A 55,983-nucleotide genomic window follows, 5' to 3' on the forward strand; every position below is an offset into this window, starting at 1 on the left:
TTCACAGATGAACTTTGTTATTGCTCACTCACTATCAAGACATTGTAATAATTCTCCTTTATTCAAGCGACGACTTTCCTTTATTGTAATGGTTTGACCTACAGTTCGTATTCAGTCTGACACTATTTTAACTTCTTTCATAATCGTTTCCTTACAAGCAATATCTAAATTTACAGATGCGCCATTTAACTGTTTGTGACTATTGCGACGTTGCCAAATTTCGCTAAAGTCGCTTTTTTCTCAAAACATAAAGAGCTTGAACTCTAACCACGAATTCAATGAACAGTGTCAGGATGCCAGTAAAGGACTGGTGATAGTCATGAAGAATGTTCTTACTAGGGTCCGAGTTTTTTAGTTATTGACTGATTTCTGTAACATCGTCGTTTAACGTTGTTTTCATGCTGCTGGTGTATTTAAACACCTTTTCTACAAGGTCCAAAAGTTTGTTAATTACAATTGGATCGCAGCTTTAGCATGAAGTGAGGTCGGTAGTAACAGAGCGACATTATCGAGAAAGCAAATCTTAAAAAAATTACCATTTTTTGTTGTTGATGTACTTACTAACGGGTGAAAAGTTCATAAACGTTATGTGAACAATTGAAATTGCAGGCTGGGCTTGGGATTAATGATTTCGAACAGCAAGGTGTCACAAAGTACACATGACACAAAAGTTAAATCATTTACAAGTGCTGAAACAAAACAATCCCAGTCAGTGAGAAGATGCCCAGTGTTTGCGTAGTGACAGTCATAGTAGAGCGATCGCTTTTTCAAAGAAAAGAGCGCCAACGGGCCGTAGAAAACAAGTTGCTTATATGGGAAAGGCAGTTTTGGACTAAATCTAAAGCCAAAGAACCATAAAAAATAAAACAATATAGAAGAAAACATGAGGATAATAGAAATATATATGTTGGTTTCTTTATAACTTATACAAGTATTCATCAAACGTTGGAAGGAATAAAAACATAACACATTAATTTTCATAACAATTTACTGATAAATATCAAGATCAACTCAATGCTTACACAGTATTTGAATAATAAAACTGTGCAGAGAATCGTTCATGAACATCTCGCTGAGAAAACGAAGCTGACAATATTCTTTTGGTTAACGACATAAACACTCACGTAGATGCAAGAATGTGATATATACAAAAAATTCACAACGGTCATTATTTACAAAATAGAACAAAAATAAAATCCCTAGCGACACTTAATTTTAATCTCTTCGCTGATTAAGACATGCTCGTCGGAACGCCCTTCCAGTACTGAAATCTAAAGAAGATATAAATAAGAAAGAGAAAGGATATTAAAAACAGATTATAAATGAATAACCTAAAAATACACTTTTGATCTCAATTCCTCTCATCTAGTTTCAAGATTCTACTAACCAATGAAATGTGTTCTAATTCAGCATCTGTGGCAATGCGACTCACAGACGTATTCGCGTCTATTTAACAATTAAAACGCTAGTAGATTTATACTAATATAATTTAGATAAAATTTGCCCTAATTCCTCAGATAGGAAAAGATCAAAGGCTAATTTTGCTGAGTCTAGTTTCTGCTAGTCATCACATGTTACTCTTCAATATTCTGTCAGGCCGTCTTAACAGACCACCAGTAACCATTTTCACTCCTAGAAAGAGAGAGGCATCGCGAGAGTGCATGACAGCTCGCTCGGATTGCAATGCACCAACCATTAGGACCCAACCCTCCCATTCCCATGAACATTACAAGAATTTCCAAACACAAGCCCCTCGACAATAAAACAAGCTCAGTACTGGCAATAGACGAGCCAGCCAAACAAGGCCTTAAATAACACAATTAGTTCCTGTATATAGGACTGCTTCAGTGAGAAAGTAAACCAATGTGCTCTGAGGAAGGGTCAAAGTTTGAAATTTTCCTATTTGACACGGTTGATAAACAAAGTAATGAACGCGAGGGCAACTAATAACTCGATCTCCCCTGCTACTGAATGATGGAATTTAGTCAGTGACCATGTAAGAAATATGAGTACTGATTATAAAACAAGTGATTAATAAGTAAATTCTCTTACTTGTCAAACACCGCTCGGTATCTCTTGACAAACAATCGCCTCAGGCTCCCGCTTGGTTCCATCAGACGTTCTCCGATTTTCCACCGACTGGTGGAGAGTTTACTGAGATCGAACCGTGGAAAATATCTACACAACAAAACAAGTAAGATCAGTCGAGAGTTCTAGTTTATTTAAATAAACGAATTGCTGAATTGAGTCTGTTTAATGACGATGAATTCACTGACCCTTGAGATTCTCGATTCAAGTCTGTCACTCTAAGATTCCGCATCAATCCCGAATTTGGAAGTCTAATTAAACCGGAGAGCCAGCAACAACAGACTCAACGGCTCACAACTCCGTTTCCGTGCCAGAATGGAAACCTGGTCAATGTAGTGATCGTATGTCACTTCTGCTCTTCCACGAGTCTCAAACAACAGCTCGTTCATACCCATTCGCATAAGTTACACTTAATGTTACTTGGGAGAATGTGTATTGGTGGCGACTGAGACTCCGTCACAAATTGGTCTTTCTTTTTGACAACGGAAATAATTTTCTGTATGCTCTTCTCTCCGTAAAGATATGAAGCAGACCCGATCGTTTTGTGAAAAAAAAGCAGATTTAATTAGAGTGAATGAATGAATTCCATTTAAGTGTCTGAGTATTTAGCTTAGATAACCATGTGGACACTCATTATGGTACTTGGTACTTGTTCTGTATTGAAGTGTGCATTAGATGGGAAAAAAAGGAGAACTGATTCCCGACAGACAAAGAAAATGCCTTTAGTGCAAGAATGGCTTACTTTTCATCCACGCTGCTGTTACTTATTGCCAATGGGTTCTCATCAGAAACAACTTCATCTAGGGAGATACCATCAAGAGGGTCATCTGTAGGACCCATGCCAAACATGATAGTGTTACAAAGTCTAATCAAAATAAACACAGAAACAAGCTCGATAAGAGTGAGTATACAGAAGACAAAGAAGTTGACATTATTTTTCTGTTGAAGGCGGGCGGCATTTCATTGGGAAACTCAGAAAACCGCGAACACTTGACTCTGACAGGTCAATAGTGTATTGACCAATCACATTAAAGTTCAGGACATGCGAGCAAAGCTCAAAACCAGAGACTTATTACCATTGCTGTTTGTGGTTTAGTTTTTGCACGCCTAAATGGCTTTTCCCTCGCTACACAATCACATTCCATAATCATTTCAGGTGTTCACGGTTTTCTGAGTTTCACAATAATTTAGGACCACATAAAAACCAAGAACATCCAAGTTGAGCGAGTGCTTGGAGATTGGTGCTTTAGGATGTCACTTAGAGCAGAACAAATGAAAAAAAGCGTTCACTTTCAAACAGAAATACGAAAACTTAACCGTCGTAGTCCACTTTCCCCAAAATTCTTAGAAAATGGAAACTTTACATTGTTATCAGTTTGCAGAAGGCCGTTAAAAATGCATAAACATGCATAATTTACGCGCAGAATCCTTGATTTCCTCGCCGTTCTTGTTGCCATTGCCGTCATGATTTGCATAAGGTTTCAACTGCTTCAAGGGTACGACTTTCATACGAAAAGAGAATTTTTCAGCGGCAAGATTTGCGATTCCTGAAGTGACGCGATGATCACATTAGAAACTGGGCTCTTTTCTGCTGACGCACTCGCTGAACTGGGATTTAGAGTGGAAACTTTAAAATCTCAGTTTTAGGGTAATATAGCGTCAGATCAAAAAAGAAAGAAAAAAAGGTCTCGAACGAATATCTCAGTTGCTGCAAGCCCTGTAGGCGATATTGACACTTAAAAGCAGGACTTGAGATAGGAGCCAACAGTAAGGGCGAGTTCGTGGCATGATATTGCTGCTACTTCTGGGCTGTTTGCGTGGCCTCGCAACATTTCTCAAACTACCAATGCTGAGCTCCATGCATGCAAACTGTAGCCGATGCTTCAGTACACAATTTTATACTCAGGCTCCTTTACTGATGTAATAGTAATTCCTTCTCAGAATTGTTTCTGAGAAATGTCATTCCAACTGTCGATAACGAAGCAGATAAAGCGCGGCAAGTCTCCAACTCTACATACATGACGTCATAACTGTATGTTCTCTCGGCTACTAAGAATCGAGACAGTGAAAACAATTAACAATAATCTAGTTTACATGAAGTACCGTATAGTTTCCTCTTTGTCCAACTCCTTATCTGTACACATGTTAAAAAAAGCAAGAACAGCCAACTCGGCCCATTCTTCAGCCGTCTGTACAATGGCAGCTGTCAATCAAGAAGCAACTAAGTCACGCTAGGCAGATGATTATGTTACATACAAACCAGTCATACAGGCTGGTTGATTCTGTTTATTTGAAAGCGCTTTTCCCGGGTGACTTTTCATTTGCGTTACAATATAATCCAGCATGTGTGTGAGGCAATTTCGGTCTTAATTGTGGTTTTAGACCGAAATTGCCTCGCATACACGTTGGAAAATGAGAAAAAGTAACCTGTGAAGAGGGCTACTCCTGCTAAAACAGCACACTTACTATCTTTGTTCAGATTAAGAGGACATGTGACGTCACAACTGCTAGGATCTTCGCGAAGGATCTCGTTAATCTAAGACAAAGAAAGACAACACGCGTTTGTAAAAGACTGCGTTTACTCTTCAAAGAATGAAAATCAACAAGGAGTAGATACCGGAGACGAGCAAACGGAAATGAGTGAAGAGATGTTTTTGACCCCTGAATCGAATAATAACTAAATGATATACCGTAAAGGAAGAGGATTGTACTAAGGCGGTTTAACACGGCATTCACACTTGGTTTAACCAGGTTACGACAGATTTTCATTTCTTTGATTGACCACACAAGCGTGAACATGTATATAATAATAAAAAATAACTTAAGAAAATTTTCTCATTTCTCAAATTGCTTGATGAAACCAAGTGCTGAAAGAGACAAAAAAGTCTCAGTTTTGGACTCGAGTGATTTATCCTCAACTTACTGTTTAATGAACATAAATATTCTTGGTTTCCACTCACGTGATCAACAGCCGTGTTTTCTCACCGAAACAAAGAAAAGATTTACATAAAAATAGAGTTCAATTCCCGGAGGTTAAATTTTGGGCTCCAACATGGCCGTCGTTTCTTTGTATAGGGGCTCCAACATGGCCGCCGTGACGTCAGGTGAAAACCAAGAATAGTTTTTTTTTTTTTTTCCTTTCACTGAGGCACTGCAGCTGCTTTGAAGCGGCGTTTAGTTCACAACCAGCTTGAGAAATTTGTTCAATCGCTGTAAATCTGCGGCAAGCTCTTTCGACCAGGACGCAGCATTACCGCTTCGCTATGCACCGATAGTCTCCGGTGAAAATAGAAGTTCATATCCTTCTAAGTTGAATACCTCTCTTAGATAAACAGTTCCCAAAAGTTTGAAGAGTAAACATATATGCCTAAAGAGATGACTGCATACTATAACAAACAAACAAACAAACAAACAACAAATAAGCTTCCTTACTTCTTTACCGATATTCCAGTTGTTACAAGACTCGTCATCTGGGTCTGGTTTTTTCCAGGACTTCAAAGTAGTTAAAGAAAGATAACATTGCAACTGATAAATACAAGGCAATTTGACCTAAGGCTTGTATCCAGCAAGTAGGTATCTATTATAGAACTGGAATAAAAAACAAATCACTTGATATCTAAAATATTACGAGCATGCTCGAGACTTTTATAGATCTACTTTCACCCTGGACGCTTTAAAAACATTGGGTTTTGTTTTTAATTTGTCTTGAAAATAACAACGACAAAAAAAAAAAAAAAACTCTACGATTTTCGCGTACATTATTGACCGCTCCGACCAACAGAGCTGTCTTGACTCAAATATAAGATTACCTGCAGCAAACACAAGCTCGTATCTTTAAGTCAACAATTAGGTCTTGAGCTCGAAATTTCTTTGGCATGATAGCTAATGAGCGCCTAGCCCTTAAAGGAGAAGGTCACTCCAAAAAAGCTTAGATTTTTGTCTTCGCCTATAGCAAGTAAACATTCAGCTTTTTCACCCACCGAAGTTTCAGCCGCTATAGTGCCTGCTATACTGAAGAAATTCTTCTCGAAAGAAGCGATTCGGAGGCCGCCGTTTTGAATTGTATTTGGCAGCCAGGCCGTGTTTATGTGACGAAATTCCGAAGGTCAGTAAAATGTTTTTTTTTTTTTTCCAAGCGATTATCCACTTCCCTATCTTCACTGCTTTCATTTTCGGAGTTTGGAGCACGTTTGGCCCAAAATAATACGGCTTCAAAGCAGCCATAGCCCAGAGTGGTAGATAAAAGGCTTGTCGGAAGCCATTTGGACAAAATGTCTTGGACGGAATGACGTCACGAAAACGCGGCCTGGCTGCTGAGTACAGTTCAAAATGGCGGCAATGATGTCAAATTTTGGTCTTCTTTGGAGACGAATTTCATAAGGAAAAACCTGCACTTAAGAGGCTTAAACTTCGGCGAGTGACTAAAGTTAGTGCGAGGTTTTTAATCAGCGTTAACAAAAAAAATACGTTTTCCGGAGTGACCTTCTCCTTTAACAAAAAAACTCTACTGAACATGAATAATCTACATCAGCGCACAATTCAGTATGGAGTATGGGTCTTAATTGAAAAAGCCACCCTTGTTAAATAGTTCACTTTTGTAATGCGCGGGTGATCATATATTCATGCAACCTGAGCAATATAAATGTAAATTATTATTATTATTATTATTATTATTATTATTATTATTATTATTATTATTATTATTATTATTATTATTATTATTATTAATTCAATTTCATATAATTCACTCTGAAAGAGATATTTTCAGTAAACGATTTTCCTCTATGAGTTTTTCCCTTGGTACCTCAAGAGCTCTTTTCTACCCTTACGCGCTGACATCACTTAATTCACTTCTTTCCAAACATGTAAACTAGTATCAGTTCGGTAAAACTAATCTGCCTGATCACGACTTTACATTTTGATGCTTGAATCAGGGTAGATGGTGATCACATAGGCGCTGGTTTTGACTGAATGCTGTGGATTGTTTTTACAGCCTGCACAGAATTAGTACGAAACGCTCAAAGGATACAAACTCCGGCTTGATGATCTGATCATACCCCAGCAGCTGACAAATCCTCAAGAGTGGTGTCCCTGTGTGAGAACGTTGCCAACTTGTGATGTAAATTTGCCTTTTTACCTTGGTTTGTTTGTTTTGTTTTTTCCATTTCAGACCATGTGATATTCTCTAGAGTATTATTCTCTCATCCATCTAAAAATAGTTCATTTATACACACTCGGCTATTTGAAAATTTGAACGCAAGAATTATCAAGAGTATCATCGGCACATGGTCTGAAATGGAGCAACAAAATGACCAAGCTCAAAACGTCTATTGCGTTGGATTAAGGAAGATAGCAAACTGAAATTGCGAACCTAACAGAAATTGCGAACCTAACACGTCGACAGAATTACAAAAAAGTCTGTCGGACTTTAAAATCCAAACCTTCTGCACACAACTGCAGATTATCCATCACAACACCCATCTTTAACAGTGCACTTGTAGATAGTATTTCTTACCAAAATTAGACTATCGTCATAGGTTTACATCAATGGAAATATGTGTTTTGGGTTCTCACTTTCAAGAGTCATGATCTTAGCGCGCCTTTAAGCCAATGAAGTTCCGAGAACGTTAAATAAAAAAAAATGGTTGATGGGCTGTTTTTATAAATAACGAAAAGAAAGAAAACGACAGGAAGCGTGGGAAGAGAAGCAGCACAATGTACTCAGTCGGTATACTATACACTTGCTACAAAACACGTCGGCATATTCCCTCTGAAAAGTGATGATTCGAGGAAAATGCATGCTGGCATAATTCATTTAATTAAAAGTCTTAGATTGAATTTGTTACCTACCTCCAACTAAAACGTAAACAGGGCATTTCAAGTGTCCTTTGATTTCCTGTTAGAGAGTGAGCGAAAAGTGATGTACTCAAACTGGAATGCGAGAAAACCGATCGTGTTCAACTAGTTCACGATCCTTATTCTGACTCAGTGCTCTTCTTAAACTTGGAAGGGGGGGGGGGGGGGGTGCAGTTTTTTTTAATTTCAAGATTCACAAATGACAAAGCGCGCTTAACCGTGGGAGACCACTTACACTGATGGATGAATTACGGTATGACAGTTTCAAGAATCTTTAATCTGGTCACGTCTCTCGTCTTATTCCTTGCAATCAAAATGACCAGTCTGTCCACTCATCTAGAAATGTACATGTACGGCATCTTTTTAGGGGAGGAGTCTGTTTTGCAGTGTGAGCAAAACCAAGCATGATCATGCCTTGTCTTACGTTTTTTTCAGCATTTTTTTCCCGCGCTAGGAGGAGGTAACATGTACAGTTACGCACATTTTTCGTCTGTCGCTATTGTCGAACTTGACATATACAGTGTACGTATTTACCTTAACTTTGGTTTACCACGCCTAGGGCCATGTTTGATAAATGAGGTATAATAACTTTACCTTAGCCACTGTTTGCAGCTGTGATGGTAGACAGCAAATGAACAGTAAATGAACCGAGGAACACACCTGAGAGATAAAACATAGCGCACAAAACAGGGTTCCACGAGACATTCGATAGAATAACATTGTTGAGTTGTAGTGTATATTGTACATCTCAGGAAGACCACACACAAACATTTAACACAGGCACACCAATTCAGTGCACAGTGGTTTATAGCTTGAAACGTGGAAAGTCAAAAGTCAGTTCTGACTTGCATTTCTTTACTAGTGCTCTTGGCAGGGCTCCAAGCTAACTCTTTAACACACTTGCAAAGTTTGGTAGTGAGATTTTTTCCACTAGCAAGTTGGAGAGACCACTACATGTAGCAAATTCTTTCCAAATGTTTGGGAGACATGGATGATTCTAACTCGCGGTGGATATTTTTCTCACTCACAAATTATCAAAATCACTCGCATTTTCCGAGTTTGGGAGCGTTAATTTCGAACCCTGCATGGTTGGCTTTTCTTGGGTTCAAGCTAGATCAAACAAGACCAGCCAACAGTCATGGGACTCCCTTGAACTTTACTGTGCAAAAACTTCACATTTAAAACAAACAAACAACAAAACTTTGCAGTTGCATTTGAACCTTTTGTTCTTCTACATTCCAGTACTTGGTACCTCAGACAAAAGCAGTGGAACCTGTGAGATACGAAGGGGAGGGGGGGTAGGGGGTGACGAATGTGCGTTTTATGCACGAATCGTTGTTATAAATGATAGCAGAGATTACATGAATTATGCTTTCCCTGGGACCTAATGCAATTTCCACGATATACATGTAGACGCATCCATATGGGGGCAGACAGTAAGAAAGAGGTTAGACTTTACTCTATGAAGCATTAAGTTTGTGTCCTTAGTAATAAGGTCTTTGCAGAAGTCAAATGAAAAATCCTTTATTCACACAAACCTTTGCATTGTCAAATCCACAATGAACTCCTTTTATTTGCAAGGCAGACAATGTTTCTGGCCTCCTTGTTGAGAGAAATAACTCTTCAGGGTGAACATCAGCTGATAGAAAAGGAGATTGAACAGGAGTTATATTTAAATGTACTTGCACAGTTATGTCATACTGTTACAGCATTGCCCAGAAATCAATTGTTTTAGAGTCTTGACAGGCACTGGCAGACAACTGAACACTATCCAGTGGATAGTGTGGTTTGTTTTGCCAAAACTTATCTACTGGATAGAAATGTATCTGATGGACAGCATCATCAGTTTGAAAAACCGGACCATAATGATGTAGATTTATAATTTTTAGTGTACATGTAACTCTGGAACACATTTACATGTACCAACAAACAGAATCAGACACATTTAAAATCAAAATTTGCTGTCATGAAAATCCTTGCAGATAACAGCCATGCCCTTGGTATGAGCAGCAGTCAAAACTGAATTCTCCTACCAAAACGACATGGCTGAATTGTCTTTTACTTTGCAACTTCAAAAAATAAAGATAACGCTTTTAAGTTGTTTTGGTCTCGTTAAATACAAATTCAGGGTATAATAATTCATTTGAAATAAAATACTTGGTAGCCAGGCTGTGTTTATGTGACATCATTCCGTCCAACTCGAAATTGGTGGGAAAGAAAAAAAAAACCTGCAACTAACTTTGCATCCTTCACAAGGTCAGCATAATGTATTTTTCCAATGGATTATCCACTTCACTATCTTCACTGCTATCATTTTCAAAGTTTGGAGCACGTTTGGGTTGAAATAATACAGCTCAAGAGCAGCCATAACCTAGAGTGGAAGTTAAAAGGTTTCTTGGAAGCCATCAGACAAAATCCCTTGGACGGAATGAGCTCACAAAAACGTGGCCTGGCTGCTTAGTACTGTTCAAAGTGGCAGCAACAGCAACAATTTTGGGCTTCTTTGGAGTCAAATTTCATAAAGAAAACCTGCACTTTAGAGACCGAAAGTTCAGTCAGTGGCTAAACGTAGCACAAGATTTCTATTAGTGTTTGTAAAGTAATCTTTCAGTCTAGTATGACTTCCTTTTATCTATTCTGTAGCAGGACTCTAAAACTACAACATTCAAACTGGTGGTCCCATAAAACACACACCAAAACAAGGCACACATTATTATTGAAGGTGGGAACCAAAACACATACATTACAGTGTTGACAAAAAAAAAGTATGCTTCCTGGAGTGACCTTCTCATAAGATAGATTGAAAACACCACTTTCAGAGCATAATTAATAATTGATAATATTAACTAAATAAAATTAATAAATTGATTATTAATAGCAAACTAGTCATTAGAAATACATTAATTATTAATACTGAACTAATTACATGTAAATTAATTAATAATCAATAACTCATTAGACTTTTGTCTCAGTCATATATTTACAAAATAATGTAACTCACAGAATTTTAGTAGAGTGCTTGCAAGCTGCTTTCCCAGACGGCCACAACCTATGATTCCCACCAACAATGGATCTCTCTTGGGGGCCTCTTGTAAAAGTTTAGACGACTGAAAGAAAATGTTTAACTTATATAATAATTTAATTGATGTAGTAAAAGAACTATCTTACAGAGCGACTTAAGGTACACTCAGAGCTAGTTACAAAGTTTTTTTGCATTAGTCTACTACAAATGTTTGAAAATAACTCTCTAGGAACCGCAACATAAATGAGCAATTTTTTGATCAACAATCAAATACTTCTCAGTTTTCTCTGCTTGGAAATAAGAGTAATGAAATGAAAGCAATGCATCAAAAGTATCATTTTAAGGCCTTCAACGAGTTTAATCTCTACTATCTTGGATTCAAAAACTTACCATATGGATTGTGGGCCCATGTTATTTGTTTTGCTTTGTTTTCAAAACTTCAACACAATCAAAGATCGTGATTAACTTTGACCCCCTTAGAGTTCCTGCAGAGGCCCAAATTATCATGCAGGAGGGCTTTCTGAACCCTCAACAAAAAATTCTGGTAAGAACACTGCTACATAGCTTTGCATTTCAAAAGTAAATATTACAGCACATCGCAATTACCCTTTTCTTCACTGGAAACTTTATCTCCACAATTTTTTGTCTAGCATCATTTAGTACAGCCACCAGAAAAGCCCTGCAATGAACAAGTTAAAAAGAATATCATGATTTTAACAGACCTTTAATTTTTAGAAGACCCTCCCAAAACCCACCATCACCACCACCTCCCCTTAAAATATCATCATCATTATTATTATTATTATTATAAAAATTATTGTTATTATTATTATATTAATATTTAACAAATAAAGAAGCCTAAGCCGTGTATTACACTGTGATAAAACACGAAGGGTATTTGAAAACACAAGGGAAATGTAGAAAACACAAGCCGCAGGTGAGTGTTTTCTACATTTCTTGAGAGTTCTCAAATGTCCAGAGTGTTTTATCACAGTGTAATACACGGCTTAGGCTTAGTCATTTGCGTTATGATATAGAGGTGATGTGGCGAAAAACAATAAAACACACTTTTTCTATGTTTTATACTCTGATAAAACATGGGTTTTTGACCAATCAGAGTGCATGCAGAGTCCTATCTATATTATAATAATATATAAGATTATTTGATCATATAAAATCAATCCATCTATTCATCTGTCATTCTGTCTGTCCAGATGTCAAGTTTTAGACATCTGGACAGACAGACCGACAGGTGGATGGATTGATTGATTGAACGATTGAGTTTATATGACTAAAGAATCTAGCCAAGTTTATGCTATGTTGGTTTCACACTAACATGACATTCACATTCAATGCCTGCAAATGACAAATTTGTCTTCTTTAATTTACAGTTAGTAGATTTGAAGTTTTGGCAGGCAATTACTCAGCCTGTTCAGACAAACTATTAAACTGGTATATCACTGAGGGCCTCCCAGAGGTTTGGGGGGAGAAGGGACCATGATCATTTATTTCAAGGCAACAAGGGATATTTTTTGGGATTAATTTGAGGGAACAAGGAATGTACCTCTGCTATTAAAGGGGGCTTTGACAGAAAATGTAGGGAGCAATGGAATTTATTGTTAGGGAACAAGGGAGAAAAGAGAAATTTTTAAGAGATCAAGGACACATGCCTAACCTCCCCTGCCCCCTTCTCTCTTCTTCCTCCCTCCACAGCATATCTTCAGTCTATTAACTTGACAACCAACTGACCTACAATCATGGACAAAAGTCTTGAGACAAATTTGCGCTTTTGGCGCTTTTGCACACACGCCAGGCGCGAATACAACTTCACCTTTGCGACATAATCGCTCCCTACTCTCGTTAAAATTATTCGTTATCCAAAGTTCCGCATTAACAGTAACATGGTACGTGTGAAAAGACTTTCCCGAAATATGGTTGAGGTTCCTTAAAATTTACGAAAATTTACTTACGCTTGTGCACAAGCGGAGACCGTCAGAGCATGACTTCTTCCGCGTAAATACAGCATTTGTCTGCGATAAAACAGCCAAGAAAATTCAAACAAGGTCTCTACGAAATCATTTAGTGATAAAATGGACAAAAGTATACTTTTCCTCGCGAGTTAAGGCCGCTTCAAATTGCAGCGACAGAAGGTTCGCAGTCACATCCTCCACAGCCGCCATGTTTGTTTACTAGCAACACCGCTGTCAATCATACAATTACGAGCCCAGAGTTCGCCTTGAAAGCGGTCAAACGAAAAAGTTCATGGGCGCGTACGGCCAGTCCCCGGTTATCAAGACAACTTTGAAACTTCACAGAAAGAGTGGTGGTAAACGCTTTTCCGTGCCGATAAACTAAAGTGGATGAAAATTATTAAAAATTTTAAGTGTATGCGGTGTCCCAAGATTAGGGACTTTAAGCAAATCGTTACGGCTGGCGCTGATACGGCTGCCGGAAGTAAATTTTCCCCAGAATGAGACCCTGCGCGTGTACGTCGGTTGCATCCAGCCGTAGCGTGAAATCAGACTACGTGAGTCAGGATCTTTTGCCGTAGTGGCTACTACGTCGGGTTTATTTCGCTTCTCTGGCCCTTTTCAAAGGACATATCGGCATTTTAAGAATTCCATTGCATACTATATCCTTTAAAGTCAATTTAAGTCAAAGATTGTGTCATGGTTGCCTCTCACACGCTTGTAAATCCGTATCCCGAATTTACGATAAGTTGTGGCAAAGGTGTTGCAATGGCGAAGTGAGTCAAATGAAATATTCGTGTTGAACACGAGGTTGTTTTTTCTTCGGTTAAGTTTGCTTTTAGGGTTTAGTCAAGACGTTTTGTATCCGGATAACTATACGATGCTATTTTGCTTCTTTGAGCATTGATATTTGTGTTCTTCACTCGATATTCTTTGCGATATTTGTCTCTGAAATTATATATTTCATCCATCAAGTTGTTATGGTACAAAGTGTATGGCATTCGCTTTCGCTCAGAGATAATCTGCAGGTTCCTCCTAGGAAGGCGAATAACGGCCGTCGCCCTTTGAGCGAAGCCATTTGCCTGTAAGAAACTAAATAAAAGATATTTTAAACTCCTTAGCCGATGTTTGTTTCATCTTTGCATTTCGCTTTGCTGGCTAAACTTAAAATTTGGCAAACCACCAAGACGTACTCTCCCCAGACCTTTTCAGTCACCGCAGCCGTAGTAGCACCAGCCGTAGTGATTTGCTTAAACTCAGTACTTGTCTTTTTCTTACCTTTCGGATTGAGACGTTTATAAGTAGCAATTTTGTCGAGAATTAGCTAGAACCAGTAGAACTGATCGAGGAGTTTTCAGGCTATGATCGCGGAACAGCAGAGCTAGAGCTCTGGGCTCGAGATTGCAAACCAACCGTAACTATAAACCGATGAGGTCGGGAGGTGTTAGGGGATGAGAGGTAATCACAAGGGCTGTCAAGGTGTTGGAATGGCGAAGTGAGTCAAGTGAAAGTGACTTCTTGGATCATCTCATGGTCCTCCACAATGTCAATAGTAAACTGTAGCTTTTTGAAGCTTACACTGTGATTCCAGCCAGGTGTGCCAAACACTGATACATGATCACGAAAACGTATAACATATGTAAGGCCATGCCATTAAATAGGTTAATAAAAAGCAGATAAAAAATGAATAGTATTGGAAAATATACTTAGTTTGAGTTAGTTACACATGAGATAAGTAAACTTTGAAATTTGTATAAGCTGGCTTATTTAAGCGGACCTTTTCCGGCAGTGGGGAGGAGGGGTTCTCCGACCCCCCCCCCCCTCCCCCCCTCCCGTCCCGAACCACTCCAGCCTACGGACTGCGAATGCACACAGTTCTGATAGTATTAACTGAGGAAAAATATGTTTTAGTCATATTAAATCCAAGTCGAGGTCTCAGTGGACCCCAGGGTTTGGATAGCCGGCTGCGACCGTGCTGATACATCTTTCTTGAGTTTTTGAGATCAGCTTATTTTAACTTAATACATATATACCGCCTTACCCAAGGTTCAAAAAACTCGGTGGGGAATAATTGCAGAAATATAAAGGTCACCTAACTTCGGCTCTTAAAAGCAGTCTTGGTGATACTAACAGTCCCGATTTTCCGCTCTGAAAAAGCCTTCCCAATGATTGCCAACTTAGTGCGCCGAACGTGTGAATAACGTTATAAATTACTTGCTAGGTGGCAACAATATAAATGGTCTAAAACCTTCTCAAAAGATGTGTCTTGCAAAACCATATATTTTTTTGAAATCAATCTAGTAGATATCTCTGGAGCTTCTATGTAAAATTCAACGTTCTGCAAGTGATTCGGCCATCCAGCTTTGTTGTTTCAGCAGTGCAGGGATTCAAGTTAGAGAGGCTGTTGTCAGAATTTTGAGAGGATTTTAAGCCTCCGTGTCTGTTGTCAAGCAAAGCTGAAGCACAATTCTCTTTATAGAATTAGAAATATTATTCTGGCGGATATTATTCTGACGAAAACAGATGATACGCTCGCCGACGACTCCAAATAATGGGCATAACGTTTTATAGAGGCCAGAACTTAATGTTTATAGTTGATGGTGTAGGTGTGACTGAAAAGCTACTGTTAAATCTAAGAAGCAAAATGTATAGAAACTGTAGCTTGTCGCGTCGGTGTGACTCCAAATTTAATCTGAATAAGGGAAAAAGATTGGAAGACAGAAAAAGCTAGCACGCTGTGAGGCTAAATACCATACCCAAGGGCATGTTATCATAACAACACATATTTTTGTCACGGTAACTGCGCAGAGAGGCGATAACTACGCCTTTTGTTAAACAAATCAAAAGCAAAGTTGAGTGACAAACACAGATCACGACCACCAAGCAGGCTTAAAATATAGGTCAGCTGCAGCATATATTAGGCTTGTACTGGACTGTGCTCGCGCCCGCTGTTTGAAAAGAACGTGCGAACGATTGTGGCCACAGACTGGTAACCGAAGAGCGCTCGCCTGTTTACTGAAGCCAAAACAAAACGGAAAAGGTGACTTAATTTGCATTCTCGACCTTGGGTATAGAGCAATTCATAAACAACGCTTCAGCTATTCCGAATCAGTTTTTCCGGAAACCTTTGCGAGAAGAGTTGTATTAAATACGGGTAAAGTGTCTGATATTCAGATTTTTTACAAGCTCTCTTCGTCGAACTGTTCATGGAAGTCGCCTTCTACAACTACACAGCAATACACGTGTAACAATGGCATCAAATGCTATCGAAACATTTGAAGTTAAACTTGACGAGACGAATCGCGTATTTTTTCCTGGTGACACTGTAAGTGGGCGAGTAAATTTGAAACTTAACGACGATTTAAAGATCAAGGAAATGCGACTCGAATGTCTCGGTGAAGCGTACGTGAATTGGCCAGAATACTCAGGCAGCTACACTCGATACCATTACAACAAAGAGCGATATTTCAGCACTATGGCTGTCATTTTTGGCGAAGGTAAGTCACTTAAATTAGTCTGCAGTATATGCTGTCTACAAACATTGCGGCAGATGTTTTATTAGCTGCTTTGAAACTTTTATTTTCTGCCAAAGAATTTATTATCATCCAGTAATCTGGTGCAATAGTAATTTGAACGGTTTTCAATGTTATGCAAATTTATAATGTTATATAGCACGAGAATTCGAAAAGCGAAAATGCAAAAGCAGGTAGTGATCTGTGGGATGCAATTATGATTCTGTTTTTTGGGGGGTTTTTTTACGTTAACAGCATTAATATTTTATAACTACAGAAGTTGACTAACTCCTAACTCTGATTATATTGAGTTTAATTTTCAGTGGAATTTTAATCATCATCGAGCCCCAAAATAGGGCTTTAAATATTTCGCCGATATTATACATTTATATTCAGTCAAATAAATCTAAGGAATCTTCAAAGAAGCAAAATTTTTGCCATATGCATATTTTACGTTACCACCCATTATCAGCTATTCGAGGTAAAATGTCTGCAATTCGACGGTGGTAGTCGTTTGTGGAAACCTAGAAATCCGTTTTAAGCGACCGTGCGAGGCTTCTGTTTGATCTGTCAGGCAAACTGTACTGAAATAGTCATTTTCTCTAATTAAAATGTTAATGATATTAGTTGTAAACAGTAGTGAGTTTCGATTTGTGGAATTTAAAATTAAATATCGTGGAGGATCCGATCCTTCCATGTACCGTGCTCGTCGTAAACGGCCTTTACTTTAAGGTGGTGTCGTACGAGCGGATTTGTGACGCGGATTTTCAATCCATGTTGTAAGAGATATCCTTAAACACAACTTTGTTGCCGAAACGGTAGGCAAAAATTTGCATCACGACACCAATGTTTTTTTGTAAGTTCGCGCAATAATGTGGCAGGTTTTTGAATCGCTTTAAAAAAACCTGCAACATGTTACCGCAACGGGATGTTGCGTTAAATGTCGCGCTGTGCGCCATTTGACACGATATCGATTTTTAACGCAACATTGTTGCATTAAAAATCGGCGTTCAAAATCGGCTCGTGTAATACCACCTTGAATTAAAAGAAAAAGCGTGGTATCTATCTATAATGTTTACATGGCGAAAATAAACTGAAGTCTGGTCGTATGGTTGACAGATAGTGTTGTTCACAGTAAGTATTAATTGTTGACATTGTTTTGACCACGGGATTGATCTCTCGTTTATTGTATATAGTCGACAACAGTTTGCGCGTGGCATGCGTCATGTTAGACCAGTTGAATTTTACCACTATCCCTTGGAAACTCTTCAATTCTCTGAAGCTTTCTTTCATTTTGGAGGAAATCTACACGTATTTATCTAGTTTTGCCATCGACTTAGTCGACGTAAAGTGCATGAAATATTCATAGCCTAATTCAATATTTCATCTTAGTGCTGGCGATCATTCAAGCACATTCGCCACATGTGTGGGTATATTCATGTGATCTGATCTGACTTCTGTGTTTTCTGGAAGATTTGCAGTTGATATGGGGAACATACTAATCCTTAGCTTATTTCACTCACAAGCTTATTTGCAGTTTCCAGAGGTCAAAACTGAAGGGTTTACAAACGTGATTATGTAAATTTAGGCGATGTATTTATTCCATATTGATTTTAAATTTGACAGACTCAAGTGGCTATTTAAATTCCTGTATCAAGTATATTCAACTATGTCTCATATTCAAGTCGTTTCAGTTGGACAGGGTGTGTTCTTCGAGCGCAAACCTCATCGCAGAAAGGCTGCTAGTGAACAGCTCTTAATACCAACAGCTGTATCTCAGTATGATGCAATGTACGGCGGCCTTCCTTGCATAAGTCAGATTACTGAAACAAAGAAAACATGTTTTATGTCTTTAACCCCACCGGCCGGCTATAAGCTCTTATCAATTTTATGAGTCCATATCGAGTGGTATGTTTTTGGTTGGTTATCATAATCAAAAAACGGCAGTCAGTTCTGGTACGTCAGAAGAGCAACAACTGTCTCTAAAGATTTCTTAGCACTTGATAACCTATCTTATCGCTTGTACTTGCGAGTGGAATTTGAACTCGAACCGGCCACGCACAATTACTCGCTAAGTTTTAGTCAGACACTGAATAACATCGGTGGCATTTAAGAACATTCGCCACCAAATCTTCTCACGTTCGCATTTTTTAAAACTTTTGCTGTATTTAGATAACGATCAACTCATGTCAGATTAAAAGCTAATATTGGTATATCATAAATGCCCAGCCATTGATAAACTAATAATGGTAATCTGAATATAATATGGTATTATAGGTTATCATAGCAACAGTATAACCGGTTAAAACACCTTAATTTTAACTTTAAGTGCGTGTGACTTTTAAAACGGGCTTAGTGACCCCCATTTTTTTGTTATAGAATTGTTTTAAGCATGATATGATGCAACTTTTTGCAAAGTTTAAACAAGAAAAATCTTCCAAGGGGTCTCAGAGCCACCTTTAATTTTCGAACATTCACCTATGTCGATACCAGTATTTTAGTGGTACATTTATCCGTCAAAGTAAGCTGTGTGCTGGAAACTGTTGCCAGTCTCCTTAAGAGAGTAAACAGCAGGCGAAGTAGACACAACCGGCAACAAGCCCTTCAGATATGTTTTCGTTGTCGAGTTATCGCGCGCGCTCATAATTGCATGGCGTGGCCTGACATTGGCTGCGAACCTCCTTAAAAAATACTTCCTTGCACTATTTCAACTTCTACAAATTTACTACAAAATTTCGTGGACGGCTTTCTTGGGTAAAAGTACGTGTATTGCAAAGCTACCATCATCTTGGGTGTGACAAACACAGCCGAACGGAAAGATCAAACAAATCTAATAGGCTTTTCCGGTTATACTTAACTGTTGTTTTGTGGCATCGGAATATTCTCTGATTAGGAAGTGGAATTTAAAAGCATCTTTTTTGCTGTTATTTTAAACTCTGCAGACACTACTGCATGATGTAAAGCGCACTTGATCATTTTATAGAAAGCTGCGCTATATCAACCTTTAAAATTATTAATAATATTATTACTAAATTAAAAAAGAAAATATTAACTTTATTTAAGTGTCAAACGTATGTACTGAGGTATTCCACTTTCTATTGTTCACCAGGAAAAGAAAAGAAAAATGGCATGAACTCGGTTGCTTGGATCTCTGAAGGAAGTTATCGTTTCTCATTCAAGTTCATCATACCCGACAAATATCTTCCCACTTCCTTTGAAGGTCGCCATGGTAACATTCGATACTGGGCTCGCGCTGTGATTGAAAGAAGACTGGGTAAGAGTGACATAAAGACTAAGCCAGCGCAGTTTCTGATTGGTGATTACGTGGCACTGGAGGACTTTGATCATGTTTCGGTAAGTAAAATATGTTCTCTGTTGTATTATTGAAATAGTTCCTAGTTCTTCGTCAATTATATGTCTTGGCTTGCATCATTGTAACTAGGCAACACACGCTTTATTACCCAAATAGCAAAATTCTTGGTTACAAAAAAAGATAATTAAAACAGAAAATTAGGTAAAGTCACCCAGAATAACTTAAAAGCTAATCGAGCTGAGTGAAATTATATAGTATTTATATAAAGAAGTTGGTTGGCAGTAAAGTTTAAAGGGGAGAGCATTAAGGATACAAAATAAGGGGAAAAAACAATAAATAAGTAGGCGAAATAAATCAGTAAATCACTAAACACCTAGGAATAAAGTGATTTAGTAATAAGTCACTAGTAAGTACCAGATGAAAACTCATGAATATAGCTTTTCAGAGACTTGCACCTGTTGCTTTTGCCTAGAAACGACATCACACTAAAATCACCAGTCGCATGCGGGTAGTATTAAGGAAAATAACCGAAAATCACCAATAACATCGAAACTTTTAGCGAGAACTACGAAGGAGAGTCATTTTGAAAGTGAATGCGCACGTGGCAATTCGTGAGATAACCTTCCTTCAGCTTCAAGGCGACAAGTCCCTAAATAATTCACTCTAAATGCCCCAGCTGACATTTCGCAACTTAGTGGTTTCAATTGATTTTAAAAGTCGCAACATTTTTTGGAAAGTTGTCTGTTCCCACGTAACAGATTACCTCATTTTTTTTTTTTTTTTTTTTTTTTTTTTTTTTTGGCCTACCCTCTCATTGACTATACAGTAGCTCTCGACCAATGGGAGCGGGAGAACACTCTCATTCATTGTCAAAATTGGAATAAATCATGCAAAATAATGTAACAGACTCGGCATGAAAGAATATAACGCGCCCGAGATCTCTGTCAAAAAGTAACCAGCAGCTTTTGCTGTAAATAAGACCTGAAAATTCTCTAGGCTCCCATGAGATTAGAACCAAGGACCCTTTCAACGCCAGCCGAGGGCCCTTGTTCTACCTCTAAAATACTAGTAAATGTGTGATTTATCTCATCATCTTGGCTTTACCTTAGGACGTTGTAATTGAAGAAGACTCGCACACAACAGGATGGCCATGCTTTAGATCCGGGACTTTGGCACTTAGGGCTGAGCTCGACCGAGGTGGCTTCCAACAAGGCGATGACATTAATTTGTCTGTATTGGTTACAAACGAGACATCACGTGATGTAGCATATACTGAAGTGTCTCTTGTTCAGCGAACTCTGTTTGTTGGTATTGAAGGTAAAACTGACTGCTCTTTAAATAACATAATTTCAGTTTAAAAATGCGATAACCCGACTAAATGAGCAGCAGACCTGTAGGTTTAAAAAAATTGGACGACTTATCCCTAGCATACATGTAGTAGTCTACTTTGTGCAAAATCCGTGAAAGAAATAAAGAACATGAAAAGGTTGGCTATCGGGAAATCCAGTCACTCCCTAACTCGATCGGTGGCACTGATGTTTAAAACTGTAAGTATATGGTTCGGGTTTGCGCTCAGTTCACCAGTGTTCACCCACTCATCCTTTTTTCCAGCTAGTCCAAAATAACAAGAAATAACAATAAAGTACTGGAAGCTATTCCGCATTCTTTAACCAGGACAGCAACAACCCCGCAACCTCTTTTCTGAAAGTGAAACTAAATGTTACATGTTATTGTTAAGTACTATTGATTTTAAAATCCCTCTCATTTCTCATTTCTTGTTAGGTGGCAAGACCTTCAGTGACCAGACGATATGTTATGTTAGAAAAGAAGGCGTTCCAAGCGGATGGGAGCAAGAATTTCCCAAAATATCACTGGCTATTCCGCCCAAAACCTTCCCTACTCTTATTTCTTGCAAGTGTATAGCGGTTCTTTATTTCATTCTGGTAAGTAAACCATCTTTAAAATATTGAAGTTGGAAAAAGAATTCGGATTTGGAATACAGATTCCAAAATGTCAAGAAGGGTTATATATCATGTTCATTAGGGTCTCGAGGGGGCTAAAATACTGATCAGGACCTGAATTCCTATTCTCGCCATCTCGCCGAGTTGTAGTTAACACTCTGCTACTTCAAGCTCAGACCTTGCTGTCTGAAGAAGATGACAGAGCAAAGAAAATTTAGCATGCTAAGCAAGCTTTGAAAGCCAGCAATAGGTCATATTCGTATTCTCGGTATTGGACTAGAACTAGCTTGCAAAGGAGGCTAATGCGGGGGAATACCGTTAAGATTAAATTTCGATAAACATTTCAAAATAAAAATGAGCGATAGAAATTTTACACAACGTTTCGATGTCGTCATGACATCATTATCAAGGCTTTCAGAGTACTTGAGGTTCGTAAACATCAGCTTCAGGCGATCACATTTAGTCACGAAAGACTCCCATGTGGATGACAGGTGAAAAGCACGGTTTAACATGGTTTTAATGAGCGATTTCTTGTACCTTTTGTCCACATGGCTTTGGTGATGAAGTAGTAGACCGGTATTTGTTGGCTTCCGGTAAACACTGGTTTCCAGTTTGTGACCTTTCTTAAGTATTTCCATACCAATAAATGGTAGCTTGTTGTCAGAAGCACGTCATCCACGTGGGAGTCCTTCGTGACTGAATGTGATCGCCTGAAGCTGATGTTTTATACGAACCTCAAGTACCCTGAAAGCCTAATTAACTCCATCATTTCTCACTTTGTCACTTCAATGATGACCAAAGATCCTCTCGTGCCACCTCAACTACCCGTCAACGAAGATACTGTTCACCGAGTGGTATTGCCATTTAAAGATCAAACGTCGGCCGATGCAGTGAAAAAACAACTATCTGACCTGAGCAAGAAAATCGATCACATTCTTCAACCAGTATATATTCAAGAGTCGCAAAATCTGTGAAGATCTCAAGATGCGTGAACCAAAACCATCTCTAATTAATCAACAATGCGTAGTGTACAATTACCAATGTGATCTGTGCGATGCAGAGTATTTCGGGTATACCAGCCGGCATTTGCACCAACGTATTGATGAGCACAGGTTCTCCGCAATCGGAAAGCATTTAAAGAACGATCACAGCCTTTATAACATCGACGACCTTGCCAATAATTTTTCCATCCTAAAGAAATGCAACGGAAAACTGGATTGTTTGATTTACGAAATGCTGTTTATTAGAAAGAAGAAACCTAGCCTGAACACGTAATCGGATTCCATTCACGCGAAACTATTTATTTAAACAAATATGTTAATGAACAATCACACCTGCCACCGCATATATAACACTGTTGAACCGTTATTTTCTTGTCACTTGATAATGATGTCATGACGACATCGAAACGTTGTGTAAAATATCTATCGCTCATTTTTATTTTGAAATGAATACCGCTAAAAAGAGAAAAATGTCATTTGCATTTGAAAAGATTCCCTGCATTAGCCTCAGTTGCAAGCTGGTTCCAGTCCAATACCGGGAATACGAATATGGTCTATTATCCCGAATAGATGCTAACAACACCGAACACTAGACCTTGTACGAGAGATTCCGAAGAATCTCTTAACGAGAAGAGAATGTATGCTTCAGTGCCATACATCAAGGGCACTTCGGAACGCCTATAAAAATATTCTTTGTATCACACGAGTTTAGACTTGTCCACAAGTTTCTCAAAGGCGTGGAACAGTCCATCACATCCATTGAGAACAATTTGGCGAAATTTATCGTTTATTGTAAACAAGACTTAAGGGGACATCATTCGAGGGATTTGTCAGCCATTCTTGAACATTGCCAGCTCACGGGACGTTTAGTGGATGCCAACAAAGCAAAAGTTCTTTCCACAGAAAGGCGAGAGAGCAACACGTTCAAACGTCGCGTAAGGGAGGCGACTGAGATCTAGTTACGAAAGCCTTCTTAATTGAATAGAGATAATGCCTTCGAATTAGTTAACACCTATGACACTATCTAAGCCCTCGAAACCCCAGTGAACATGACATAAACCTTCTATCAAAACCATTCACATTTTCATTGTGGCTAATGAAGTTTGGTCCAAGAGAACGATATATTCTAGCAGGACCAATCTTAAGAGGTTTTTAATGCGGACAATAGCAACTGGCTAAAATTTCAACATTTAGAATGATGAATTGTGGGAATGGGGAATGTCATGATGAATTAATGGACTGGGCCTGCGTCAAGGATGAAGTAAACACTATCAGTAGATGAATGAGGTTGCTTTCAATAGTCCGTTATATAGCTTACTCGTTTAGTTGACTGTAACTTCAATCTCGTCATTTCATTCTCAGGTCAGAGCAAAGCTGAAAGGAAAGTTCACAAAGGACGGTTACCTTGAAATTCCAGTTGTCATTGCTTGCTCCGCTGACGAATCAGAAGTTCCCGCTCAGAAAGAAGCACAAGTTAAGCCTGCGTCCCGGCGTCCAAAACGGAGAAAAGGGACATTTTTCTGCGTCACAGGAAAGACCTCCTTAATGGGGGACCTTAATGATTTAAACTTACAATTTTGGGATCAAAACGAAGGAGATAATTTTATTGTCAACCCCATGTCCCGACGTGTTAAGAACCTCGAAGGTAATTTTACAGATATTCTTAATCAGTATGATTTGACGAATTCTTATCGCGAAATTGCAACTAGAAAAGAATCTGATACAACGCATTTTTTAAATAATGGTGGATTTAAGCTCATAAGTATAGTCTGACTGGACGACAAAATAATAATCGATTTTAATGTGGGACATCAATCAGATTTCAAAATTATTGCACTAGAGTTTCATCGACCGAACTTTGTACTACACATGAAATTGGAAGTCGAAGACGAAAGACTTTGACAAATAGTTTTCCGTCCTTTAAGGCTGGTTCTCATTAGCGCATTTAAGCATAAGCATAAGCATAAGCCGACATAGACAGTTCCAGTAATTTGTTGATAATTAGCGCCTTTTTGGGGGGAAAATTCGTTGCAAAAGGTGCCGCGTCTGTGTATGTCGGTGTATGCTTATGCGCTAGTGAATACCACCAGCCTTAAGAAGTGCCACACTGAGTTCGATTGTTTAGAACCTGAAATGTTACTAATAGATCAAGTTCGATATATCAATATTCTAAATAACATGGTTCCGAGACTTTCGTGACAAAATTGTAAACTTTTTAAGTTTCGTTTGTCTCTCAATTCCCAAAAGAGATTTGAATACAAAGAAAATAACACCAAATATAGACGTTGTCCTGAAAGCCTTGGAGCCATGTTAAAATATTGATATATCGATCGTAACCTATTAGAGACTTGTCACCATCTCTCAATGTCCAACCAGACTCAATCAGAGCAAAACCTATTTACGTGTCATTGCGTGTTAAATAATTACTTAATATGTTTATCTTTTTCTGACAGTTTATTTTTTATCTTTTTGAACTTGAAATTGGTGTGATGACGACTCTGAAACGTCGTTAGTTTTATCATAAATTGTCACTTGCTTGTGCATTACAAAACCTTTGCTTATAAAGCAAAGATATCTCAAATAAGTGTTATAAGCTCTGCTTATAGGTTTAATAGAAATAATCCAAATTTTCAAGAATTCCGCAATGATTTGTCATTTCGTTAATGGCAAGTTAAAAATAGTTACTTGAAGTCTAGTATCTAGATTATTCATTTATACTGTACGTACATGTTTACTTAAGCTTGCCTTATATAATAGCTACACGTGAAAATAATCACCCTAGGTTAACTATATCACAAAGACTACGAGGAAACAAGCAGACTTTATTAAGCTCAGATGCTACCTCATCTCTCCCAACACCCAAGTCAGCAGCGTAATAGCTGTTGAAAACTCTACACAAAGAAAAAAAAATCAAGATAAAAATTCAAATGCAACGTACCTTCTGGGGCTGTTGTCGCTGATCCACACACCCGAGTATAAATACAACGTCGAGGACAACGTGGAATTGAAAAAAAATAATTGAATTTAATTATATTACGGTGCTCGCACATTTGCTTGTTTTGCTGTCGAATTTCTAAAATGAGCCCAATTTAGTTGATAGACATATTTTTACCCAACATGGAGGATATGTGAACCATATCGTTATTTAAGTATAGGTTTATAGTAATAATTAACAATCAGTCGCCTCAGGCTAATTGTACATTGACGAATATTTACTGAGACGTAGATTCAAATAAATGAAAATTTCATTCAGCAACTGTATGGTACGTTTACTTCCTTTAGCGAAATGTCATATTTACAACATAGTGCGGCGAATATAGTGTCTCGCAATCCATCAAATATTTTCGATCGCACGCGATATGTCTAAATGCGTCATGTGACTGAACATGCTCCAGCTTAAACTGGGGAATATCCGAGTGATACTACCCAATTATATTGTTTATATAAGCCGAGTTTTCGACCAATCGGAATGTCCAATTCATGACCAGTCAAGCACTAAGCAAGTAAATAGTTCTGGTCCCTGGGAAATCCCCCATACTTCTTACCTGTTATAAATACAGATTACTTTCAAACGATATGAATAACTTAAGATTAAAAGTCATCGTTTTAATACAAGAGTGGTAAAAGTAAGTGATCTTGACAAATTTATGAAAATAGAGAACAGAGATCACTGCTTGGAATATATCTTTTTTTTTTCTACCGAAAATTAGATTTCTGTTTTGCCAAGATCACAACAAGGGAAAGAAAACAAAACGGTGATAAGCGTATATTCCTTGCAGAAATTTCGATGTTCTCAGTTAATCTCTCTACGTCTCCCCTCGAGTAGGTTTTTTTACAATAACTGTCTAATTTCTTGCGCGCTGATTGGCTCATTTTTATCATCAATAGTACGCTGGACAAGACTGTTCTGGATCGACGCTTTACAACAAAAAATTAAAACGAACAACGTGACACAAATAATTTTGTGATTGTCTTAAACTTTACTAAATTTCACACATGGAAACTTAATTTTATATGGATCACGCAAGAAAGGCTTGCGTTACACCTTGTCTAAATTTGGTAACTGAGTCACAAAAGTATGCAAAATCACGCAATTTCTGAGAAAAAAGAGCCACATTTGGAGTGTTGTTTTGAGAAGAAACTCTTTCCGTGCTGGCGTTTTTTTTTTTTTGTCAAGATTTTGACAAGAAAGTATGAGAAAGACTTACAACCTATTTGGCCACTTAAATATGATACTGTCTTCAGAAACTTGAAGCTGTTGTTGCCACTAGATCGGTCGTCCAACTGCTTTAAAGATGGCTGCCTTTAGCTCGAGCTTCGTAGAGGCCACAGTTGCACAAAACACTGCTGTGTTAAAGCGTTGTCGGTCAAGAACCTCAGACACGGCTATTTGTGCTTTTAGGAAAGTTTCCGGACCTCTTTCTAGGCTCATCCACCAAAAGCTTGCCATTTTCTGGCAGTTTGATGCATAAAAGCATGAAATGTTTGTTTGGTTTGCCTTCTGGCCCTCCAGTGGTAGCACTACAACATGAATCTTTGATTCTCTAAACCGCTGATGTATAACAGGATTATAACTACTATTTAGATGGATTATCTCTCCTCCATCATACCCTGTCCTCGCCGAATTCATGAAAAAAATCCACTAACACGTAACGATGTTCTTCGCACAACAACACTGGTCTAATTACCCTACGATGTCGAGGTAAACTATGAATTTTTCTCAGAAACCGCACAATTTTCCGTACTTTTGTGATTCAGTCCGCAAATTTAGATACACCGTAACGCAAGTCTTCCTTGCGTGATCTATGTGAAAGTAAGTTTCCATGTGTGGAATTTAATAAGGTTTAAGACAATCAAAAATTATTTGCATCACTTTGCTTGTTTTAATTTTTTGTGGTAAAACGTTGATCCAGAACAGTTTTGTCTAGCGTACTATAAGGATACAGGCGGATAAAATTTTGATATATGCCCGATTTCAAGTACAACTTTCAGCTGTCAAACTGTCAACTTTTTAACCAATGAGATTTTATGAGCTTCGGCTTGTGGTTCCACAGCCACTTTGACAATTTATGTCGCAATTTATCATCAATAAGAGGACAGACGCATAAAAAACAGACTTCAATTTGTTAAATTTCAACTATATTTTACCTGCCGTTTAGTTTTATAAAGAGTGGTTCTTATTTCTTGGCGACTCTGCAATAGGTGCTGTGCGCTTGCCAATTTCGCCAATTTCGTGTCCAGAGCCCATTCGTTTTTCTGTCGGCGGAGATTGGCCAATTTAAAAACCAGAAGCAGAAAATCTCGGTTCTGGTTTGCGTGCATACATCTGAATTCAATAATTGTATCTGAACATGCATAGAGAGGTCAACCGCTGCTTCTAATGGTGGCTGAGTTGTTGACTCAGCTCTCCTTCTCCTACTCAAATTCAACCGAAGGATCCGATTCTTGTCGCTGACCAAAAGGACCGTGGCCTCTAGAAAAGAAATCGATGTTATTCCGCCATTGCATTAAAACAGTTTAGTTTGATTCCACGTCAGGGGCCTGTTTCTCGAAGGTCCCGAAAAGTTTTCGCACCCAGGAAAGCCATAGCAAAATCTCAAAGCTTATGATTACAGAGCTGTTTCATTCACGTAATTTTAATATGACGTTTCAGGCGTATACACTTCTCCGTTTTTAGATACAGATGAACTAAAAATGGCTTAACGGCCCCGAAAAGTTTCCGGGGCTTTCTAGAAACAGGCTCCAGGACTGAGAAAGAATCTGTGGTTTTCAAAGATTGCCACACATTTCTACAGCCTCTGTGGCGATCGTCCCGTTGTGGTATCATAAACAGATCCCTTACATCACGCGGTATAATAGATATCTCAATTCAGAAATAAACAAAATTCAACAGCATTATTATCCAAAATATTATTTAAAAACGCTTTCTATCAAATGAATTTGATGTTTTCGCCAAAATGTCAAAGCAACGCCCATCACTGTTAAATTTTTTGAAAAAAAAGTCATGCCATCGCAGGAGAAATAATTTCTCTAGCTTTATAAAACAGCTTTTCGAAATTCAAAATTAGAATTGAGAACAACGGTACTTTTCTAGCTCAGTTTTTTGGTTAATTATGGCCGGAAAGTATCTCTTTCACTGGGTCAATGGATGCAGTTTTTGGGTTGACATGCAAAACTATTGAGCTTTAAAACTGTTTTAACACAAAAGCTGTTTTGGAAAACCGAATAACTACAAAACTTTAAGTTCTCATAGTCACTCAAGGAGGTGTTGAAAGTAGCAAAACGTTTTACAAGATTTGCTCACAGCTGTCTAGTATGTTAACTGGATTGCTATGCAAATATGGCAAATCAATTATGAAACCACCTGGTTATACTTCCTAAATGGAGCGTTTTAAATTAAGAAATAGTCAAATCATAAATCCTAATTATATGCTACGCCAGCGAATCATACTTGTGATCATATAAGCTTAATATTTGATGCAAATCTTTACTTTTTTTCATGGAGATTTGACTGAAACCGCCACAAAGAAGGAGAGCGAGCTGACTAAAACTGGCTAGGTAAGAGTCGTACATTTTTTTGATATTTAATTGTTAACAGCAAAGAGGGAAAAATGAGAACTGTGATTATTTTAAAAAGAATTCCATTCAAATATTTTTCATACATGTAGCTGAGGAAAGAAAAAAAGAATCACACTAACCAACAGTGCTACCTCTGTATGCGCAGGAAAATTAAAATGACTGTAATCATCATTATCCTTTACCGTATTTTGTGGCAGCTTTAAGATAGTTGTCAGTGTGTAGCCTGAAACTGTTATCGGAGATTCAAAGGTATATACAGTCTGGTCTACGTGACACTGTGTGGTCCAAAGATGTCGCAAATGCTCACAGAAACCGCTTCGGGTATGGCTCTTCTTCAACGCTAAATCTCTGCAAAGACATTCGCATCGTTATCTAAATAGAGAGAAAAAGTGTTATGCACGGAACATTATATAAATCTCGCAAGCAAAAGAAGTCTGAATGGCATTTGTCAGTTTGCTAAATAATTTGGCTTTTTATATGTTAATGATATTGCTTTTTAAGGCCTATTTATAAGCATAAATGTAAACATTGTTGACGCTGACAATCATTCGCCCATTTTCTAAATTTGTTTATGTCCTGATCGCAGCTGAAGGCAAAGCTAATTGGCATTTTGCTGAAAATGATATATTTGAAAATTAATTTTAACTTTTAAACATATCGCCAGAATTCAGCCAGCAAAGGTTTAATAACAAGTTAAGCACCGTCGTTTAAAAGGTTGGAAACTTTAACCTAGCAGCCGGAGGCTAAATTATACGTTTGATACGTCTAAGGTCCGTAGGTTTATGGTCTCGGCCACCGGTGACAACCCCCGAGGCAACTTTATTTGAGAAGAAGCAAACTTTATATGAAAAAAAGGTGTCTCTGTCGGCCGAATCAAAGTAGAACCCGGGTGTGATTATTTAACGCTCTTTCAGCTATTCAAATGCGTAGTTATCTCACTGTATTTGTGTTTCCTTGATGTATTCGTTCCCTGTAAATTAAATCCCTGTTTTAAAACCTAAAATCTAAGCCTTACGCAACATTCAGCACGCCATGAGTTGCCTCAGCCCTGAGACACAACTTGAATAAATTCACCTTTGTGTGTGTGTGTGTGTGTGTGTGCGCGCGCGTTTTAAAGTCGACGGGTCTGGCATACGGCCGGTGCGCCTGAAATATAAATTGACCAGTCAGGGCTCAGCACGCAGGAAGTACTCTACAGTCTTGAAGTTGCTGCAGGCAGGAAAGGCATTGAAGTCGGTCGACTCTTCTCACTGGTGACGGCATTTATAATTCGCGAAAAGGAACTTACTGTACTTTTCCAAAAAAACCGTATCAGGTCGTAAAAAGTGAAGAAATCAAACAATTTGTCACTCTAAGCTTACCATTTGGCGCCAAAAAGGGGTCGCCCACTTTCGGCCACTCGCACTTCGATCATTGTCGGCAGGTAAGATAAGAGTTCTTTTGAACAAAATATGTTGTTCTTCGTCATATTAAATCCAGAATTCTCGGGTTAAGCATTAAAGGAGGCCAAAGCATTTTTCAGTACTGTTTATATTTTTTGTCAGCTACAAAGAAAAAGACTATTATCGTGTCGTTTCGGTGGGACAGCTCGGTTTTGACTGGCTCTCGTACTGCAAGCGCAGCCACCGTATGTGTATCAATAAGTGAGAGAGGCGTAAATGTGCGTCACACCAATCAGATTGCAAGTGCCATGAACAACCAATCAAATTGCTGCTTATAAAGATGCATCTTGTGTGAGAATATTTCATCCCGATTTCAGGACCGCGGTTTTTGTTTTTCTTCAAATAGGAAGATGAATTCTCAAATTGGCCGTATTTCGAAATTGCCGATGCTGCGTAATTAGGGACTTTAAGATACGCTGCGACGAGCTACTACTACGGCTACTTTGCCCGTGAGGGACTAGACTGGCAACATCGTTTTCTCTGCAAAACTCAAACGGATTAAGATTTCACTGCACGGCAACGGCTTCTGCAGCCTGTACGTGTCTTTACAAAAATGACTTCGTTCAAGAAGACCTTGGACTAAATTCTACTTTCATACGATATAGGCTTGATTAATGAGGAGGATTTCCTTCTCCTGTATCCGTCTTACATCTCCCAGAACTTAGATTGCCTCTCAGCTTCTTTTGGAACTAACCGCCTGTAATTCCAACCACGAAACAAAATAACACTGATAAAAAGCTTGATTTCAGCTAGGATAGGGAGTTTGTACAGCATGATAAACCCGAAAATAGAAAACTTTGGATTCTAATAAAATCCGTCTTGAACAGCAATAAACAATCATAGCTCAACCTGATACATACGAAGATTTCTTATCTGTGGCTGTTCTACCCGGTACTAATATGACTGTCGCTCACGGTAGATGTTTAAATCGTTGAAATTTTCTGTACAAATGACAAAGAAACAATTATCATCGAGCGGATCATTTATGATTTAGTACTTTTTTTCTTTAAACTAGGCTGTTCAAACAGTGAAAAAGCGTTAAAGCAGGCTTATAGTCACTTAGTGCAACTGGTTATAATTTTTCAGATTTTTAGTTTTATTTTATTTTTAGTTACAAATGGTACCTGGACACTTGCCTTTTTCATGCACGAGTTGCCGTAAATAGAACTGACGAATCGAGTACTCGCAACCGTTTTAATATTTTGCACTTATATAAACAGATTATAGATTTAGCCAAGCCTAAAAGCGAAGTTCTTATAAAGTAATGATCATTAAAGCCTGGCTTCATTACGTCACAAGCACAAGCACAGACATACGCATAAGGGTAGTGAGGACGTCCACAACACAAGAATAAGCACGTAGGCATGCGCAGAAAGGATAATTACCATATTTTCGGTTCTATACGTCACCGTTACGCTAAACAAGATGGGGGACTTTCACTTTTGCTTACAGCTGTGCGTTCTCACTTGCACAAGAAGAGCAAACCTTATCGTCCACTGTCGAGACACTGAAGATCATGATAAGAATATAAACAATGTGTTGGAGTGACTAAGTGAGAAACAGGTTACTGTAAATGTTGAAAAGTGCACAAGTGGAGTTGATGGGTTATATAATTGCTCTGTAGCCCAGCAGAAACATCATGCAGCCTGAAAAAAACATCATGCTGCCACCAGTGAAAAGCTTTTTTAAATTTTGGCTGTGTCCAGCGATACGACTACTAACAATAGCATTCCCAAATCACGTGAACGTTTTTAATCAAAGGCCTACTCTGGGACCTTAAGTCGCTTAAAGTCGCCTAAAGTCGCCTTAAGGTTATTCCACTGAAATAGAACCTGCACTGAGATTTTTGTGAAACTTTGCCTATTGATTGTTTATATTATAGGAACTTACATTTTGAAATAAAAATGAGGGGTCCCCACGTTCGTTTAGGAGCAACAGCACCTTGTTTATACCCATATAAATCCTTATAATAGCACCATGATTGTAGTCACGATTGCTCGCTAAATCCACGTTTCCGACGATTGCTTTTTGTTCTACACTGAGAATTGGTCCATATTTATTTTACACAGCGAAATTTGTTACTCAACTCAAAACAACAGAAAAAAATGATAGGTCACCATACTCGTTTGCGAGAAAATGACGATTTACCTCTGTGGCGAGGTCCAGCTGTAAAGAAAAAGCCGCCATTTTTTAATGCGCGCGCGCTAATCACGCGTGAGATTATGCGCAGTAGGGATACGCAATGCAATACTGGGGAATAACCGTAAGTCGCCTTAAGTTGCCTTAAGTTGCCCTAAGTCGCCTTAAGTTGCTATCGGCTACGCAATGTTCAAAAGGTTCCTACACACTCAAATTGCCCCCTGTACGAGGTTATTAGACATATAACTGTCACGTTAGCGTAAACTCCACTCCAACCGTATGGAGGAGGAGGCACGATGGCCCAATGGTTGGTGCAATGGACCCCTACTGGGGCTTATTACATTGTGCCAGTAGAGTTTGGCTATTGTATTTTATTTGGAGCATGTCAAAGCAAAGAAAATCACTGTGAAACTACTAGAGATAAAGGGACAATCACATACTTTCAGGAACACAACTTACAGTAATGCAACAAGACTTCGCCTCACCATGCAATATCAATAATTTTGATGGCATCGAAAATAGCAGAGGCTGACTAGGGTCCTTTAAGAAGCAATTATTGTATTATGCCTTAAAGCCATGGTTCCCTTATACATAAAAAAACCCCTAATATTATAATAGTCCTGCGCCTGTCTAGCGCCCATGTTAGCAGAAATAATGTCTACATGTAGACAATACCTAAATAGGAATGACAATCTGATCTATATTCTCTCACAGATGGCTTTGTATTTCTATTAAGTTTTAATTTTTTCTTGTATTTCATTGTAAAAGAGTTAATAAAAAAGATGTCACTCTGTGTTATCATCAAGAAATATCCTAAATATGGAGAAATATAACAAATGACTATACTGCAATAATTTTATTTAAGCTTATTTTAATGTTTGTAAGATATTACTGAATCAAATCTTTCGAAGACCTATAGTGTATAATTGATAAACAACAACAGTGAGAGATGTTCCAGATCATCAAGATGAAAAGAAAAGAAAAAAAAACAGAAAGATATTTCTGGGTTAAGGCTCAATTCGTTCTAATCACTTTTACACTAAGCAGTAAAAAACCAAATGGTCATCCAAAGTCAATTGGACCGAACTGAGTCTAGGCTTTAAGTACTTTACTTACCCAGTGTAAAAGAGTGACAAAAGTGGGCCATTTCTCCAGCAAAAGTCATTGCATTTTACTTCCACATTCGGCCAACTCTAAACGTTTGAATTTCGTAATTGGACGAACCAACTTGCAGCATAATATCTATCCTTTTCATACATTTGATGAAGCCAGGTATTCAAATCATCTTATACACTTAACGTGGACTGCGCTACAGTTACTATCGAAAGCTAAGGTACAGAAAATTGTCTATGATCAATTCTCGGTAAACATGGCCGCCAGGCGAATGTTTGGAACACGTGACTTAGTTTGGCCCCGTGACCTAAGTGTACGCGAGCTTACGCGATATGATTACTCCGACAGGCCTTTAGAAAAAACAAGAAAGAAAACAAATCGCCAAACTAATACTCTCCGAAATTTGAATATAGTGATTTATTATCGGGTGATTTGAAATAAATCTACATTCGGGATCACTTAGCAGGAGAACTCGAATTTTCGTGGCACAAGGCGATATATTGTCTCTTTGAAGCATGGAAACCAGTTAGCGGCGCAAGGGTTACTGGTAGAATCAAAATGGTGGAGACCAGTGTGTCTGGCATCGATATATCAATTTCTAGTATTTCGTTGTGAAAATGTCGTTGTGGGCATTTGGTATGTGTCAGGTGGAAACTAGTGAAAGCTTGGAAGGTATATTTCCTGGTGGTCTGATCAACCGTGGTAAAAAACCTTCTAGAAAGATTGGATTCACTGTCAGTAAACTTGCCAGGGTCATCAAAGTTTTCTTGAGCCAGATAAGTACATGTAGCTGGTGAAATTTGGCAGGAAGTGTTCTTACGTAGGAGCTTAGCATGCGGTACTCATTACGGTATTGGGATGTTTTGTCTGACTGAGGTAGGAGAGCAACAAATCGAATGGGGCCCTGAAAAGGACTGAGCAACTTTGGAAAGCCATGCCATTTGTTAAACTCCCATGCCAAAAGTGACGATGGAGATGCCAAAAATATGGCAGATAAGTCTACCAAAATACTCATTTTTATAATTTGGGAAGCATTGTAAAATAAATGCATGTAAATAAGCTAAATTAATTTTAATTTCCCTGTCTTTTGAATAATTTATGGAAAATATACAGACATTTCAAATTAAATCAAGAGATATTAAATTTAAAACTTTTGTCACTGTGAATATATTTTTATTAGTTTTGTTTGATCGTTTTATTGTGACATCTTCACTAATATTCATGCTACCTTGCCGGTATTTATTGTTATTATTGTTCTTATAGTAGTAACTGTTCAGTGTTGCGGTAATTCTTCTTTTTAGTATTTTTTTGTAATGGTTTGAAATCTGTCCCGGATTGTTCGAAAGCCGGGTAACGCTAACCCAGGTAATATATTCTTTTTATAGAAATATCTTTCACTGCTTATGGTTGTGTAGTTTAGGATGAATCAAACTCAAAAGTGAAAGACAAACAACATAAACAGAAAACTGGACCAAAAAGCTACAAAAATGAAAGTATTCAAAATTCTCTCTAATCCTGGGTTAGTTTAATCAGGCTTTGAACAACCCGGCCCTGGATTTTTGAGACTGTGGTGACTTAATTATGTACCAGTATTGGTACAATGTTGGTTTATTGCAAGAGATACATGGAGAGACTGTTGCTAAGTTTAAACTTTTTATCACTCGAGTGAAATAAAGTCTCCTCAAGTCGCCTTAAGTCGCCTCAAGTTGCCTAAAATTGCCTAAAATCGCCAAAAGTCGCAATGTTTTTTCTGCCAATTCTACTTAAGTCGCCTAAAGTCGCCTTAAATCGCCCAAAGTCGCCTTAAGTTAAGGTCCCAGAGTAGGCCTAATCAAGACAAGCGATAATTTAGTCACAAGCTAACGTTTATACCCATAATTGTGGATGCCACAAAAATAGATTAAAGTTTTCGGTCTCGGCGACTCGATTCTGATTTTGAAAATAACACCGGAAGATTCAGCTAGTGATCGTTTACATTTAAAGGAAGCCAAACAGCGCGCTAACTATGTACTTATATCATTATTCATAGAGAGAAAAACTTGTGCACGCACAATAGCAAAAACTAAGTGGGTGTTGTTTATATTATCATGTTCGCCTTACCGCGAGAGGCCACCATCGGTTCTATATCAGTTATTATTTGTAGCTTACAATCAAAATCTGCCTACTCAACCGTAAATGCAATTAAGTCTTTGATTGAAAAAGCGAGTTTTCTTATTCCAGTTTCGAAAGGCAGGTTTTCGAAGACAAAAAAACACCGACCGTCAAAATTATTCTTTGTAGTATTTTGAAGGCTTCTAGTAAATGATCGAAAACATACTTTTCAATCATGTTGCATCTGTTTTCAGTGCTTAGCATTTTTATGAGAAAAAACACGACACACGATCTCAACCTAAACAATGTCAGTGCACATGACGTAATTTTAAGAACATTAGAGGAACATTTACGCAGACATGTCACCGAATATCTATCTGTGAACTTCCGGTTTAGAGATGATCATCGCGGAAACGTTTCAATGAAACTTCAGGTTTCGTGCCAAGATTGCCAAGTGAAAGGCTATAGCCCTTAGATAATTCAGAATCTAAGTTCCAACTTCATTCTACGCTGGAATCGCGAAGGAAACCATACAATGGTGCAGTATACGCCAGCGAAAAATGCTAATTAACAATTGAAAAGACGGCCAAACATTGGTGAGTGTGTCCGCATCCTTCCTTTAATTTTTACCATGCCACTCTTGAAAATTTGAGTTTAATTTTAACCAAGGCATTTTCGAAACCATCTCATATTGAATTTGCTGATGAAATTGTCATCTTTTTTTCTGGGAGTATATTCTTGCAGTTCGCCTAATATAAGAAAGTTTTTAATTAAGGTGAATGATCGAGCGACACACGGTTTATGTTATGTGGTCCGCTGCGACCACTGTCGACATAAACGCATTAATTAGAAAAGTGGCCACAGGATAACTCTTAATATGAAAGAATTGTCGCTTGTTTCTAATTATTTCTTATCATTTTAGACTCTTACATTTAACTTAGTTGTTATTCAATCGGTCAATCAATCAATCAAGTTACTAATCTCATGCGTGGGAAGAGGTTGCCACCGGTATCCGAACCAGGGCTTCATGTATAAATTTATAAAACGCATGGCAAAAATAACAAAAGGAAAAACTAGTTAAATATCAATCAATAGATAAAATTATAAATAAAAGTGTGATAGTGAAATATAAATATAAAATATGAAATAACTGCGTTCGACAGAACGCAGTTCTAATCGCGTAATACATAAAAATTCGAGATCTGTGTTTCTATCTATCTATCTATCTGTCTATCTATCAATCAATCTATCTATCTATCGGGGGCACCAATTTGGTCCCCCAAAAGAAATTCTTCAGGGGCGAATGACGTCATCTCTTTGTTCATCCATATGCTTTCTTTCGACTGTTGCGCAATAATGTGGACTTTCGAGTGTCGAGGCGGCTTATTGTAGACTGTACCGGATACTGAAGTTCAGTATTAATGGCATTTTAAAACCTTGCAGACATGTCTTAATGAAATGTGCACGACTTTTCGTACGAACAGAAAGCTGTAGTTTGGCTGCGGGGTGTGTACCCTCTTCTCTTCGACAAAAACCAACGCTGCTTTCTGCTTAATAAATGAAAGGAGGAAATTTGTAGTTTCACTTCTGTCGCCTAGATTTCTGTGCACAAAATGTGTAACATAAACCCAATGCGCGACGAAAGTGTTTGCATAGGAAAAGAGTTCAACTCCTACAGGATTGCTCTGGTACACCAATATGGCCTCCGTTTCATTGTTTTGGAAGTGAAAATGCCCTGTAGCTCTTACCCCAAAGCCAAGGCGATTCAAAGTCGTGTTCGTAAACAAATAATTGTCCTAGTTTTGGTAATAAAAGCACGTCGTCTCGCGTACCGACGGAACAAACATGATTGGTGTCGATTTACACGGTCAGTACAAAACATGCACTGGGGACTGCGGACTGCGGACTGGGGACTACGGACTGCGGACTGCGGACTGGGGACTACGGACTGCGGGCTACAGACTACGGACTGGGTACAAAACATGAACTTAGGTATAAAACGTGGACTAAACTTACGGACTGGGCATAAAACGCGCGCAGACTCAGGTATAAAATGGAGATTGCGGACTAAATGCGGCCTACCGACTGCAGTTCATGTATTTTACTGACCCGGTCGTAACTAATATTGCATAATACATGTATAAACGAGAACAAACCCTCTCGTATTCACGTTCTTTGCGATCATTTCATTGATTTTCACCCCTGCTGAACGGAGACCAATTTCACGGCTACCTAAAAGCTCAGGCACAAAATGCTGTCCCTAGAATTTTTTTTTTTTTTTTTTTTTTTTCAACATACCAAACCTACGAAAACTCTAACGCACTCTTTAATCTACGATTACTACTAGTATAAAGTTATAGATGCATATATACACCAAGCCAAAAACTGTGACATCTCTCAGCAATGCTAATTAATGTTATCAATTAATGATATCAATGACATTCTGGTCTATTGTAGTCATAACCGCATTAGATAGAAAAGTGAGGATGAAATAATTGTTGATTTGAAAAAATGCCGCTAATTTCTAATTATTTTCTTGTCGTTTTCAATTCTAGATGCTAACAAAAGCACTATTTATATTGAAGAACTTTTACATTTAGCTTAGTTGTTATTAAAGTGATAAATGGTATTCTAGGCAGTTATCATATGTAAGTCAGTTTGTCGAGGTTGTTTATTTGTTTATAGTCCGTAGGAAAGTTCTGCATGTTTGTCAATACGGGTAGAAATTTAAGAGAAGGCTTTGAATTAGTATGCGGTAATCAAATATGGTGAAGAGTGAAATTAGGAAATAATTTCAAGCGCGTATTGTCAAAATACCATATGAGCACCTTTTAATATCATGGGTGACAAATTACCCTTACAATCGTGGGGTTCTAACTTTTTTATAGTATCGAGAAATTTCGCGCCAAACGTTGCCATGGCAGTTTTATAAGTCAAAAGTAAAATTGTTAATTAACGCTGAAATTTGGCGCCAAAACTAAGGAGTTATTTGTCACACATGATATTCTAGCTGAAATATTAACTGCGAAGTGAGCCCCTTCAACAAAGCATCCACCATTTTGTTTTGTTTATACACTGAATTAATAGATGACAGCTGCTATTAGGGATAGCTAACACAGACAATGTTTTAAGCATGCGAACAATTTTTAGTACTCATTCTAGTACTAGTACGCATTCTAACTTCACTCGTGGGAACTAACTTTTACCAGCTGTAAAACGTTATTGTTTAACCCTTGAGCTAATCGGTGCTAAAAAGGTCTTCTATTTAAGGCCGTAGAATTAACAAATAAAAATGTTCCAGATCAATTTACAAACATTTCCGAGAATTCCTGGTGACTTCCGAGACCTGCGAAGATCAACGAGTAAGTTCCGAACAATTTTTAAGGTCACTAAAATGAGGAGAAAAAAGAAACTGTCCAAGCTACACTGGTATGGAGAATGATCTTCGAGAAGAATACCAACAATGTCAGCATTTGGTATGTTTCCCAGTTTAATCCCCCCCCCCCCCCCTTCCTCCTTGTACGTCCGTGGGTTAATTTGTTTTTTAAAAATACAGCACCCTTATCATCTGATCTGAGAAGCGTCATTCTATTTTGTTGCCTATAAGACCTTGAATTGAATCTTTTGCCCGTTCAAATATGGGGTATAATTTACCCTAAGTTCTTATTCCGGCTTATGAACATCTCAAACAGCATCTGATAATTTGAACGATATATATATCTTATTAGATGTTTTGGTGTGTAGTATCGCTGTATATTTTCACGAGTTGTGCCGTATTTTGATGAGCCCGTAGGGCGAGTCAAAATACGAACAACGAGTGAAAATGTACAGCGATACTACACACCAAAACATCTAATAAGAGATTTATTATCCAACTGCTGTAGTCAATAATTTTATCAATGAAAGAGGGAGAGAGCGACAGTTTTGCGTGCGCGCCGACCTGTACGGCAAACAGGTTTTCTACTGTACAAATACGGCAAACAGGTTTTCTACTGTGCAATATCGCTGTATATTTGTATTGTTATTTGGACGGTATTCGCTGCAGTTGGATAATAAAGACTTGTATTAATTTATTAATTTTCATTTCGCTGACGAAAAAATTAACTTTGAAATATTTTGTCGCATCACATAAAGTTAAATGAAAATGTCGAATGTTAGCAACAACGTACTCATCTCATTAAAAAGTTAAGTTACAACGATGAAAGCCGCTTCAGTCTTGTCCGATCGACAGTACGCTGTATAGCCTTCGTGCCAATACCTTTAGCTTAGAACATTAGGCAAGGAAATGTCGAACGTTAGCGACAACGTACATATTTCATTAAATAGTTAAGTTACAACAATCAAAGCCGCTCCAGTCTTGCCCGATTGACAGCACGCTATAACCTTAGTGCCAATAACTTAAGCTTAGAACAATTGGCAAGAACCTCTACTAGTAAAAAACACTTGATGGGAATTTTTTCTCACAATCACGTAAAACATTGGCTCTGAATAATTCTGTTTAAAACGCTAATTTGTATAAATTTTGTACTCCCTCGCATAATTTGACAACCTCAAAATATTACTGTTTGATCACTCAGTTTATTTGAACGTAGTAAGGTAAAATGTTATAAGTATTATATTAATGTTTATTTCCAGCCTCGAATCACTGACAGTTAAGAAAACGAAACTGTCAATCATTGATACAAAAATTAACAAGCACGTTTGACATATTAGCGTTACCGAACAGAATTTGATAACGAATAGAAGTCAGACATGTATTTATTAAATCCTTTCTGTAGTCTAATTCTGTATCACCGTCAAATTTGGAATGAAATTTGAAATAAATTTTGCGAATTAACTCACGCACAATCAGTATAAAGTTACGAAATAAGACAAGACTGAAAAACATGAAGCTTAATGTATTTCGTTTTCAAAATCATGGAAGACTTTTGTAAGAAATGAATGCCTCTTATAATAATCTTATTGAATTTATACATGTATTTTGCCATTCCTCTGTCAGTTTCTTCAACTGATCGAAAAGAAAGCATAAGGAATGATAACTAAATTATCACTGAGATATGTGAGTGGAAGTCAATGGAAGAGAAACATCCGAAACAGCGTGTTAAAAATACATCCCACCTTTACCTTGGTTCGTGTTGATTTTGTGAACACAAGAGATTAGTTATTTTGATTCGACATTTCAAAGCGCTAGTTAATTACTTGCGTTCTATTCGTCAGTTTTAATTCGACGAGGTCAACTGAATGGAGTAAGTTTCTCTCGGTTTCATTCAGTCGCCATTTCTTGTATAAATAATATATTACTGGAAACGCTGGGTATAATAACTTTAGAACTGCGACTGATGAATTACTTGCTGCTGAAGAAAATTAGAGGCAAGGCCGCTTAAATCATTCATTCGCGACTCCACAGACAAGGGTAAGCGTATTTCTTCAATTTTATTTGCAGTATTTAGTAGCCAAATCTTTCAAGTCGGGGACGTTGTGTACTGGTAACTTTAGAAACTGTTATATTGAGGTTACGCCGATCTGTTTTGCTAAACATTGTGCAAAAAGAAACATTGCATCTTCCAAACACTTCCACTACATGAACCACGACACTTATTGTCTAGATATATAAGCAATCTTTTCTTGCTTTTTCTCTGAAATAAGGTTTTTATTGACGCCCAAATTGAGGAAGACAAAGTAAAGTTACATTTTTGTTTGCGACGCCTTATCAAAATTTGAAAATGTTTGCCTGGAAATCAGTTTTATTTCTTTAATTCGAATTAAATTAGAATGTATATGCAACTTCCATTCGTCTTCATCCACAAGAGATGAAAAATTAATTAAATCTATGTTAAGATCGTCCATCTACACATTTCTGTTGTAAAAGGTGTAAAAGTTAATAAAGAGCGAGATCTGCGATAACACATTTCGTTTAAATTAATCGGTACCGATCTGATAAGTTATCAATTTTCTGCGAGGAAAGTCGTTGATAATGAAACTTTTTTCACAATTGCGTTTACAGAAAATCCAGCCAATATATTCTGTGTTCTTGAAAAAAAATAGCAATTCTTAATAATTAATTCTTTCCTATTTATAGTTACTCGGAAATTGTAGTATTTTAATTACAGGATGGAAAGAAGGGATATAATTACGATCTTTTTTCATTGTATGATTTCAAAGTTTTTCCTCATTATTCACTTCAAGAAATTATCTTTTTATGATTTTGTGTCTCTTTTAAAAGCAGATATTTCCTTTTAAGAATAGTGTATTGAGACCATGAAGTTAGCAAAAGTGTCATGACGTCAATAATAACAAACGAGATTTTTTTAGAACATTTACGTAACCGTAAATGGAGGGCCCCTCTGGATATCAGCCTCGTCGCTGAATGGGCCACCCTGGCTAAATAAAGTTTACCTTTACCTTTACCTTTACCTTTACCTTTACCTTTACCTTTACCTTTACCTTTACCTTTACCTTTACCGTGAAGCTAACGGCCGTTATCACTTCTTGTTAAAAGTCTGAATGGCGTAGATCAATTTTACTTCAAAACAACAAAGACAACACCAATTTCACCAAAGGGATTCTCTTTCGGAGTCTGGTTTTTGGAATCAAGATACCATACCAACCAAAAACTTTAGAAGCTAAAGGAGTTAAGTATCAAAGCATTCAAAAGCATCAAATCAATAGTTTTATATAAATAGAATCAGGTTAAAAATGTCTTGAAGATTAGAAGAACAAAGTGCAACTGTTAACAACTCTTGAGTATCTTTCCTCTTTAAGGTTTTAACATAAGAGAGACTTCTTATATCATAGATAGCGTTAGAAGAGTAGCTAATTGAGATCACCTTTTGTCAGTTCTTGGTTGAATTAGTGTTGTGACGGGTTAACAATTATAGTACCTTCCTATAAGTATTTACTTTCTCTCCTGATCACCTTCAGAAAGTTTGATAGTTTTTCTTAGAATTCTTCCCATTCTTCCCCATTAAGTTTATAAAAGCTGTTTCTGTGCGAACACTTTTTGCTCTGAAAATGGAGTAAAACAAAAAAAGCGTCAGATTTCTCATGGTGAACACAGTATATTTTTTCCTCGAATCAATTAATTGGCATTTTATCAACACTGATTTTACCGGAAAGCCCTGAATTTTTACAAATAACTGATAAAATCCTACATTTCTCCTTTTCTTCCTTTCCGGATTTGTTAGATTAAAATTGTGCGATCATTTAATTCCGGCTGCGTTTAACAGTCACATTCGCTTCAAAAAAGTGTTTTAAAAAATGTCATTCTAGGAAGTCAACATGAAAACAGTAGCAACCAGGAGGATTTCTCAGAAGTATCAATAACAGTAATAGATCAGCCTGTAAAACTAACGACTGAGCTGCTAAAAACATTCACACTAAAATATAACTACCAAAAATTAGAAAATGACTGCATGAGCGTTATACAAAACAGGAGAATAAAACTTGAAATAGTTTCAGATATTAAGCATATCCGGTACTTCGGTATCGCTCATATAAGTTCATACATTCACTGAAATCGATCTTCTACTATCCTTTTTTGCTAATATCTATGAAAACTTTCTACATTAATGCATGATCTGACATCTGTCATTTATTGTTATCTAAGTATTTCCTCGGTAATGTTCCCCGCGCAGTAAATTAAAGTGCTCCATTTTGTTTCATTAATATCACACTTTATATAACCTCAACCCTAGGCAACTTGGAATTTATCGAGAATTGTTATCGTTTGCGGCGAAATCTGCTTCCGTTTAGAACATTTCTTTCTCTCTCCCCTTAAACAAAAGTAATTTATAAAGTTTTAGAAGTCCAACGAAATTTGGTGATAAATTAAGAGTTTCTTCTAAAACTGTGCATACCACTCGAAATCCCTTCTGTTACATGTTCCATTAAGACACTATTACTGTTATCATGATTTTTATGGATTAGCGTTATTTCTTATTTCTGTCAGACACCAATATCTTAAATTCGCTCAAATCCGCCGCCATTGGTGATTTTTTTTTTCGGCTTGCACTAATTATCTGTCACAGGCGAGACAAGCATAGATGTTAGCGAAATCTAAAATATCGCAGCTTTGATCGAGCTATGATAAAAAAAAATTGTCAAAGTAATTGTCAATAGTTTGGATTTTTGTACCGATTATTTTAAAGTCCACTTTTACGTACCTGGTAAGTCGCTTTGGACTTTTTTTCATTTTATTTTTATAATTTAATATAACAGCCCTTTTATTTGTAACTATTTTTTTTGAAAGACCATGAAGCGAGCGTTTATGAGAATACATATCATTTGAGCGGAGCAAAACATCAGAACTGCGTTATTTATAATAGAGAATGATGTTGGTCATCTTTTCAATTTAATGATGAAAAATACAAAAAAAAAAAACGGAAAAAAACACAGAGGACATTTCTGCCGTTTAGTTATTGGGTGATTGACGAAGCCTGATCGGATTAGATAAACAGGGCCATGGAGGATAAATCACTTATCGCCTGTTTGCGAGAACTGCAGACTCTGTAGAATAAACAAAAACAATCTCCATCGGCCTAAATGAAATATAAAATGTTTCAGCTTAAAATAATGTTTGTAACGTCGCGAAGAAAGAACTGATTTTTTTTACAAGAGATGATTTGCTGAAAATAATGATAGAACGTCGAGTGAACATTATATAGATGGACTAAACACTGAATTTACCAGATTTGATTAAATGATGCGATATTCATTGTCAACAGACTTCAAAAAACGAACAGTTATTATAAAAATATATTCACTTTATGGCTCAAGATGAAGACAATATAAGTTTTTATCTGACCACGAAAGTTCAATATTGGTGTTTTTACGGCTAAGGATGCTGAAAAACATTTCTTACAGGTTTTACAATCATGATAACCTCAGCTGAAGCGTAGAAAAAATCCACTGATGCAATGGATATCAGTTTTAGTCGACCTTGTTAGAAAACCGATAATCAACGTGCCCGGAGTGTTTTCTATAACGTGATATGTTAGAACAGTGACAACAGGAAGCCAATCAGAAGCAAGTCAATGAAGTTTATGAAAGCTTGCAGGTGTCTAAGAAGATTGAATAAAATATTGTAACGTTAAAAATGTAAAAAAAAAAAAGAAATAATAAGTAGGAAGAACCTCTCTGAAGATAGCATTTACTAAAATGCAGTTGTTTTTATTATGCAAAGGGAAGCGTTCTCTTGAAATGGAAGACAACAAGTCAAAATTAAGTCAATCAAGAGAGAGAATTAAAGGAGCTACTTCACAGTTTGCGCATTCTGAAACGTTAAGCCTAAATTTTTCAAATTTGTCGTTTGCAATCCGTGTTTATCTTCTCCATCCTTAACCATCATTGTTCCTTAATGTTTCATCATCATCTCTTTGGTGTTTTTCCATCTTAGTAAACTACTATTTTCAGCTTTTCTTCAATTTGAAGGTTATTTTGTACAGGGCCAAAATACCGTGACTGAGGTCCCTTAATGACAGATATGTTCACTCGCTAACGCCCCACTCTTCATAAATGAAAACTACGATAAAAGTTGTAGTTGTTAGTTAAAGGGTGACAAGATGTGCGCACTTTGGCCAATGCGAGTTAATTTTATTCTCTATGGACGTTCAGTACAATCAGTGTTGAAGATCCCGAGAGCAATCTGCCAGTTTTGATCGGCGGCTTTTCAATTCACGGCCGGATCAGTGAAAACGGCTTGCATTGCCAGATGCTGTTCAATATTATACAAAGAAATAGACAGCAAATTCTGGGACGTATTGTGCCGAGCAATGACCAATCATCAGTACAGTTAATAACGTTTTCCAAGCTTGTTAGCTTCTAAGCCAAAGTTTCTGAGTGTCCAAGAAAATCTTATTAGAACATTATGCCCAAATTCAAAAATGGTGAAAAATACAAAACTCCCTAAAATGTCTCTGTGACTTGTAATGTATAACAAACAAAATGTTTTAATATATTTCTAGCCCTTGTCAAAGTAGAAGATAAGATGTCAGTTGTCGGAAGATAACTATCACTTAACACCGAAAAAGTTGATGATGCACTTGACTGGCATCGTATGATAGACAATCAATGAATAGGTAACAAGCGTTTAGGCTGCGACCAAAAACACAATACATATATTTCGGTAAAGAAATGATACCTCATTAGGCTAAGGTATCTGCTATAGCAGGGCAATATAGTTTCACAGTGTTCAAATTTTGTTACACATATTCCAGGTTTCACATCAGAACTAAGAGACCTACACATTCAACATGTACGGAATGCTACTGGAAAGTGTTCAGTACTACCTGACCGAGAAATACGGCGAGAAGACATGGGAAAAGATCCGCGAACGCGCTGAGATTACTGATCATTTGTTCATTACACACAAACGCTATAGCGAGAGCTTCATGAAAAAGATCGCCGATGCTGCGGAGGAAGTCCTTGGAGATGAAACCGACATGGTTAGCGATGATTTTATGCAATATTTTGGCGCTTGTTTTGTAAAGTTCTTCAGTCATTACGGATACGATCGGATCATTCGCGTGAGTGGTAGATATCTCCGGGATTTCCTCATCGGAATTGACAACCTACACGAGCACATGCGCTTTGGTTATCCAAAGATGTCGTCACCAAGCTTCTTCTGTGAAGAAGAAACGAGTACAGGTCTAACTCTGCATTATATTTCAAAACGAAAAGGCTTCATGTACTATGTGATTGGACAAGTCAAGGAAATCGCATCTTCGTTTTACAACTTGGAAGTGGACATCAAAATACTCAGCAATAAAGTCACTAACAGTACTACCCGCGTGGTTTACCGCCTTGGTTTCAACAACACTGGGCACAAAGTTCGCGGGCCAAACTCATTAACTGTTCAGAGCAAGCGCAGTGTCAGTGTTGAAGTGTTTTTTAGCATATTTCCTTTTAGCTTTGCCTTGTCGTGTGATATGACAATCAATATGGCAGGGCATGGAATCATATCAACTATTGGAAGTCGAACCATCGGTAATGACGTAAGAGAGATGTTTACAATGAGGAGACCAAACGCAGAGTTCACTTGGGAAACAGTAAGAAACTCAGTTGATTTTTAGAGACTAATCGTTAAAGATATTTTGCATTGTTCTTGTAAGAACCTGTAAGTTAAGTCTGCATACGAGCCAAGTGGTCCATCAAACCGGCGCTTATCTCCGGTTTTTGTAGCATGAGGTGATTAGCAGTATTTCTACTCTCCTTGGTGCAGAAATGGAGGGAGGCACTGTGAGAGTTAAGTGTCTCGCCCAAGAACACAACGCAATGACTCTGGCCAGGGCTCGAACACAGACCGCTCGATCCGGAGTCGAGCGCATTAACCATGAAGCCTCCACTGCACTGTTATTATACACTAAGATAATGGGAAATATCGATTGGTATTCACATTTAGATATTATCGAGACGCTAAAATCTCTTCTACGGAGATTTTGCAGAATAGACTTCAGCTTGTTTACCTTTAACAACCTTGTTAACAATTATTTTCCTGTTATTTATTAAGTTAGAGCTGGGTTTAAACTTTTGGTTTATATGCGCTTTTTAGTTTAAGACGAGACATGTGATTTTTGAGTTGGTCTGCACGATTCCAACAACCCGTCGTCCGACAATGGCAAATTTTAGGATGCAGCAGTCCTCTTTCAACTTACAAAGCAACGGCACGGAATGCCCTCTTTTTCTCTCCACTGAGAAGGAAAGCTACGAGTCCACGATGTCCTACAAACCTAAACTCCATCTCAAAGGCATGATGAAGTTCATGGAATCCTGGAATAAGATACTCTACATCTGCTCGCCATTGTACGTTAGTATTTGTTCGTAGTGCACCAGATTATCATACCTGCTGCAATTTTCGTTTCTCACCCCATGATCTACCTGATTTTACACTCTGTATCTCAGTGTTTTTGGAGTTTCCCGGTATCAAAAGGAAGGCCAGGGAAATGCGCCGACCACAACGTATTGAAAATATAAGTTCGAAATGGAAGGCTATTTCTACCGTAAGAGTTACAGATCTACTGATCTCTCTGTCGAGTTGCTCTTGTCAATACTAGGTAAATGTAGCCAAAAATAGTGTGGAGAGTGACAAGAGACCAGGATTTAGCCAATCACTTGGCATGTCGGTTGTAAGCGCCCGCTTCTAAGCCGCCCCATTTATAGCCAGGAAGTCTAGGAATCAATGTTTACTTATAACGTATGTTTGATAATTCTTTACATGTTGTTTACTATTAGTATACGGGTATAAAGGAGTTACGCCGTGATATGCCTTACTTTGTTCTAAACAGAATAGGAGGAGTGGAAGAGATGACTCGCATTGGTCTCTATATGAACGACCTGGGTTTGCATGACACGTCACATGAAATGGCGCTCTCTGGAATAAAACCGCTGCCCCAACTAGAGATGGCCAGAGACCATGTAAGTTTCAAGAGGTTGTGAGACTCGAATCTTAGGCATCGAGCTTGGTGCACACTAAGGCGGTTCTGCAATGCTTTCTAAGAGAACCAGATAGTTAAACGTGACAATTAACACCAAGGGATTGCACTTAAAAGGCGACTAAGCTTAAGTCTTCGGGAACAAGCCACATTTACATTACTTTTTTGTATCCTGCCTGTTCTGACGTTTGAAGGTGCACTGGAGACGTCAAAACCTCCTCGTATTCACCTTAATATGCGAATTTAAAAAATGACGTTTATATAAACAACGGCACTGATGCAACTTAAGTGGATGGGCTCCAATACTGTTGTAGCTTTGGAAGGAAAAGCTAAAAGTCTCATTAATTAACCTTTTCCTCCCGGTACATGTAATCCTGACACCATAAATTCGCGAAGAAATGAATACTTTTGTCTTCGTCTTCTAATTTACGAAGGATAGAAAATTGGACATTAATGACATCCCAGTATAAGCTAGTATAGATACCGAAGAAAGTGTGTTATTCGCCGTCATCTAAATGATAGCTTAATTTTATTTGGCTAACTAGGAATTCGACAAAGGAAAGGCCTTAGAAGAAAACATGGAGAAGCTGGCGCAGGAGAGAAAAAGAAGCGAGGAGCTGCTCTGCAGAATGATGCCAAAAGCCATCGCTGACAGATTGAAACTCGGAGGAAAAGCAGTGGAAACTTGTGAGGTAAATTTGCTAAGATGAAAAGTAAAGATGGAAACCATTTTACGAGGTTTATAAGAAGTCTTCATTCTATTCTTTGCCTGTCACCTTCTCTTTTCAGTTCATGATAAGTATATAGATGTAGTTGAAAAATCATGAGGTCCGTATTGGGAAAAAATTGGTTGAAATTCCTATAGTGTATGAGACCGAGCCGTGCATAACGTATTGCAACTGACAAACAAAACAAGTAAGGGCTGAACGAGCTACAGCTTAAAGAGGCTAGATAACGCTATTTTAGGCAATTTCAGCACTGATCAGATGGTCATAGAATTAACTAAAATATCACAAAAACGGCTCAAAACTATAGAAGATCTCAAACAAAACACAGGAAAGCCAAGAAGGGACATGGACGGACAAAACTGGAGAGGATTAAAATGGATTGCATTTGGGTAAATTTGAAAAACGTTGGCCCACCTGTTTTCACATTTATATCAGATTGTATCAAAATGTAATTTACACAGCTAGGAAATCATTATCAGTTGTTATGTGGCCGTGATTTTGCAAAATGAAAGACTTTTGCTCTGCCAATTTGACGTTTAGAGCTCATAGTTAACAAAATTAGACAAAACTACCTAAAATAGCGTGACCTAGCCCATTTAATTTAAGAAGCGAAGTGTTATTACATTGTTCTCATTTACGACTTTGCTAAGCAAAAGACATGCATTCCGATGGGCAAGCTTACCCGAAAACCTTGTGTCCACTCTAAGATTGTAATTATTGATCCTTTATGGTACGCTTCGGTTGCAATGTATCAGGCGAATTTGGTCGAGCTATGGTTCGTAATTTAGTGAGACATAGCCGAGCCAAAATTTCCATGGCAAGACCAAACGAGGTTGATGTCAGGCCGAAACGTAAAGCCGGTTAGGTAATTTGCAGCGTGAATCACCCTGTTAAGACTAACATTCTTATTTTAGTATTTTGAGAACGTTACTGTGATGTTTAGTTACCTGGATGGCTTTGTCACCATTTGTTCTCAAGTGGACGCCATGGAAGTTGTCAACCTTGTCAACAATATGTTCATTTCGTTCGACAAGTTGACTGAACAGCATGATGTTTATAAGGTAAAAACAATAAGTAAAATAGCTGACGGATCAACGAAAAATATGTTCTCATCTGTTAATCCCAGCAGCTACAGTGCGTCATTGTAACCTGTTGGCAAGAGACTTCGAAGTTGATTATCAGCGAAGTCGACACTCATTCTAGCATTACAATCACACATTTTCTAAATGGCTCTTTGTCTCTATACCAAAACGAGTCTTAATTTTCATACATGAATAGTTTCTTTTGAGGACTTGTTTTCTTATAGAAGAAAAAGGCAACTCGGACATGGTTTTTGAATAAAGTCCATTGTCTGACACGTTTGGAATGACATCTGAGGGGCGTCTAAAGATGAAATACGTGAGCTAGTCTGACAAAAATAGACGACATTTATCTCTATATTAAAAAAGATCGATTTCATTAATCGTGCGTGTGTTATAGTTTGAAACCTTAGGGGATGCAATGTACATGACGGTCAGTGGTGCTCCAGTGAAGAAGGCGCGTCATGCTGAGCCGATCTCGGCAATGGCCCTTGATATGTTACAAGCTGTTACACTCCTCAAGAATCCCGCCAATAAGAAGCCGATGACAGTAACTATTGGTAAGTTACGACATTTCCCCGCAGTAGAATTTTTAGACTCTTTACGATTCAGTTGACAGACGCAAGAGAAATTAAACTTAAAGTTGAATTTCACGTCCCTTTACCTGTTATCCATCAGGTATGCATTCTGGCCCCGTGGCAGCGGGATTAGTTGGTGAGAGGACACCCCAGTACTGCCTGTTTGGAGACACGGTTAACATTGCCTCACGGCTCAGGACTACTGCCCTAGTAAGTTGCTCGAAAAATCTTCGTATTCTTTTCTACTCAATTTTTACCGCCGGGCTGGGCACAGGTAGCGCAAAATACTTCAAGGCAATTACATCTAGGGTAGATGATGGCAGGCTGGAGTCCGGATGCCGAGGTCCGGATATAGACAACATTTATCAGGGGCACCCAACGACCGTTTTCTCTCAAATGCTTTTAAACGGTGTATTGGGCTATCTGGAGTACTTTTAGAGCTCTGTGGGTTAACTTTAGGTTGCGCTAAAAAAATTTTATCTTTTCGGTTATTCTAGGGGAACTTGAGTATTCTCGAGTTTATTAGGGCTTTTTTGTCCATTTCCCGAAAACCTTAGGTCTTATCGCCTTTCCGAAAATGATAGCTGACCTTTTTTCGGTACTCAAAACGACATTTTTAACAATCCGAAAACAACAGACATTAAATTTCTCATATCACGAAAGTTCGAGGTGACAATCCTCAGAGGGGATTAAAGGCCCTCCGAACAGATAATTTACCGAATTATCCGTTGGGTGCCTCTGATTTATTTTGCTCTTACTCTACTCCTTCGACCTCAGAGTGTATAACTGGGAATTATCATTCGATGCATTTTTTTTCGTCCTTTTCATTGGTCGAGAGCCAACCACACGACCTGCAAATGGCTGCCTACAAATAATGGTCTTTTCATGCGTAGTACCATCTAAAAGTGTTTTGCTGCAAATTATATTCTGCTCAATGCCTCATTGTAACCATGATCGCTAGTGCAAAATGGCAGATTTCTTCCCTGAGCTATCAGAGAGTGATTTAAATAATAATTGATCTGCTCTCCACTGACAAAGCACGTTACTTTGCTCAATCTCGTTCAATACTTGTTAATTATTTGCATAAAATTGTTAAGGAAACTTTTCAAAATGCCAGATTTTTACTTGGAATCGACAAATATGGTCAAATAAGACATCCTGGTGTAAGCTTAAAGAATCCAAGTGAATTCATCTTACAGAAATGGACGCTACGTAAGAGCATCGACGAAGTAGAAGAAAGTGGAGTAGAAGAAAGTGAGGCGATACTATCTTACTATAAATAAACCTCTTTTTTCTTTACTTTTCAGCCAATGAGAGTCCATATCAGTGAAGCGACTAAAAAATGCTTGGAAAATACAGAGTTTCGAACGGAATTTCGTGGTGTAGTAGAACTAAAGGTGATGAAAATAACTGTTATTTAACGAACGGAATAAGGAAGTCATATTGGGAAATAAATATCAAAGTAAACTTCTATTCTCCCGAGGTCTCTTGTAAGCATTTTGATCAGCCAGTCAACCAGTCTGTCAGCCAGTCAGCCAGTCAGCCAGTTAGTCAGCCAGTCAGTCAGTCAATCAGCCAGTCAACTCTGTTTTGTAGCTGCGTCGTTAGGCAAAGTGGTGGCAATTTTTTTACCCTCCGTTTGTTTTCAGTCAGCCTTATCTTCTGGTTTCCACCAGTTCCTCTGTTGTTGCTAGCCTGAGCAACTGATTTTGCATTGTACACTACTTCTAATGGTTGTTAGTTTTGCGATTGTTGTTAGTAACAAAGTTTTTCCTTTTTCTTTATCAACAGGGGAAAGGAAAGACCCGCACTCACTGGCTCATTGGAAGGAAGGCTTCAACATAACATCCCTGATACGTTTCTGTGATACGACGCAAAAATATTTGGGATATTTGTAATGTGAAGCTATTTTTACATTTCGGTTTTCCAATTCTTTTGTACATAAAGCCATGCGCACAAAAACATTACGTGTAATGAAAGACAAAGGCAAAAAACTTAACGACACAAAAAAAACTAGTTATATTATGACCAAGATTCCTAGCCCTAACAGGCCGAGTAACTTGACATCGAGAGTTCACAGCCCACTTCTTTTGCCCTGGGAAGTGAAGAAAAGTGGGAAGGGAGGGGAGGGGGAAATTTAGCTATCCAACATTTTGTTCACATCTGCATAATGGACTCAGTAAAACAAGTAAAAAATGAAAACACTGTTTACAAAGAAATGACAACTACCTTGGGATTTTGAAGTGGGAACTTACAAGAAGTCCACTCCTACCCAATTGTTCGTTAATTGAGTGAGTGAAGCATTTTATTCATGATCTGTGGCTCGGATATTGAGGGTCCCAAGCATTCACGTTAATCAGTAATTAATTGATTGTTTGACCTGTTAAGAGATTGAAGGTCAATTAAATTGGACGTTTCTCGCCCTGTTTAAATTGTAATTTTTGTGATTAGATATCAGCAAAAGAAAGAACACAGTGTTTATTATTAGTATTCAAGTTGGTAGGCCAAAAAGAGGAGTGATAGATCCAGTCGGAGCTGAAATGAGCAATCACTTAGCGTTTACTCTCTTTCTGCTTATCAAACTCTTATCAGTTTTCTAGGGACAATGTTCACTACGTATATGGGAAAATAAAAACATATGCTAAATACCGTATTATATATATATATATTTTTTTGTACATTTTGAAAAAAAAGCCCGTCAACTGTGGAAACAATTTAATTTAATTAACACACTACTTGTGTACTAAGCACAATAGATATGCCCGATAAACACAATAGCTGACTGGTAAGAGTTTGCATCATCCAGTGGCCCATGAGACCATCTTTTCCACCCCCCCCCCCCACCCCCCCCCCCCCCCGTACCCTATCCAAAAGAGTACCAAGAGCACAACGCAGTGACCCCGACCAGGGCTCGAACCCAGACCGTTTGATCCGGAGCCCGGCACGCTCACCGCGGTTCTTTTAGAGTTGCAATATGATGCTTGCATAGTCACCTATGTTGCCGGTGCTACGAGTAAAGACTAGTCAATAGGCCATACTAAAGTTTCTTAGGCATACAAAATGTTTGTTCTTTTTGCTTGTTTCTTTTTTTATCTTGCCGTTGATGCTGTTGTTGTTGTTGTTGTTGTTGTTGTTGTTGTTGTTGTTACCGTTAAACACATCTCTCCCCCCATGAAATTAACATGAAAACCAACAACCCAAGCATTGTAAATTAAACTTGTTACAACCGATTCATGCGAGCATCCATGTCAGACTCTGAGATCAATTTGTTTACTTAAAGAAAATTAATTAGTAACTCCAGCAAAGAATAATCTACTTTATTGAATAAAGCCCTTTGATGCCGCTTAATGTTAAATTTTGCGAAATGTAGAGCTTTTCCTTTTACATTATTGCAATATTTTAAAATGTAATAAATTCTATTAATCCCTTTACGTTTGTTAGATCTTGACTTATTGTTTACATGGAATATATTACATTTAAATTATTTCAAATTTAAGATTATTCTTATCATTGTTGTCGAGATATATCTAACAAATTTGCTACAGTGTTTGGCATAAGTAAGTCACCAACCTTTGAAAGGCACCATTCCTCTTTTTGCTCACGGAATGTTAAAACTTTGTTGGCAAATTAAGACTGAAACTCATTTTAATTTAATCCGTAAACATTGTAAAACGTGGCGGAAACCCTGCCTCTAAATTGTACTCTTTTTTGAAGCAAGATAAAAATGCGGTTTCCATGCTTTTGAAGGAAATAATAAAGATATTCTGTTTTCGTAACTAAAGTTCCGTAGTGGTTATATACTGTCGCTCTTGACCAAAAAATAATCGTAATCATCAGGTGAGCCGAGTTAAATATACACGTTGTTTCCTACCACATGGGTGGAAAACTGTTTCTATCTTTGCCAAACCAGTGAATATTAACCATTAACCAAGGCAGAAAAGCTATTATAGCTATCAAATACCACTATTAAATTAGTCACTGCTAGCCAGAACACGAGAATAAGCAGGATTATGTGCCACACAACGGCCTCTGCTGGTCACCCAACCAGAATAGACTTATAGCTGGCTTGAATTCAGTTAATAATTCAATGTATATCTCATTTTTTTTTTTTTTTTAACAAGAATAGTGTTGAGGCCTTTTTCCGAAATATCGCGTAGGTTTGGTTTCTGGTTTTTGTTTTGTTTTGTTTTGTTTTTTGTTTTTTTCTATTCATGTGGAATATTTGTTTTTTTCGATGAACCTTGGTGCTGTTTTATAAAATAGTGGTTAATGATTCATTAAGATCTCTTTAGAGGTTACCATAAATGTTTTAACAAACGTCAATACTCAGTCACATCTATAACATTGAATAGGAAAGTTGTTTTCTCCAAATAATGTTAAACTGCACCAATTCCTAATCGATTTAGCTGAATATCATGTACAGGTAAACTGTCTATGCCAAAGGAACTACCGGGCGTGTTGAGCAGTCCATTGAAACTCATGCTGTCATTTCCGTTTGGTTGCACTGCATTCCGCATGGGATCATAAACATAATTAGGTGTGTTATATCTTGAGTAAATGTTTGTTATGCTAGGCACATAGCCAAAGTCATCCTTAGTAGGGGATATGTAGGGGATTTCCTGTTGTCGAGGAGTTGAAGCCATTGTTTGGGCGCTGGAATAAACGTTAAGTGCAGGCACACCGTTGTCGTAACTGACCGGATAATTCCCATTCCCTAGGAAGTTCATCGCACCGTTGTTAACTGAGTTGTGTTCATGGATGTTTACAGGATTCAACACGGTAAGATTTGAAGCTTCATTCTGAGCCCACGAGGCTCCCATGTAGTCATCGGGGTTTAAATTGATCCTTGAGCTTAGAAACGTCTTGTCGATAGCATTGATGAAATCACCTTGAAATGCGTTGATTTCTGGGGCATTAGCAGCGTCTCGGGGTGGCTCTAGGTCGGCCATCGGTAGCGTCTGAATACCGGAGCGGCATTGCTGTAGGGGTGCAAATGACATTGGTATAGGAGCATTTAAAGGTGTTGGATGTCCCAGTTGACGAGGTTGGTTGTTAATCGGTGCTGGCTGGTAGATCTCTTCGC

The 55,983-nt window shown here is 37.9% G+C and overlaps 4 protein-coding genes and 1 pseudogene across 5 annotated transcripts in view; 3 read left to right on the top strand and 2 right to left on the bottom strand.

The window, feature by feature from the left end:
* Positions 1 to 970: 970 nt before the first annotated feature.
* Positions 971 to 13,176, bottom strand: LOC110056417 (NADP-dependent oxidoreductase domain-containing protein 1-like). Its single transcript, XM_020762891.2, has 14 exons — positions 13,073 to 13,176; positions 12,937 to 12,996; positions 11,573 to 11,645; positions 10,946 to 11,051; positions 9,483 to 9,583; positions 8,539 to 8,604; positions 7,939 to 7,984; positions 7,118 to 7,179; positions 5,521 to 5,580; positions 4,555 to 4,624; positions 4,192 to 4,291; positions 2,831 to 2,953; positions 2,053 to 2,178; positions 971 to 1,271 (listed from the first exon to the last, which is right to left on the bottom strand). The coding sequence occupies exons 1-14, from the start codon at positions 13,144 to 13,146 to the stop codon at positions 1,232 to 1,234; spliced, it is 1,107 nt and encodes a 368-aa protein (XP_020618550.2). The 5' UTR covers positions 13,147 to 13,176; the 3' UTR covers positions 971 to 1,231.
* Positions 13,177 to 15,763: 2,587 nt separating this feature from the next.
* LOC110056418 (arrestin domain-containing protein 3-like) lies at positions 15,764 to 25,979 on the top strand. Its single transcript, XM_020762893.2, has 5 exons — positions 15,764 to 16,433; positions 19,558 to 19,802; positions 20,871 to 21,078; positions 21,544 to 21,704; positions 24,086 to 25,979. Exons 1-5 carry the CDS (start codon positions 16,187 to 16,189, stop codon positions 24,494 to 24,496), a joined length of 1,272 nt encoding a protein of 423 aa, XP_020618552.1. The 5' UTR covers positions 15,764 to 16,186; the 3' UTR covers positions 24,497 to 25,979.
* On the top strand, positions 21,737 to 23,194 carry LOC149097883 (uncharacterized; annotated as a pseudogene).
* A 10,469-nt stretch (positions 25,980 to 36,448) lies between the features above and the next one.
* Positions 36,449 to 53,553, top strand: LOC110056395 (soluble guanylate cyclase 88E-like). Its single transcript, XM_020762864.2, has 10 exons — positions 36,449 to 36,683; positions 46,302 to 47,132; positions 47,636 to 47,886; positions 48,369 to 48,498; positions 49,061 to 49,207; positions 50,158 to 50,304; positions 50,723 to 50,882; positions 51,001 to 51,110; positions 52,208 to 52,297; positions 52,692 to 53,553. The coding sequence occupies exons 2-10, from the start codon at positions 46,338 to 46,340 to the stop codon at positions 52,743 to 52,745; spliced, it is 1,884 nt and encodes a 627-aa protein (XP_020618523.2). The 5' UTR covers positions 36,449 to 36,683; positions 46,302 to 46,337; the 3' UTR covers positions 52,746 to 53,553.
* A 598-nt stretch (positions 53,554 to 54,151) lies between these two features.
* The window catches only part of LOC110056402 (DNA-binding protein RFX6-like), a 26,085-nt gene continuing 24,253 nt past the window's right edge, over positions 54,152 to 55,983 (bottom strand). For both annotated transcript variants that reach the window (XM_089278179.1, XM_089278178.1), the window contains exon 17: positions 54,152 to 55,983. This exon is cut by the window's right edge and continues 267 nt beyond it. In XM_089278179.1, the coding sequence (XP_089134305.1) occupies positions 55,277 to 55,983 (707 nt within the window). In that variant the 3' untranslated portion in view covers positions 54,152 to 55,276.

Source organism: Orbicella faveolata, unplaced genomic scaffold (assembly GCF_042242905.1).
Source record: "Orbicella faveolata isolate gen_17 unplaced genomic scaffold, um_ofav_v1 contig_46, whole genome shotgun sequence".
Classification (NCBI taxonomy): domain Eukaryota; kingdom Metazoa; phylum Cnidaria; class Anthozoa; order Scleractinia; family Merulinidae; genus Orbicella; species Orbicella faveolata.

Excerpts from the sequence above, each read along its gene's own strand:
- LOC110056395 (XM_020762864.2), top strand. The coding sequence starts at position 46,338 with ATGTACGGAATGCTACTGGAAAGTGTTCAGTACTACCTGACCGAGAAA. Across the intron at positions 47,887-48,368 it reads CTCTACATCTGCTCGCCATT|AATAGGAGGAGTGGAAGAGA; the intron begins GTACGTTAGTAT and ends TGTTCTAAACAG. Across the intron at positions 50,883-51,000 it reads GCCGATGACAGTAACTATTG|GTATGCATTCTGGCCCCGTG; the intron begins GTAAGTTACGAC and ends GTTATCCATCAG.
- LOC110056417 (XM_020762891.2), bottom strand. The coding sequence starts at position 13,146 with ATGGCGGCTGTGGAGGATGTGACTGCGAACCTTCTGTCGCTGCAATTT. Across the intron at positions 7,985-8,538 it reads AGCTGCAAACAGTGGCTAAG|GAAATCAAAGGACACTTGAA; the intron begins GTAAAGTTATTA and ends ACTCTCTAACAG. Across the intron at positions 2,179-2,830 it reads AACAGCAGCGTGGATGAAAA|ATATTTTCCACGGTTCGATC; the intron begins GTAAGCCATTCT and ends TTTGTTGTGTAG.
- LOC110056418 (XM_020762893.2), top strand. The coding sequence starts at position 16,187 with ATGGCATCAAATGCTATCGAAACATTTGAAGTTAAACTTGACGAGACG. Across the intron at positions 19,803-20,870 it reads AGGACTTTGATCATGTTTCG|GACGTTGTAATTGAAGAAGA; the intron begins GTAAGTAAAATA and ends GCTTTACCTTAG. Across the intron at positions 21,705-24,085 it reads CGGTTCTTTATTTCATTCTG|GTCAGAGCAAAGCTGAAAGG; the intron begins GTAAGTAAACCA and ends TTTCATTCTCAG.